This window comes from Mytilus edulis, chromosome 6 (genome assembly GCF_963676685.1).
Source record: "Mytilus edulis chromosome 6, xbMytEdul2.2, whole genome shotgun sequence".
Classification (NCBI taxonomy): domain Eukaryota; kingdom Metazoa; phylum Mollusca; class Bivalvia; order Mytilida; family Mytilidae; genus Mytilus; species Mytilus edulis.
In genome coordinates, this window is record NC_092349.1 from 49,863,849 (window position 1) to 49,935,937 (window position 72,089).

The window sequence follows — 72,089 nt, forward strand, 5'->3', positions numbered from 1 at the left end:
CCCGCGCATTAAAAGCGAATAAGTAACGAATAGGTAACAGGTTATTTACCGAGCGCTGGAACGGGTACATGCGCTCTAATGTGGTCATTTCATCTCTAAGAACACATTGTTACCACCAGACATGAACACAATTAAAACACGATTTATTTCAAGTTGCAGCGTATACCCCGCGCATTAAAAGCGAATAGGTAACGAATAGGTAAGAGGTTATTTACCGAGCGCTGGAACGGGTACATGTGCTCTAATGGGGTCATTTCATCTCTAAGAACACATTGTTACCGTCTGAGACCTGGACATAATTGAAAATCCTTTTCTAACAGGTGAAACGTATAAAAAAATGTATTATAAGCGAATAGGTAACGAATAGGTAACGAATAGGTAACAGGGTATTAACCGAGCGCTGGAACGGGTACATGCGCACTGATAGGGTAAGTTCATCTCTAAGAACACATTCTTACCACCAGAGACCTGAACACAATTAAAAAACGATTTATTTCAAGGTGCACCGTATACCCCGCGCATTAAAAGCGAAAAAGTAACGAATAGGTAACAGGTTATTTACCGAGCGCTGGAACGGGTACATGCGCTCTAATGGGGTCATTTCATCTCTAAGAACACATTGTTACCACCAGACATGAACACAATTAAAACACGATTTATTTCAAGTTGCAGCGTATACCCCGCGCATTAAAAGCGAGTAGGTAACGAATAGGTAACAGGTTATTTACCGAGCGCTGGAACGGGTACATGCGCTCTAATGGGGTCATTTCATCTCTAAGAACACATTGTTACCGTCTGAGACCTGGACATAATTGAAAATCCTTTTCTAACAGGTGAAACGTATAAAAAAATGTATTATAAGCGAATAGGTAACGAATAGGTAACGAATGGATAACAGGGTATTAACTGAGCGCTGGAACGGGTACATGCGCGCTAATAGGGTCATTTCATCTCTAAGAACACATTCTTACCACCAGAGACCTGAACACAATTAAAAAACGATTTATTTCAAGTTGCAGCGTATACCCCGCGCATTAAAAGCGAATAGGTAACGAATAGGTAACAGGTTATTTACCGAGCGCTGGAACGGGTACATGCGCTCTAATGGGGTCATTTCATCTCTAAGAAGACATTGTTACCACCTGAGACATGGACATAATTGAAAATCCTTTTCTAACAGGTGAAACGTATAAAAAAATGTATTATAAGCGAATAGGTAACGAATAGGTAACGAATAGGTAACAGGGTATTAACCGAGCGCTGGAACGGGTACATGCGCGCTAATAGGGTCATTTCATCTCTAAGAACACATTCTTACCACCAGAGACCTGATCACATTTAAAAAACGATTTATTTCAAGGTGCACCGTATACCCCGCGCATTAAAAGCGAATAAGTAACGAATAGGTAACAGGTTATTTTTCTAGCGCTGGAACGGGTACATGCGCTCTAATGGGGTCATTTCATCTCTAAGAACACATTGTTACCACAAGACATGAACACAATTAAAACACGATTTATTTCAAGGTGCACCGTATACCCCGCGCATTAAAAGCGAATAGGTAACGAATAGGTAACAGGTTATTTACCGAGCGCTGGAACGGGTACATGCGCTCTAATGGGGTCATTTCATCTCTAAGAACACATTGTTACCGTCTGAGACCTGGACATAATTGAAAATCCTTTTCTAACAGGTGAAACGTATAAAAAAATGTATTATAAGCGAATAGGTAACGAATAGGTAACGAATAGGTAACAGGGTATTAACCGAGCGCTGGAACGGGTACATGCGCGCTAATAGGGTCATTTCATCTCTAAGAACACATTCTTACCACCAGAGACCTGAACACAATTAAAAAACGATTTATTTCAAGGTGCACCGTATACCCCGCGCATTAAAAGCGAATAGGTAACGAATAGGTAACAGGTTATTTACCGAGCGTTGGAACGGGTACATGCGCTCTAATGGGGTCATTTCATCTCTAAGAACACATTGTTACCACCTGAGACATGGACATAATTGAAAATCCTTTTCTAACAGGTGAAACGTACAACAAACGTACTATAAGTGAATAGGTAACGAATAGGTAACGAATAGGTAACAGGGTATTAACCGATCGCTGGAACGAGTACATATGCGCTTATAGGGGTATTTCATCTATAAGAACACATTATTACCACCAGAGATATGAACACAATTGGAAATCCTTTTCTAAAAGGTGCAACGTACAACAAACTTTTTAAAAGCGAAATAGTAACGAATATTTAACAGGGTATTATCCGACCGCTGGAACGGATACAAATGCACTTATAGAGTTATATCACCTCTAAGAGCCCAAATCTTCCACCAGAGACAACAAAACAATTGAAAATCATGTTTTAAAAGGTGCAACGTAAGATACACGTATTATAAGCGAATTATAAGCGAGTGATGGAACGAATTAAACAAGGTAATAGCATGCTCCGAAACGATGTACACCCTGCTTACATGTTTAACTCTACCACATTATGTAAGTATGTGCCTGTCCCTAGACAAGAGCCTGAAATTAAGTAGTTATCGTTTGTTTTTGTGTTACATATTTCCGTTTATTTTTTTGTATATGAAATACGGCCGTCAGTTTTGTTGTTTGAATTGTATGAGGTTGTCATTTCTGGGCCTTTTATAGGTGACTACACGGTTTGGGCTATGCTCATTGTTGAAGGCCGTACAGTGAACTATAGTTGATAATTTCTGTGTCATTTTGGTCTAATGTGGAGTGTTGTCTCATTGGCAATCATACCACATCTTCGTTTTTACGCAAGCGCTAACACGGTGATTTCATCCCGTCGAACCAAGATCCATCTTCAAACATACGGACATAAAGCAGTTAAAAGGTAGAACGTATAAAAAACAAGTAAGGAACAAATGCGTATCGAACATGAAGTAAAAGGATCGGTTGAGCACAAACACAAAAAGTCATATAAATAGGTCATAAAAAGATCATTTTACCTCAACCAATTCAGAACTATTACCATATGTAAGACTATTAACAACTAGATTTGTAATTGCTAGCAATAACGAAAGGCACCCCTTCCCCCTATTACCAGGTGAGCGACAGCCATTTTGACAATTCCAAAGTCAAAGAGAGCATCTACAGATTTCTAGTAACATTTTTGCAAAGTTTCATTAAGTTTGAACATTTTGAATTTTTGATATTTTTGCTGTTTCCATGGTTACGGCGGCCATTTTGAAAATTCTAACTTCAAAATCCAACTCTGCCTATGCCAGTTACCATTCCTGTAAAGTTTCATCCAGTTTGCGGAAAATTCTTATTTTTGAAATTTTTGACCTTTTTGCATTGTTTCCATGGTAACAAGACCTATTTTGGAAATTCCAACTCCAATGTTGCTCATCATTACTGTGAAGTTTCATGAAGTTTTGAGCATTTTTAGAATTTTGAAAATTTTGGTGTAGTTTCCATGGCAACATAGTAGTTCCAATGATCGCCAAAATCATCCAACACCTGTATATAGTGGGCACCTACATTGTTTTAAAATATGATGATTCTGAGTTGAAGCATATCCAAACAGTTCACCAAAAACCAAAAGCTCATTTTTTTCACAATTGTGCCGTTTCCATGGTAACGGCAGCCATATTAAACTATTCCATGCCATAATTAAAAAGGGGGAAGGATATTCAAAATCAAATAAGTAACGAATAGGTAACGAATAGGGAATAGGGAATAGGTAACGAATAGGTAACGAATAGGGAATAGGGAATAGGTAACGAATAGGCAACGAATAGGGAATAGGGAATAGGTAACGAATAGGTAACGAATAGGGAATAGGGAATAGGTAACGAATAGGTAACGAATAGGGAATAGGGAATAGGTAACGAATAGGCAACGAATAGGGAATAGGGAATAGGTAACGAATAGGGAATAGGGAATAGGTAACCAACTTGACGCCCATAATTTCTAAGAAGTCTCTAGGTTTTCCCACCTAATAATGTCAATAAAGCTGGAACCTTCTTCTCATTGTCAAGTGCGTTCACTGCAAAATATTGATCCAGTCTTTCAACGTACGAACGTTTCTGTACTATTATCAAACGGCTCTATTTTCCCTTTATATCCTGCCATTCTCCAATTAACCAAGGTAATTTCACAGAAAATTAATTTCGGAAAAGTCCTTTAAATTAAAGACAATTAATGGCTATCCTCGTCGCCAAACTGTTGTGTATTTATAACTGCATTTGGGTTCTTATATATAACACAACTATACTAAATAAACGTGACTGATTCTATAACTACATGTCATTAAACTAAATTATTTCATAGGTACGTACCACAGGCGCTTGGGTCTATGATACAGATTTTTTTTTTTTTTTTTTTTTTTTTATTAAAATATTCAATTTTTTATATTTATAATACATATCTATCACTTCTGTGCATGTCTCACCTAGTTTCGAGTGATTTAAACGACCCAGAGAAAATACCAAATTTTACTATCCATACTTAGTAGTATGGATAGTAAAATTTGGTATTTTCTCTGGGTCGTTTTGATTTAAACGACCCAGAGAAAATACCAAATTTTACTATCCATACTCTGGGTCGTTTAAATCACTTTAAACGACCCAGAGAAAATACCAAATTTTACTATCCATACTTAGTAGTATGGATAGTAAAATTTGGTATTTTCTCTGGGTCGTTTAAATCACTCGAAACTAGGTGAGTAGTATGGATAGTAAAATTTGGTATTTTCTCTGGGTCGTTTAAATCACTCGAAACTAGGTGAGACATGCACAGAAGTGATAGATATGTATTATAAATATAAAAAATTGAATATTTCAATAAAAAAAAAAAAAAAAAAAAAAAATCTGTATCATAGACCCAAGCGCCTGTGATTTGTACGTATGAAAAATTATATTTATTATCTGGTCATGTCCCGCGTTTTTTTTGTAATGTTGTTATAATAACAGTGTATGTTAAGACCAAAAAGTAGACCAGGAAAATACTTTAATATCTTTACTAGTTAATTTCTGGAGATCATGTGTCTGTCATTTATTCTGTTATTCACATCCTTTAAACAATTATATTATATACGCATCATATCAATCTATCAATTAGGATACATTATTTAATTTAGCTTAATAACATATTATTGGTATTTAGTGCGACCGTGAACCTTTCGGTTGTCTCGAGTGTTTTCTATTATAAAAATGTTTAAGTCGTCATGTTGCGGGATTTTCAAATCCGAAAAGAAGAACACACTTCAAATTCAACATGATTTTCGATTTGGTAACCGCATTACTTTAATGTAGATCATTATATATTACATAACCTTACACAATCAATTTACTTTTTATGATTAATCTGATATGCATGCCCAATATATTTTATTCCCAAAACCTTATAAAAAGGAGGGGACATGGTCAAGGTGTCGTGTTATTGTCACGGAATAATTACAAACTGTGCTATAGGTTTTAAGATTATTGGATAATTGACTTGTTCTATAGGTACATGTACCTTACTTACCCAGGTGACACTACGAGTTGTACCCTTGATATTGGTATAAATTCAAATCACAGGCACTTGTTTCTATCCATTTGAAGACCCACTATTAAGGTTCATGTGGACCCTATGGCTAAAATGGCCGTATTTTCACCTCAAAATTTTCTCTGAGTACAGGCAAACCTGTGCATCTGGAAAAGTTTTAAGGCATGGCATGCCCTAGATAAATAGAATTCAAATGCATTGTATGATTTAGAAAATTCATAACTTAACTGGATTTTGCCGTACACTTTTTTTCGTCTCTGCAGAAGATGATAAAATTAACAAACAATTGAGTTTACCTTGATATGGTCCACTCAGGTACACAGTTTAAATAACCAATTATTGTCAGGTATCTATTGTCCATCTTATGTCCATGTCAACTAAAAATGCTCACTTTAAGTTTTACCTGTGGCGAAGTTCTCAAACCTGTTTCCCAACTTAGTTTATTTTGGCACCTTCTGGAGGAATGAAAAAAAGTGCACCGCAAAATCCTGGTAAGTTTTTATTTTTCTAAAACATAAAACATATTTAAAATTCATTTATCTAGGGCATGCCATGCCTTAAAACTTTTCCAGATGCACAGGTTTGCCTGTACTCAGAGAAAATTTTGAGGTGAAAATACGGCCATTTTAGCCATAGGGTCCACATGAACCTTAACGTATATATTTACTAGAAATAATGGTTTTAAGCGGAGAGGTGAAAAAATTAGTTGGGTACCTTCTCGAAAATATACGTTGATAGTGGGTCTTCCAATGGATAGAAACAAGTGCCTGTGATTCAAATGCTTATTGATATATTAAAAGAAGATGTGGTACATGTATGATTGCCAATGAGACAGCTGTCCACAAGAGACCAAAATGACACAGACATTAACAACTATAGGTCACTGTACAGCCTTCAACAATGAGCATAGCTCATACCGCAAAGGCCCCGATATGACAATGTAAAACAATTCAAACGAGAAAACTAAGATACATGTATATGTACATTGTACATGTTGTAACTGAAGATTAATTAGATTAAAGTTAACAATGTGGTATGTTTCCAAAATAAATGCTATCCGCTAAAGACCAACTGATGTTGATCCAATTACTAGCCAAACAAATGATACATACATGTAGGTTACCATACTTCCTTCATTTATATTATGATTATTGAGTATTTTTTTTGAAACATTTCAAACCTTTACATGCTGTTGATATACATGTTACTACAGTTCAGCAACTCGAGTTTAAAAGGCTTATATAAAAGAATTTAAACTTAATATCATTTTGTATGAACATCATGCTATATTTACATTCTCTCAGAAAGTTTTTATTTTACTTAGCTAATAAAGAAGATGATGGATTCCCAAACAGAAATCTTGATGACAGTGAAAAAATTGAAGAATTGCACCAATTGTTACAGAGAATCGATTTCAAGCAGAAACAGATGCTCAAAGATAAGGGAATACAACAGCCATCCATGTTTCTTCACATATAAAGGTATATATTGTATATATATATATATCATGTATATTGTCAGTCTACATTTTCTGAATTTATGATTTTAAAAATCTTTCAAAAGATATAAATGTACATTGTAAGTCATGTAATTCAAATAGAGACGTGCCATTGTCTTTGATAAAAGATAGAGTTACATGTATGCCTTTTTAGTATTATCAGCTTATATACTTACTTAGCCTTGTTAAAATCTATAAATATACCTTATGTATATTACATGTATGTTGAAATGTCTGTCAGAATGTATACATATATACATGTGATCATAATGTTTCAAATAGCCAAACATTGTAATATATATATATATATATATATATATACAACTCGTCTAAACATCAACCCAACAATGTTAGATCTGTAAATTTGCTTTCACAAATTTTTGGTTCTTCCCTCGCCGGGATTCGAACACCAAATTGCCTGCGCTGCAGCCGTCCCGCCAGACATATATATATATATATATATATATTGAGTATTGGGAATCCTGTACACCCTTTCCTTAGACCAAGTTTAACAAATATAATATGAATGTTTAAATTCAACTAATTATCTCCTGGCAATACACAATTATTTTAGGAACTTTTTATGTTTTATTTTGCAGTAAGCAGCTGTTTGTGATGCTTATAGGCATAAACAATCTAGTCTGGACATGTAAAACAGCAGCTGGTTCTATTTTGAAGTAAGCTATTTGGTGATTACATAAATTTGACATGACCAGACCAAGTCTTGGGATAAATTAATAGTACTCATTGTCATGATTGTACTAGCTTTTTATTGTTTTATATATTTTATGGAAAATACTGTTAGTTGAGGCGTGCAAAAATTAATTTATAAGGAGATGAAGTACGGTTGCCAATGAGAGTAGAGACATCTAACAAATAGCATGAATAGAGTCATGGAGGATTGAATTCATACTCATTTTTATTAGAGTGTTACAAAATAATTGCAGAAAAAAAAAACAACAACAAAAATCAAAATAATTGTGTATTTAGTAGAATTAGCCAAATCAAACAATAACTGACTTAACTTGTTTGAAATTTTCACATTTCTATTGTAAATATTATTTTATAGATCAAATAATAAATAGATAAAAGGGCAGTAATCCAGTCTCAGATTTTTGTTTTGGTTATATTGTATACAGCTGATTGTATTTTAATACTATTTACAAATACTTCTTATATGTCAAAAGAAAAAAAATTTGCTGTACCTGATATTGTGATTTATATTGAAATTGATAAAGACAACAAACTCAATAATGTGCTATTCTAATATCAATCTCCCTAGGGAAAAAAGGGGGTGCTACTTAATTTTAGACCTCCATAGTGCCCATAGACACATCAAACACTTGCCAAAATATAAGCCTGAACCCCTGAGGGGATCACACATCAAATTATAAAAGTTGTATATATTCTACACCGTGAATAAGACCAAACAATGATAGAAGGAGTTAGTTTTAAAATATAATTGAAAAACTAAACTGATACAAATCAATATTTTTTTTGATGTTGATAAATAAATCACAATGTGCAATAGTTGTAATAAATTGTTATGCCAGCCTACAATAGTAGAAGGGGTTTATGTTTACTGATCCATGCTTTGTTTGTTTATTCTTTCATCTGTTCTGCTTTAGGTTCAAGTTTTGGTAAAAGTTTTTGGTCAGGATAGTTGTTAATGATGTTAACGACCAATCAACTTAAAAATAAATACATGTGTGCCTTATTTTATGATCTTCCTAAGGATAAATTAATGGTTTTGACCCCAATTTCATGGTCCACTGAAAATAGAAAATTTATCACAACTTCTAGCTATTCTTTTTATAGAGTTATTCCACAAGTTTTTTTTTGGATCACTCATTAGAATATCTTTTAAATATATGATTTTGTTTACAACTGCATTAAGATAGAATAATTGCATGCAGAAAATTATTGCTTTTGTCACATATATATCACTTTTCAATTTAATAAAATTAAACATTTTTTTTATTACTTTATTACAGAAGCTACAAAATAGAGCTAAGGCCTTTTAAGCCAAGAAACTGCCAGTGTCAGAAAAGGACAAACTTAGAAAGGCCATGCAAATTGATTTAATGTCAAGTTGGGACAGTGATTCTGTAGATAAACTCGCCTGATCACAACTGGGATTTGACTGTCACAAGATTTTAAATCTAACATGGATAAACTAAAGTCATTTACTAGACTGTAAATACCAGAGACAGCTGAATGCACAAGGCAAAGAGCTGAGGTCCAAGTAAATCAGAGAGGCCTTGTCACAAGAAATGTACAGAACTTGCATGGGTTTTTACTTAAGGGCATATGACAAAAAATTGAGATATCAATAAAAATTTCTTTAAATTTTAATAAGGACCAATTCAAAGGTACACTTTTGGAATTTGCAAGAACAAAAATACCTTCATGTTTACTTTTGAATTATAGTTGACAGTTTTCAGTTTAAGGGGGGAACGCTTAAAATTAAGTGGTTTGGTTTATTGAATTTGATTATTTTTTAAAGTAAAAAAATGAATTACTGCTCTTTTATTTCAACATTTGCATTTTCTATTAAAATTATTTACAAGTGCAGCATATCGGTGACATCAGATTATGTTATTGTGTTTGGTTAAGCTACATATTTCTTTTTACTTAAACTTTCTGTTGCCTTTTCTAAATAATTAAATGCTGAATAATAATTTGAGTGTGGCTCATTTCAGTGTCTTGTATTTGCTGTCAAGATTTTTCCTGTAAGATTTCACATTATTTATAATCGCTTGGTCAAAGGGAGATAACTTTTTGAATCTTCACATTAGATAATCTGCAAAGAGGATTATGTAAAATGTAAAAAGTTGAAAATTAATTTTATGGTTCAATAAAATCAAAATAAGTTATTGCCATTCATTATAAATAAATTTCTATAAAAAAAAAAGGCTCAAAGATTTTTTTTTTATTTTATTTATATAAATAAAAACAAAGTACACACATCATGCACATGTTGACTTCATAAAATTTGTAAACAAAAAAAATTGAAAATAAAACTAAAACTTTTAACAAATCAGGAGACAGTCAATACACCAAATATATTTATAAACACATAAACTTATTATTTTCTTCAATTGTCCAAGTACATTCAATATTGATAATTTTTTGCTTGACATTACATAATTTTGTTGATAAAAGTTTAATTGTGTGCTATTTTATTCAATTGTACATATTTGAAGTATTACATTACACCTTATTATTTTTATTCTTGCATACAGCATTTGGAATGAAATTTTAATCAATGTTCGAGCAGCAGGATGGTTTTTTTGTCGAGCCTGCAACTTTTGTTGCAGAAAGCTTGACATAGGGATGGTGATCCGGCGGCGGCGTTAGCTAACTTTTTAAAAGCTTAATATTTTAGAAGGTGGAAGACCTTGATGCTTCATACTTTGTATATAGATGCCTCATGTTACGAAGTTTCCGTCAGTCACATGTCAAATGTCCTTGACCTCATTTTCATGGTTCAGTGACCACTTGAAAAAAAAGTTCAGATTTTTTGTAATGTTGAATTCTCTCTTATTATAAGTAATAGAATAATTATATTTGGTACGTGCGTACCTTGCAAGGTCCTCATGCCCGTCAGACGGTTTTCACTTGACCATGACCTCATTTCATGGATCAGTGAACAAGGTTAAGTTTTGGTGGTCAAGTCCATATCTCAGATACTATAAGCAATAGGGCTAGTATATTTGGTGTATGGAAGGACTGTAAGGTGTACATGTCCAACTGGCAGGTGTCATCTGACTTTGACCTCATTTTCATGGTTCAGTGGTTATAGTTGAGTTTTTGTGTTTTGGTCTGTTTTTCTCATACTTTATGCAATAGATCTACTATAGTTGTTGTATGGAATGATTGTAAGGTGTACATGTCTAGCGGGCAGATGTCATCTGACCTTGACCTCATTTTCATGGTTGAGTGGTCAAAGTTAAGTTTTTGAGTTTTGGTCTTTTTATCTAATACTATATGCCATAGGTCAACTATATTTGCTGTATGGAAATATTTTATGATCTACATGTCAGTCGCGCAGGTTTTATTTGACCTCAACCTCATTTTCACGGTTCATTGCTCAGTGTTAAGTTCTTGTGTTTTGGTCTATTTTTTTAAAACTATAAGTAATAGGTCAACTATATTTGTTGTATGGAAGCATTGTTAGCTGTACATGTCTGCCTGGCATGGTTCATCTGACCTTGACCTCATTTTCATGGTTCATTGCTCTTTGTTTAGTTATCTTGGTTAATGTTAAGTTTATGTGACAGTTTTTAATAAAGCTTTATACTTAGGACTATCAACATAATATCAATGATAAGTAAAGAAGGCGAGACATTTCAGTGTGTGCACTCTTGTGAATTTACGAATAATGTTAATCATGTAAATAATATTATGTTTTTTGTTTTTTGCTTTTTGAAGTTTTTAAAATTGACAAATAATGCTAGCAGGGGAGATTATTCATTAATACTTTTATGATGCCAAACTTGAAATTTAAAGGTGCCTATGTTTGCTATTTGTTATTACCCAATTGTTATGATTCTTAAATAATCTATACAAGTAAGCATGTTGATTTGTCAATAACCATTATTTTATTAATTAGTTTGAATTTGATGAGGTTCTATGATGTAGAACTTGACTTTTTTTTTAAACAAAAGTGTTTTTTTATTTGTTTTAAATGTTTTTAAAATTGTATAACAAACTTTTTGACATTTTATTTTAATTTATCACCAAAACAACTCTAATTTGTCAGTATCTGAATAAAATTAATTTGTTAGATACTTTGTTTCTTTTATTGAAGTATATACAAAGGGAGATAACTCAAAATTGTTTTTTTTATTATTCTGACCCGATTAGAAGTGATGAAATTAACTATGCCCAAGACAGGATGACAATAAGAAAATGCTAGAAATTGTTGTGTATGGTTATGCTTTGTCCAAAAGATTTTTGTTATCTCCTGATTGTATATTGCTGCCATTGTCAAAATCCAAATCACACATAGAGATAACCTTGTCATATAGTTTATATCTGGTGTTTGTGTTATTTGTATGTCTTAGATTCTAACTCTTCAAGTTCTTATATAAATTCAGATGCATTGCCATTCTTTACATATAGGTAAAGGCATATTTACAAAATGGTATTGAGCTTTGCAAATAAGTGACCTGTATTCGTTGGATTATTGTTTAAGTTTCATCTTAAAAATACAGTCTTCAATGTTACTGACAAATTATACATTTGCACATTGCCATTTGAAACCACAAATATTATTCTACTGTAAATACACAGAGCAGCAATCCATGCCTTTCAAGTCTAATTCTTGTAAACATGGATCAGAAAAGTTGGAGGATCAATTTTATATGTACAGTAGCTACAAAGTTATCACCATTGAAAATTCCTGTTTTTCCTAATTTTTGTTTTTTTTATTTAATTAGATATTTCCAAACCAGATATTTGGGTTAAAGTAAAAACAAATCCCCAGCATCCCTTTTCCAAAAAAAAAAAATTTTAAAAGCAGAGGGAAAAATTCTGTCTTTTCTTTATTATTCATTTGCACTATTGTTTTGTAAGTAGTTATACAGGATTATATTGACTTTAAATTGCATTAAATTTGATGGAAGTTCTAATTTAAATAAGTCATAAACAAGAAATTTATTTGAATTTACATGTAATTAAATTACATAATTAATCAAATTTAATTTATATTTAAAATTCTTTAAATTTGAAATTTATTGAAATTTAATTTATATTAAAAGATCTTTAAATCTCAAATTTATTCAAATTTAAATTATATCAAAACTTCTTTAAATTTGAAATTTATTGAAATTTAATTTATATTAAAAATTCTTTAAATCTCAAATTTATTCAAATTTAATTTACATAAACATTTCTTTAAATTAGAAATTTATTCAAATTTAGTCTATACTTAAATTCTTTAAATTTGAAATTTATTTAGATTTAAAAATACCTTTAAACTAGGTTGAAATTTGGGAATTTATTTGCAATATTAAATTTAGTTTAAATCTATATTAAATTAGAAATTTTCCAGCAAAGTAAATGCATAATATTTTTTGTAATTTGAAATTTAATATGCATAACATATGCATTTAATTTTTTATTAAATGCATCATTTCATGCAGTGTATGAATATGTATCAACAATTTCAAGGTTACAATCTTGCAAAGTAAAAATAAAATTCTGTCTCGTTTTTCTTTTACAAAAAATCATAACTTTAGTTTTATTAACATTAACCTGTAGTTTCCATATATCACAATATGATTGAAAAATGTCTAGAGCTCTTTGCATACCTTCCATACTTTCAGACAGAATGACAGTGTCATCTGCATATAAAAAAAAATTAATAATTTATAAAAAATGTGCAATTCACTTTCGAGCTTCTCTTTAATAATATTAAGAGGTTCACCGTATAACTGGCTGAAATAACTTTCTAGATCATTAAGAAATATAGAAAAAAGAAACGGTGATAAATTTTTCCCCTGCCTTACACCAGTAAGACAAGGGAAAAATTCAGACTGGTCACCATTATACTGAACGCAAGATTTAATATCATGGTACATGTTAAAGATAACCTTAAAACATTTACCTTTAATCTCACAATTTTGTAATTTTGTCCATAGCCCCGATCGCCAGACAGTGTCGAACGCCTTCCGAAAGTCGACGAAAGTACAATAAAGCTTCTTGCCAAACGAAAAATATAACTCAATTAGAGTATGCAATACAAAAATGTTGTCAACTGTTGAATATCCTTTCCTGAAACCAGCTTGGTTTTCGGAGATGAGACTCAACTCGTTAGCAAAAATATTTAATCTAGAATTTATAACAGACGTAAATAATTTCCCTAGGCAACTGATAAGTGTGATTGCCCTGAAATCATCAGGGTCAGACGGGCTACCCTTGTTTTTAAAAACAGGTTTTATAATTCCACTGGTCCAGCTTTCTGGAATAATACCAGTATCTAACACTAAATTAAAAAGCTCACAATATATAGAAATTAACAATGGAGTTGAATATTTCAAATGTTCATTTAAAATTTTATCTGTACCTGGAGCTTTGTTATTTTTCAGCTCCTTTATTGCATCAGATATTTCTAATTCTGTTATTTTTCCATTTAATAACTCATCATATACAGGATTTTCACAAATACTATCAATATTTAAACTAAAATCTCCCTCATCATCTTTACTTGCATTTATATTTTTAAAATATTCAAAAAAAGTGTCAATCTCTACCTGTGGGTTATCTTTTCTTTTACTTGAAAATTTGTGAAGTGTATTCCAAAATGCTTTTGTGTTTGTTTTTGATAATGATCGAAGCTCGTTTGCGCAATTTTCTTGGTATTTTTTATAACTCTTATTAAGAAGTTGTCGGTATTCTTTAGCCTTCATATTCATCAGTGTTTTGTTCTCAGCAGTCTTAATTTTTTTGTATTTCTTTCTTGCTCTGTGAAACTCATCACGCATAATCTTGCAATCTTTTTTAAACCATGGTTTGTTTTGAGTTGATCTTTGACGCTGTTTACCCGCTGGTCCAAATGCTGTTGAAGCCGTATCTAAGAGTACATTTCCGAGTTCACTAATTAGGTCATTGACCTGTAGTGGTGTAACGGATTCCGTTTGAAAATTTTGGAGGGTGTGTTGGATTAAATTCAATGCATCCGTGTCATCGCTGAGTACCTGTGTAAACTCGTGTGCCTTGTTTGTGTTCCATCGAACGTAAGTGTTGTTTTTCTTATTTTGTTGATCAGTGTAATTTTTGTGTGTAATGGCAATGCATAAAGAAAGATGCATCTGATTATGAACATCAGATAGTGTAAGATCAAAGTCAAATATTTCAAATTCCATAACTAGGTCAAACACATCAGGTGACAAAATAAGGTAATCAACAAGACTTGCGTCTTTACAAGTGTTTTTTCCAATAAATTTATCCTGATGCAATCTACCATTTGCAAAACATAATGAACATCGTTTGCATAACTCTATTAATTTTCTGCCATAATTGTTAACAATAATTTTGTCCTCACTATACCTTTCAAGGGGAATACCCTTTTTAATAAAGTTATTTACACACAATGTATTTTCATTCATAATTTCAGATGCATTAACAATATCTAACATATCAAACAGATTCTCGTCTATTTCAACAATATCACTCATATGTCCTGTTCTTGGGTTAAAATCACCAACAAGAGCAATATTATTTATATCATGAGAAAAAAATAGAAGTTCTTCTTCTATCTCAGTGAATGCTTCTTCTGAAGAATATTTCGAATTTTCAGGAGGGATGTAAATACATCCAAATAGAAATTTATTGCTCATCAAAGTTTTAGTATAATTTAATGAAAATTCCACCCACTGAACAAATTCTGAGTCTGACTTCAAAAATTTCAGGCAGTCAGAAAGTGATTTTTTAAATACAACGACTATACCTCCTGACTTTTTCACAAATTTTCATCTATTTTTTGCAAAGTAACTGTAACCATCTGGTAATTTTAACTCGTCAAACTCATCAATTTTAGTTTCAACAAATATCAGAATATCATAATTTTTAATCAATACATCAAAATCTGGATTTAAAAGTTTTGATTTGATACCACATACATTTGAAAAGGTTATTTTCAAGGTATTATGAATGTCAGTTAAATGACCGTAATCAATGTCTGATGCGTTGTCCTAATAATCTCCACCATTATTGGGTAACGGTTCACCTGGAATTGTAGGCGGGGCTTCACGATGGGTGTCAGGGTTGTATACTTCACCATCTACCAGGAGTTTATCGTACACTAGCTTTGCGTGTCGTCTTTGCCCTTTGAATTCCTTCATTCTCGGAATGAGTTTTTTACGCCTTTCATTTATTTCACGCGGGTATTGCTGGTATATAGAAAATTGTGGTTTGTTCTTACTGAAGAGCTGTCTAAAAAAGGCATTAAAGTTTTATTTTTATTGAGAAAATATATGTCCAATTTTAATTTTGTTCCCACTAATTTGTCATGTAAATTATTTGATACTCTTATAAGACCTATTTTGACATACAACTCTGAGATTTGGTTTATGGATAATTTTCAGTCAGCTTTTAGGGCATCTAATAGAGCTGCAGTAAATAATACTTTTTGTGATACTCTTGCATTAGCAGAAAAACATCCCTTTGAGAAGGTTCATTCTAAATTTTGTAAAGCAGTATTAGGACTGAAAAAGACAGCCACTAACATAGGTGCTAGATCAGAATTAGGTAGATTTACTTTGGACTCCTATATAAAAACTCAAACACTCATGTATTTTTATAGAATAAATTGTAATGATATTAATCCCCTGGTTAAAGAATCTCTACAAACAAACAAAAATTTACATTCAGAAGGAATTTATTCCTGGTACTCATTTGCAGATAAAATTTTTAAAGAAATGAAAATAAACCCAGAAAATTACTCTAATAATAATGTACCTTTTAAACAATCAAAAAATATGTTAAAATGTAATATAAAAAAGTGTGTTTCAGAGGAATATGAAAAAAATACTTTAATTAAACTTTCAAAAATGGATTCCTCATCCAAACTTTGTCTTTATGGGAAATTAAAAAATAATTGTCAGTCTGAGGAATATTTAAATTGCAATAATTTTATACATAGGCAGTTACTCTCAAAATTTAGACTAAGTGATCATTCCCTAGGCATTGAATTAGGAAGGTACAGAAACATTCCAAGAGCACAAAGATTATGTAAAAAATGTGAAGTCCTAGATGATGAATATCATTTCTTTTTGTATTGTGACATTAACATATCTTTGCGTTCTAATCTTTTTGCTTATCTAAAAGACTATGTACCATTATTTCAGCATCTTGATGCATTCAATAAACTTAAACGCATTCTAAATCCCATCCCTGAACTTGTTTGTCATATTGGAGTCTTCATTAAACAGTCTTTAGAACTGAGGGAGTCAGACCCGTGTCAGGCAAGGTTATGATGGTGTTTTTTACATACATTTATAATTGAACTCTAATGTTCTATTATTCTATATATTGTATTGTATTATTTTGTATTTCATTGTATTACATTGTATTTCATTGTATTGCATTGTATAGTATAAAATTATTGTTTCATTGTATTGCTTGACCCTCATGGGTGTAATTTTGCAATAAAGATATTATTTAATTTACTCGCAGCTGCTCTGTTAACACGTTCATGGTCACTGAATCTAGTAAAACGGGCAATAATGATTCGTTCCTTGCCGTCAGACCGCTCACAAAGTCGGTGTACATTTTGGAATTGTATATCTCCAACATTAGGAATTTCCATTTCTTCCGAAAGAAAAGACCTCAATACTTCTTCTGTATTTTCCTCATAACCATCTTGATTTCGAATACCACCAAAAATTAAATTATACTTCATGGAATGAGATTGTAATTCTAGAAATTTTTCTTTTAACTCGAAATTTTCACTTTCCAATTCTGTTTGATCTTTCAAGATTCCTCACTCTATCTTCGATCTGATGATGATGATTTTCTTGTTTATTAATTGTTTGTGAGTGTTTCTGCTGAACATTTCTGATATCATTTATTTCATTGCTCAATTTGGATAAAAATTATGTGGTTTTCAAATTTTTCAAATTTCTCAGCAAACATATCAAGTAGGTCTAACTTAGACAGTTTGTCATTCATTATGTGTTCTAGACGTTGTAATCTGTGGTTTGTGTCGTTGATATTGCTGTATATCATTTGTGGTGTGATGTTCGGGATAGGCATTAGGCTTTAAGTTTGAACGGATGATGGAACAGAGGGTGGTAAAAATTGCATCGGAACAGGTGCTGATTGTTGATAAGTAACAGAAGATTGAACTGGTAGGGGTGCTCTGCAGAACTGGTCGAGTACAATTTTGTTAAAGTTGTTTTATCTGGTTTAGACTGCATGTAAATGTCTGATTATTGTTCACATTGTTGTTTATAGGGACTTCAGAATAGGATCCATGTAAAGATTCATGGGCTTGTGTCAAAACTTGAGATAAGTTCATATTGTTTTGATTGTTTTGGTTGGTCGCCATCTTGGAACCTGTTTTATAAGGTGGAGTCAAACCTGATTTCGTATTCTTACTATTTTTTCGCTTCTTTCCTTCCATCAAAAATCATATCATTCGTTCAATTGTTCATTTAAGTTCACCATCAGTACCAATTTGGTTAAGTTAAAGACTTTTAGACACCTTTACTTGCATTTTTTTCGGGAGCTATCCCACAGTCAACTTGTTCATTCCGCCATATTTGTTCGAATTTATAACATTAAACATTTTAGCATCGACGGTAAAGGAAGCTATAAGGTATTTATCTTCTCATTTCAATTATTTTGATAAGGAAACTAGATAAAAATAAAGCATCGTATAGATTTTTAAAACAAACCGAAGTATACAGTACATCGAATATCCTTTTATTTAATTCAGTCGTTTTGTTTTCATTTTTTACTCATCCCTTATTTACGTAAATATGTCTAGACAGTGGCGGATCCAGAACTTTTCCTAAGGGGGGCCTCTCCATTCATGCTTCAATGATTCCCTATATAATCAACCAAATTTTTTTCCCACGAAATCGGGGGGGGGGGGGGGGGGATCCGCCTATGCTAGAAGTTTTAAAACCACCCAATTATGACATGTTCTTTATATGGCTAACGATATGTGCATCTAGCCACTTGACCAGTTGACGACTTGCATATATATTTGATTGCACATTTATTTTCAAGTTCGACTGAATTTTATTTAATGGCTTTTTAATAATGTCAGATTCGAAAGAAATACATGTGAAGTATATGTAACAAATCTTTTTGTTCAAAACAGAATGTTAAAAGACATATAAAAGAAAGACTCAGTGATGATCAATAAGTTGGTAAGCTTTAATTAGTTGGAAAAAAAGTTATAAAATATAATAAAATGTATAATTATGTACAATAAATTTGTCAAATTTTATACTCATTCAGTCATTGTGATGGGTATGCATATAATCATACGGCCAAAAATAAAGAAATCAAAATTAAGATTGAATATTTTTATAATAAAATTATGTGTACATGTGTTAATGACAGTGCTAGTGGGATGTGCACAATAGTCAGAACTTCTGTGTTGGCGCCAGGATTTAGGGGCATAATGTGTTACCCTAGTCCGTCCGTCCCGAACGTTCTATAAAAACGTGTTCCGTTCTCCTAACTTTAGTTTGCCTCAACCAAATACTACAAAACTTATACACAATATATAAAAGAAGCAGGTGCACGAGTGCCAATGAGAACTATCCACAAGAGACTAAATGACACAGAAATTAACAACTATACAATGTAGCCTTGGTCACCACACGGTCTTCAACAATGAGCAAGGTTCATACCGCAAAGTCAGCTATTAAAGGCACTGACATGACAATGTAAAACAATTCAAACGAGAAAACAAACGGTCTAATTTATGTACGAAAAATTAACGAAAAACAAGATAGGCACGTACATATAAAATAAGGCGGGGTTAAACATGTTAGTGACCTTATGTGGTATGAGTGCCAATGAGAACTCTCCACAAAAGACCAGATGACATAAACACTAACAACTATAGGTCATATAGAGCCTTCAACAATAAGCAAAGTCAATACCGCATATAGTCAGCAATAAAAGGCACTGAAATGACATTGTAAAACAATATTCAAACGAGAAAATAAACGAACAAATTTATGTACAAAAAATGAACGAAAAACAAGTATGTAACACATAAAAAACGACAACCATTGAATTACAGGCTCCTGACTTACCAAAGGCACATACATTCCGAATAAGGCGGGGTTGAACATGTAAGCGGGATCCCCACCTCAACACAAAATCAAATTTGAAATTTTTAAGTGTCACTTTTACCGTTCAAGAGTTATCATGTCCCTTTAAAAACATAAGAAGTGCTGACTCTTTCGTTTCCTATCTCTTAAATAAGTCTGACTCAATCAAATGTTAGGAACCTTATACGCGATTCACATTACCCCATGACACAGATCTATTAAGTTCGATATTTGGTCCCGATGGCGTCACTGTTCATGAGATTTTAGATGTAAAAAGTTGTGGTACGAGTACCAATGATACAAATGTCAACCCGGAGCCTTGAGATAGGAAAACTGCTAAATCTGTTGTTTCCGTTCTTGAACTTTAATTTGCCTCAACCAAATGTTTTCTAACTTATTCATAATGCTTATGGTCACAAAACGGTCAAAATTACGCGAATCCTGCATCTATATGTGGAAGTTTAATTATTTTTGTCACAAGCAGGGGCATCTGTGGTTAATAGACATATTCTACATTTATTTCAGTAATCAGCTTATTTACTTCCATTGAATTCTTCTTTTAATAGACTTAACTTGCACATTTTTTTTCAGGATCTCGGTGCAGTTTGGTAACAGACAGTGATATTTCAAGTTAAATGTGACCAACTTAACAAAGTGTTTCACTAGTTTGAGCTCTCTGTCTAAGTGTACTTTAAAGGTTCTTAGCATTGAGTTCAGTTTATTGATATGCGTATACCTTCTGTGTGAATTTTTAAGATGTAAAAGCAGACTATCCATACCAACATGTCAATGAAATAAAATCTAAGGTAAAATGATTGAAACATTTTGCATTATCTATCACACTGCAGCACATGATGCTACTGGTCCGAGTACACAGTTATTTCGTAGTGCATTTCTTTTAGACAATAAATGAAAATTAAAAAAAACCCACCTGCGCTTTCTCAATAATATTTTTACAGTGTGTTGTACTACTTTTGGGACAAATTATATCAAAATTATAGAAAACTTCATCAGCTCTAACTCAAAATATGGACAATCTTATGTTAAGGGGGTCTTGAAATCTTTTGACAGCTTCCGAAGTGCTAATTTTTGACCTTTTTCAGCTGGACCTAATCACTACTTTACATTAATATTTATGACCCAACTTTTTTTACAGTGTCATTTCACCCCCCAACTTGCTATATGAGGCATAAAACATGGAGAAATAAATTTGGAAGGGGTATAACAAAAATTGGCAAGTAACACACTGTCCACACTAAGGACTATATTCGTGGACAACGAAAATCAAAGGACGATAACTGTGTACTCGGACCTACTGAAGCAGTAAATTTTCTTACTTGATATGATATTCACGGAAATTAAAGGATTTAGTTTCATCTGAACCAAACATTCTTAAAAATTGAGAATGGAAATGTGGAATGTGTAAAAGAGACAGTAATCATGTCAAAAGAGCAGAAAGCAGTCGAAGGCCACTAATGGGTCTTCAACAAGGCGAGAAAATCCCTCGCCCAGAGGCGGGCTTCAGATGGCCCTTAACAAAATGTGTACCAGTTTAAACTCCAAATCATAAAATAAACTTACAATTAAAAACATACAAGAAGAACAAAAACCAGACTCCTGACTTGACGTCTAGGTAATCATACCAAGAGACACACCCAATATGCAAAGGTCAAGAGTCAAAAAGTCATAGTCTGGTCAAGAGATCCTTGTAAAAAAAAATACAAAGCGGATTTTGAGAAAAGGGTCATCGTGGTACACAAAACTAACAATATATCTATATATATAATATATAGAAGATGTGGTACGAGTGCCAATCATACAGTTAATTCTCCATTCAATTCAAACAAAATATACAAGGTTTACATTGAGGGCAAAGGTCAAGCTCACATGAAGTTTCTTGTGCCAATATACTCATCATCTTATGACAATACATCTACATGCCACATATTCAGAAGCAAAGTCAATTGAAAATTATATTTTGAGGTCAAGGTAATATACCGAGGAACACACTGCAACATGATGACACACCCAACGTGCATACATGTAGGTCAGGAGTCAAAAAGTCAAAGTCTGATCAAATGTTCCATGTAAAAATTACACAGCAGTCTTGCACGAAAGCTCATCACGGTACACGTAACAATGTCTTATGTCATGATGCACTACACATGCAAAATATAGAAAACCTAGGGCAGAGACAGAAACACAAGACATATAACTAAACTCAATTGAATGGTACTTGTATTGCAGGTCACTACAATTGCCTTCAACAAACAATATAAACTCTCGCAACAATGCAGAGTTAAACCCGTCTTTCACTAAAGTTTGAGCAGGATTCTTTGCAACGATTATCTTACCACTGTTAATTGAGAATCGAGTCGTGCAGTTATGTCAATAAATTAAAACGGTAAGATTAGACATTAAAACACTAAAAACTAGGGTTTACCATTAATTTTTAACCCAACCATATGATAGTACTATGGTAAACTTATGGAAACACATGATACAGTCATGAAATTGAATATTTGAAATAGTACGACCAGAACAATACAAGACAGAGTTGTAAACAAAAAGTAATGATAAATATCAAGTTTTTAATCCCAATGCACAAATTAGGAACCGTAGTTTTCATTCAATTTATTTATCTAAAAAGTACGCTTGGGTTAAACAATGGAAATTAACACTGTATATTTATATAAACGATCAATCTTGTAAATATACTAAATAAATAAATGATTTGGAAAATACGTTGAAGGTATAAAAAGTCATGAGAATTCCGAATGCAATAAGGTTCTATCCGGGCACTCTGGTTCTAAACCTTGGTTCCATGGGTTGTTTGGTTCTGAACCTTGGTTTTATCCGGGTTCTTTGGTTCGAAACCATGGTAAATGGTTCAACATCCGGGTTGTTTGGTTATAGCAATCCGACTTCTTGGTTCCATCTGGGTTCTATTCTGGATTATTCTAATGTTCCCGTTGAAAATGGAGAAGATAACCACAAGTATCCGAATAAAAAGATAAAGTAGGTCAAAGACGCTAAAATTATTTTATAACATTTAACATTTCAGGATCGTCGGTAAAAGAAGCTGTAAGGTATTTATTTTCTCATTCTTATAATTTTGATTAGGAAACTAGAAAAAAAAACAAGCATCGTTTAGATTTCGAAAATAAAACGAAATATACGTTATATCGAACATCCTTTTATTTAATTCAGTCGTTCTGTTTTTATTTATTTCCCTTTACTCGCTCATTCCTTATTTCCGTTAATATTTCTAGAAGTTTTAAAACAACAAAATTAGGACCTGTCGTTCAATTGGCCAACGACATATGCATCTAGCCACTTGACCAATGACGACTTGCATATACATTTGATTGCACATTTAAAGTTCGAATGAATTTTATTCAATAGCTGCTTTGTAATAATGTCAGATTTGATAGAAATACGTGTAACAAATCGTTTTGTTCAAAACGGATGTTAAAAGACACATAAAAAGAAAGTGATGATCAATTCAAGTTTGTTAGCTTTATTTAATTGAAAAATAAGTTATAAAATATTACAAAAATGTATATGTACAATAAATTTGTCAATTTTGATACTACTTGTGAAAAGCATGCATATAATCATTATAGGCCCAAAATAATCAAATCAAAATTAAGATTGAATATTTTTATAATAACATTGTGTGTGTATTAATGACAGTGCTAGTGGGATGAGTAGCACCAACACAATAGTCAGAACTTCTGTGTTGGTACCATAGTAAAGGGGCATAAAGAGTTACTCTAGTCCGTTCGTCCCGAACGTAAAAAAAAGGGTTCCGTTCTCTTAACTTTAGTTTCCTAAACCAAATACTACAAAACTTCTACACAAAATAAAAAAGAAGATGTGGCATGAGTGCTAATAAGAACTCTCCACAAAAGACTAGATGACATTGAAATTAACAGCTATAAGTCATCCTACGGCCTTCAACAATAAGCAAAGTCCATACCGCATAGTCAGCTATAAAAGGCACCGAAATGACAATGTAAAAACAATTCAAACGAGAAAAGAAACGAACAAACGTTTGTACAAAAAATTAACAAAAACAATTATGTAACACATAAACAAACGACAATTCATGAATTACAGTCTCCTGACTTGGGACGGGCACAAACAAACAGAATGAGGCGGATTAAACATGCTAGCGGGATCTCCACCCTCCACCTAATGTGGCGTGAGTGCCAAAGAAGAACTCTTTACAAGAGACCAGATGACACAGAAATTAACAACTATATGTCACTATACGGCCTTCTACAATGAGCAAATAGATTTAGGAAGATGTGGTATGAGTGGCAATGAGACAACTCTCCATCCAAATAACAATTTTTAAAAGTAAACCATTAAAGGTCAATGTATGGCCTTCAACAGGGAGCTTTGGCTCACACCGAACAACAGGCTATAAAGGGCCCCAAAATTACTAGTGTAAAACTATTCAAACGGGAAAACCAACGATCTAATCTATATAAAAAACGAGAAACGAGAAACACGTATAAATTACATAAACAAACGACAACTAATGTACATCAGATTCCTCATGACTTAGGACAGGTGCAAACATTTGCAGCGGGATTAAACGTTTTAATGGTACCAAACCTTCTTCCTTTTTCTGAAACAATAGTATAACATCACAACATAGAAAAATACACGATAAAACGAAATTCAAACGAGAAAAGAAACGGACAAATGTATAGGCTCCTGACTTGCGACAGGCACATGCATACTGAATAAGGCGGGGTTGAACATGTTAGCGGGGTCTCCACCATCTCCCTAATCTGGGACAATGCTTATTTCCACATAAAAAAAAAATTAAATTTGAAATTTGGTAGCATCACTTTTACCGTTCATGAGTTATCATGTTCCTTTAAAAACATAAAAAATGCTGAATTTTTCGATTGTTTTCGTCCTATTTAATAAGTTTGACTCAATCAAATGTTATAGACCTTATACGTAATGCTTATTACCCCATAACACAGATCTATCAAGTTCGATATTGGGTCGTGTTACTGTTCATGAGTTATTAGATATAAGAAGTTGGTACGAGTACTAATGATACAAATATCAACACGTAGCCTTAAGATAGGAAAAATGCTAAATCTGTTGTTTCTGTTCTTTAACTTTAGTTTGCCTCTACCAAATGTTTTGAAACTTATACACAATGCTTATGGTCACAAAACAGTCCAAATTACGTTAATCCTGCATCTATATGTGGTAGTTTACTTGTGTGGGAATTTTTTTTCACAAGCAGGGGCATCTGTGACCCATAGACATATTGTACATTTATTTCAGTTAACAGTTTATTTACTTCCTTTGGATTCTACTTCTATTAGAACTAACATGCATGAAAATCGTTTTAGAAACCAGCCGTTTCGATTAAGAAGTGAACAGTTACATGAATACTCACTTATCTTGTTAACAAGCAACACTAACCCAAATTGAAAAAAAAAATACCTCATCCATTATACTTATATTTTTTTACATGAGCGTTAGTGAGGGATAACATTTCATATTTATAAAACCTTAAAACGTTTTGTGCTTAGTAACAGACACACAAAACTAACCAATAGACGTAAATCCCCTCTTTGTGGAATATTTTACATCATTGACTTCCTAAATAATATTAAGTTTACATTCTTGATATAGCATATCCACATCATACGCTCTCATGTGTATAATATTATACAAACAGATGTGGTACGAATGTCAATAAAACATATATTTTATTGACATTCGAATTCTTACCACATCTGTTTATGTTTAAATTGGCCTCAGACTTATACACACATTACTAGCAATTACTTTACATTTATTTGGTAACAATTCATATATGTGGTGAATTCTTGTTAGAGAACATACTAATGGCTGTCAGAACTGATCAAAACGAACGATCGACCGGAGGGAGGTCTTTCTCTAGGCAAAATATGACTATCATAAGGCTAGCTTAATTCATATTATCAATTATTTATTTCTTATTTCAGATTGTCAGTGTTCTAACAGGGAGACAACACCAGCATTTACATCTGTTCTCACAAATGCTCAAAGTGTTTCACGAAATGTTGCTATCACGTTTGACAGAGTTGTTGTCAATATTAAAGACGGCTACGACACCACGACAGGTATTTTCACTTCACCTAATAAAGGAGTGTATAATTTTTCATCAACTGTGATGAACGCACAAGGACAAACACTGTGGGTTAGTCTTTACCTGAATGACGCGAATATGTCAAGTATTTGGTTGAGTCCTTCTAGTCAAACTCATGAAATGGGCACAGCTAATATGATATTGGATCTATAAGGCCACAACGTAGTTACACAGTTTACAGTAATCAGCATATATACAGCTCATTCTCTGGCTATCTAATTATGAATTAATGAAAATGTACATGTTTATGGATTAAGTTTTGTCATTTGAATGCAAAAAAGTATAAAAGAAATGGAGAATGTTTTTCTTCCACTTAGAATAATATACGAAATATTACAAAAAAACCTCAAGTCTTTGATTAGCATGCAGCATGGAAAAGACGTTTTTTGAACGAATCTTGATATTTACTGAACAAAATATATACTGAACTTGTTCATAGTGTCAAAACTCATATAAATTAAGACACTATTAAAATAATTATGTTGTTTCGATTGAATCAGAATTTATCATTTGTTTCTGCGATTCGCACACAATTTACCAGCCGTCCCATTTTAGCCTGTCATTTTTCAAGTAGCTATCAATTGTAAATCAACGGACGCATCTGTTGTCAAAAGGATGGTGTTTCTTCCTGTACACAAGAACAAAAACACAATTCTTCCTTCATAACAACTTTTTCCGGTGAACGTGACTTGTATCTAACTGTCATCACAAACACTTGGTCAAATCAATCTTTCAAGGTTTTTTTTTCATCAAGTACAGTCGTCTGTTGATCAGTCCAAATCTGTGACATTTTTCTAAATTGAATACTGTCAAAACTTCTAACTTACTTATTGAATAGCAATCAAAGATTTGATTGTCATATGGTCATGAGAAAAATAAAAATGTTCACATAAAACAGAGGCATACAATAGAAAACAAACAAATTGGTTTCAGAAACACGTAAAAATGCCCTGTAAATGTAAAAAAAATCTCTTCAAACTAATGTTAATTTGAGGGGGAGAAAATAGTCTTATTTAACATTCTACTTTGATATATCTATTGTAACCGAATCACTTCAATATTTGATTATCAGATTCCATGCCATTCTTATGAAAATCTATGGCTTTTGTCGTCCACTTATGATTTTTTTATTTGTCCACTTTGTGTATCCTTGCTTTTTTCAAATTGTTGCTAACCAATATTGGAAATATGTATCACAATAGCGTAATGGAAGGAAATTTTGCAACCCCAACGACATTCTTAAAGGATGTGATTTATACTTGATATTGATTCATGTAAGTAGATATGAATATTCATTTACATGTAAGAGACGTAAACAGGAAGCATCTGCAGTTTGTTATAATCTTCAAGCCTATAAAAAGAATAAACGTGCACATTCGTATCAATCGTTTCGAGTGGAAGTTAAAACAATGCAGTCCCAATGTCTATTATTATGTTTTCTTGCACTAGTAATATGCCAGGGAACAGAAACTGTTTTAGATTTGTTTCCAGAGTACAAAATAGTTCAAAGGAGAATAGATGCATTGGAAAATGACAATAAAGCACTGAAGGTAGAAATAGCTCAAATTAAAGGTAAGACATGTAATGCAATAACAGCAGGATATTTGACATAATACTAGTAACATATCTTTACTACATACTAGAAATTCCGTTGTACTATTTCCAAAATAATCCGCCTATCATAATATAAAGCATTATCAGTAATATTTAAAAAAAAAGCTCACCAAATCATTCTGAATGATTGAAACTGTCCCAAACAACGGAATTTCAATCAATAAAGATACGTTATATTCATCTTGTATTACCAACAATGATATCCCCAAAATTCCTTTATATTCTGCAACAACGAAATTAAACGTTTTTTTGTCCATTTACTGGAACATTAAAGCGATACTAACATTGTTTGTACGTTCAACGATTTTACAAAATTTATCACCTGGTCGTTATAATAAAAATCGGTTAAAATGGATACATAATTAGAGAAATTGTTACTCTATTTCTTTTTCCAGATTTATCTTTTTCTCCGACCGGTTGATTTTGTTTTTTTAATAACCGTGTGGTTCGTTTGTTCTCCATACTTCACTGATCAAAATTTAATTATGAGATCACATTTGTTTTGCTGTATACCGAATGCATTACACAATACAATGTAATATATTGCCAGATCTTTTAATCTACAAATTACAACACATATGAGCAACATGATTGAATGAACCAACAAAACACCACTTTTAATTACAAAAGTAAACATACCTAGAACAAATATCTTTGTATTCGACTGTTTGTAAATGGTGATAGCGAATTAAACATTGTATTGGTTGAGACAATTCTATGTGACGTTGAACAAAGCTTGATATCACCCTCTGCATGCTCTGATGATCGGGACTACCTCGTGTGATGTGAATCGCTTTGGGCGATAGTGTAGTCATTATTGTGTCAAAAAAAACCAGACGTGAAATCAATCAAGAGAAAAACGTATCATGCTAAAATAAATAATAACATTTTGATTGGTACTGTTAATCAATATTTATGTCGTTTTTATTTAATTTTTTGCTTGTTATGAGCCACACCCCCATATTATATTATATATTACATTTGTTGAACCTTATCAAAAGGACAGACAAGACTGTGAGTGATGCAATGCATGCAGTCATATTCCAATTTGAAAATAAACATCCTCTATTTATGTATTTTTTACATAAATAGCTATTTATGCAGTTTTAGAGTGGATGTTGCTATGACATTAGACATTAGACATTATTTTATTAAACCAATCATGGGCCCTTGTCGGGCAAGATACAAAGACATCATAATACAATGATTATATAAACATTAGTGAAATACACAATAAGTAATACACAATAATAAATTGATAATATGAGCAATGTAGGATATAATTATGGTAAGAGACATTGAGTATAATGAGGCCGATTTAATATTAAAGGATATGATATTAAGTTTATTAATACGGAAACAAACAAAAAGTAACAAAAAAAAAATAGAACCGGGAATATAGTATCTCATTCTGCAGTAGTTCTCCTTATGACCAGTGCACAGCAGTGAGGGACTTTTACATCACAACAATGCAATGGTCATCAAGGGGAGATCCTTTAGAACTAGCTACAGATACATGAGATTACTCCAATAGTGATTCTCCTCATGACTAATGCACAGCAGCAAGGGTTAGTAAAGTGAGTAAAAACGCAGTATGATGAATTATTATTCTTGTGCCTCGAATATGCTATGTAGCAACACAAAATCAAAAAATCCATTTTTTAACAACCATGCACTGAATAATTTTTACGTTGCTGATGAACAAGATCAAGTATAAACACCTGTAATTGCATTGATTTCACCCCGAAAGCTGGTTAAAGAGCGACATGAAAGTTAACCTGACCTTTCCACACGGATGACACGAACTGATAATTATATTGAAACCGAATATAAATATGCAAAGAGTGACATGTTCTCAATTCACATATAATCTGACTGGCCACGTTATTACCGGTGACCTCAACATTGTAAATAACACTTCCCTGCGAAATGTGTTATCGAAAGGTCCGAAATATCGTGAGCCTTAATCCATCAATTGGAAATAAAACTTCAAAATTTTGATGAATCAGTCGAAGATTATGCCAGGCAATTGGCTAAGCGCGAGAAGGAACACGTAGACACTCTTTCCGAATGAATTAAGGCGGCGAGGTCGTTGATAGAAATCAGAATCAAGAAACTGAATGGGTCTATCAATGCCCATGCTACGTCAATCTTTAAAGACCCAAAGATTGCAAAACATTTATCCTACCTACAAATATGTTGTTGTCCCCGCAGATAAAGCCCAAAACAACATCGTTTTTGTGTGTAAAACTCATTCCATTAACTGCTTGATCAACGAATTAGGTATTGACACTTTGCATGGAAACTCAACATATACCCTCACGACACTTACCAAAGAGGAAATCCTGGATAATCACAGGTCTGTGCTATGTTCCTTTGGAATTTCAACCAAAGGTGAAGAACTGGATCTTCCATCACTGTATTGGATACCTAAACTACATAAGTGTCCTTACAAACAACGGTATATTACTGGGTCTTCCAAGTGCTCCACGATCTTTCTAAGTTATTAAGATCTATTTTATCAGCAATCAAAGACGGGCTTCAAAGTTATTGTGAAACTGCCTATTCTAGAGGTGGCGTGAATCAGATGTGGATACTTAAAAATTCCAAAGATCTTTTAGAGTACATACAATCTAACTCTCTTTCATCTTGCAATATAGTATTAAAACTTTTGACTTTTCTACACTTTACACAAGTATTCCACATTCCAAACTAAAATACAAATTGAAAGAGTTGGTATTGCTTTGTTTCATAAAAAAAGAATGACCAACGTAGATACAAGTATCTTGTCGTAGGGATTCAGGGATAAATCCTATTTTGTAAAGCATTATTCTGATTCAAACAAAAAAATTCTCTGAAACTGACATTATCAAGATGCTTGATTTTTTGATTGACAACATATTTGTTATGTCAGAGGACGTGGTTTTCAACTGACTGTCTGCATTCCAATGGGAACTAATTGTGACCCTCTTTTTGCCGACTTGTTTCTTTATTATTATGAGGCTGACTTCATACAAGAACTTCTTAGGAAGATAGATAAGAAGTTAGCAATATCCTTTAACTCTACAATCCGCTATATAGTTGACGTTCTTTCACTAGATAATTAAAAATTTGGTGACTGTGTTGAATGCATCTATCCCATTGAACTAGAGATAAAGGATGCAACAGATACAGTTAAGTCGGCCTCATATCTTGACTTACATCTAGAAATTGACAATGAGTGTCGGTTGAAAACAAAACTTTACGACAAAAGAGATGATTTCAGCTTTCCAATTGTGAACTTTTCATTTCTAAGTAGCAACATTCCAGCAGCACCTGCATACGGGGTATATATCTCCCAATTGATGCGATATTCCAGTGCTTGCATTTCCTATTATGATTTTCTTGATAGAGGGTTGTTGCTCACAAGGAAGCTATTAAACCAAGAACCCCAAATGGTGAAGTTGAAATCATCCCTTCGTAAATTTTGCGAACGCTATCACGAGTTGGTTGACCGTTATGGAATAACCGTTTCACAAATGATATCGGATAGGTTCCTTACGTCGTAACTACAATCCCCTTCCCCTTCCTGAATGTGACCTACCGAATAAGATTAATTACCGGATTTGTTATAACAAAAGCAACACGACGGGTGCCACATGTGGAACAGGATCTGATTACCCTTCTGGAGCACCTGATATCACCCCTAGTTTTTGGTGGGGTTCGTGTTGCTTATTCTTTAGTTTTCTATGGTGTGTCATGTGTTCTATTGTTTGTCTGTTTGTCTTATTTCATTTTTAGCCAGACGTTGTCAGTTTATTTTCGATTTATAAGTTTGACTGTCCCTCTGGTATCTTTCGTCCCTCTTCTAACTCATTTTGACAACAAAATCTAATTGTTAAAAAATGACATTTTCATTGCAGATAAACAGATTAGACCTGCATTCTTCTCAACATTGTCGAAAAGTGCTGTTTTATCCAACTCTAACAAAGTGTTGATATTTGATGGAGTAAAGGTCAATAGAGGTGGAGGCTACAACCCATCTACAGGGATCTTCACTGCTAAAAGAGATGGATTGTATCATTTCAGTTGTGTGATTTATGGGGACAATGGAAAAGACGTCGGTTATCAACTCAACAAGAACGACTTATTGTATGTAAGGGGATATTCAAACAACGGACCACACGAAGCAAGTAGTATTAGTGTATTGGTTGAATTAAAGAAAGGCGATCGTGTTTATATTAAGCATAGACACCTCGGCCAGACAGAGGCAGTTATTGGAAATGATCATTCATCATTTGCCGGCTATTTTTTGCAAGATTGAGATAATAAAAATAAAAATAGAATTTTAGTTGTGTCATTCTAGTGAACACCAGCCTGTGTTTATTTGAACCCTTTGAATGTCGAATGTTCAATTTAGAGTTTTAAATTCAGTTTCCCGAAAGACATATCATGACATTCGGTTTCACCAGGAACATATATATTAACGATATACTGTTCCGAGGTTAAAAAAAAAAGTGCTGACTACTGGGCTTGTGATACCCTCGGGGAAATAAATCTCCACCAGCAGTGGCATCGACCCAGTGGTTGTAAATAAACTCATCATAGATACTCATGACTAAATTTTATATATACGCCAGACGCGTGTTTCGTCTACAAAAGACTCATCAGTGACGCTCGAATCCAAAAAAGTTGAAAAAAGCCAAATAAAGTACGAAGTTGAAGAGCATTGAGATCCAAAATTACTAAAAGTGTTGCCAAATACAGCTAAGGTAATCTATGCCTGAGGTAAAAAAAACCTTAGTATTTCAAAAAATTAAAAATATTGTAAACAGTTAATTTATAGATATAACAATATCAATGATAATTCATGTCAGCACAAAAATTGCTGACTACTGGGCTTGTGATACCCTCGGGGAAATAAATCTCCACCAGCAGTGGCCTCGACCCAGTGGTTGTAAATAAACTCATCATAGATACCAGGACTAAATTTTATATATACGCCAGACGCGCGTTTCGTCTACAAAAGACTTATCAGTGACGCTCGAATCCAAAAAAGTTGAAAAAAGCCAAATAAAGTACGAAGTTGAAGAGCATTGAGATCCAAAATTCCTAAAAGTGTTGCCAAATACAGCTAAGCAATTGTTATCATGAACATAGTTGTATTACTGAACCTAGTATATTCAAGTTGGGAGATTAGTAATCATATTTCGTTGTGTTTCAAATAGGACTTGGGGCCTTTTATAGCTGACTATGCGGTATGGGGTTTGCTCATTGTTGAAGGCCGTACGGTGATCTATAGTTGTTAATGTCTGTGTCATTTGGGTCTCTTGTGGACAGTTGTCTCATTGGCAATCATACCACATCTTCTTTTTTATATTGAAAATGTTTTTTTTAATTATGAATATTCTGTTTTAAAATTAAACTGACTGCTACTGTATATAGCGCAAAATTTGGCCAAATATTTATTGACTTCCGGTACAATAAATCCTACAGGTTATACAAGTTTTAATTTATACCAATACAAATTACACACTAACTTAATATATTTTTTTTCTACTTGAAAGAGCAGAGATCAGTTTATTGACCATTGAGGAGCACATCACTTGTATACAATAACATTCTTAATTTTAGGAGTTGTTGATTTATAGAACAAGCAGTGTTCTTTTGAACGTAAATTGGTTAATATATAGCCATTGACTGCATGTTGTATTTTTTAAACGACACTACCACACTAAAGAGAGCAGTTCAACACATCTATACTGTAATAAACGTTAACTGTTACAGTTGCTGTTAAACAGTGTGGTAAATTGGTCTTTGTATAGATAATTCAGTGTAGCTGTTGCTTATATATGTACATCTGAGTTTAGGGAAAAGAATCAAACCATTTTCCTCTTCAACGTGAATTTATCCCATGCCACTAGTGTCGTCGGTATTGGTCTTTTGTCAGTGTTTTGCGGATTTGTTTCTGAATTTAGAAGGCTTACCATTGGTATAGCATGTTACCTCTATGCGCCACTTTTTCATCAGGATATAAACAGTTGTCTTTTGCTGAAGACTATGGGTGTCTTCGGCGTATCGTCTCTTGTCATTCATCATTAACAACATGTTGTAATTGTAAAACACCCATGTATCCATGCAACCATGCATCACATAATGCCTGATAGGAAAAGACACTATTATAATGTTTCGATGGTTAAAGTTTGGATGTTCATCTAAAAAGGAGCTACCCCTCCCCAATATTAATTTATAAAGTAAGTAAAAACTTTTTCTTTTAGGAACATGATTTGCCATAAGCAGGATTGTCAGTTTGAAAGTGTATCTTTGAAAATTAAGTCACGCCAAACTCAAATAAAAAGCCATTATAAACTAGGTACAATCAAAACCATGATAATAAATTGTTCAAATAAGCCTTCGAAAATAATGGAATTAATTACTTTTGGAGTGTCAAGAACTCGTTGGAAGTACTTGATAAATTGCATGCTTATATTGGTGATTTTGAATCTGTTCAAAGTTTTGATTTTCCCACCCTGTATACCACATTGCCTCACATTCTCAGTAAGAAAAAATTTACACACCTATAATTAAATGGGCATTTAAAAAGTCAGAATGTGAATATATATGTTCAAACTCATTTAGGTCATTTTCTAGTAGCAATAAACAAAAAAACTATGTCAATTGGACATGCTTTGATACTATATATGCCCTTGAATTTTTACTAGATAACATTTTTGTTCGCTTTGGAGATTTCGTATATCGTCAGGTTATCGGAACTCCAATTGGGACTAACTGTGCACCACTTGTTGCGGACCTGTTTTTGTATTGCTATGAGTTACAATTTATGACAAAAATCAGCAAAGACCCATCGAAACAACATCTGATAAACAAATTTAATAATACTTTTAGATATTTGGATGATATTTTGGCTCTCAATAATGACGACTTCAGTATGTATACTAAAGAAATTTATCCTGTTGAACTTACTTTAAATAAAGCTAATACTAACAATGACCACTTCCCTTTCCTCGATCTGGATATCTATATCACTAACGGAAAGCTTAATACTAAAATTTATGATAAAAGAGATGATTTTTCATTTTCTATCGTTAATTATCCATTTTTAGATGGTGACGTTCCGTTGTCACCATGTTACGGTGTTTATATATCTCAACTTGTACGATTCGCTCGTGTATGTAACAATGTTTTAGATTTTAACGAGAGAAATTTATGTATTACTGGAAAATTATTACACCAGGGTTTTCGATATTACAAACTAGTCAAAACATTTACTAAATTTTTATCATCGATATAAGGACATCATTCGTAAATATAGCTCAACATGCAGATTTCTTATACGTTCAGGTATTTCACATCCAATTTTTTATGGAAATATTCTTCTTAAAGCACAAAAGTGTCAGTATTCACCTCAAAAACTAACGAAACATTTAAATAGACTTATTAAGAAGGGAAATAGTTACGATACTGTTGTCAGGTCATTAAAGATTGCATATTTTGGCGTTAATATTGATTCACTTAAAGGTTCTTTGCATCGGAACTAAACACATTTATTCAAAAACCAGTTGTTGGCATGACACGGGTTATGTTCTTCTCATATATGTTATGATGGTATGATACTAAACCCCTAACGGGAAGGATTGTACCTGATATTCATATGATGAAATCATAATCTTTCAATCAGTTTAATTGAAGTCTGGAGCTGGCATGTCAGTTAACTGCTAGTAGTCTATTGTTATTTATGTATTAATAATTACATTAGATGTATGTTTCATTATAATACGTTATTCTGATTGGCTATATATAACTGCACATCACGTGCTATTCCTGAAACAATTGCATTAGACAATAAAATGTATCATTCATGATGACACGAGGTCCCACAATAAAGTGCACAGGTGAAATAAATGAAAACTTGATAAGAATCGGGTTTTCATGATTCTAGCTAAAAAAAAAATAATTATAAGTATTGAATGCTTCTTTTTGTAACTTTATAGGGTTGTAAAAGCGTTGACCGTGCGCACATTTTTAGTATGAAGCGCTTCCGCTTCATACAAAATGTACTTCGGTCAACGCTTTTACACCCCAATAAATTTACAAAAAGCAGCATTCAATTCTTAATTGTCATTTTGTTTATTTTCTTTGGTTACATCTTCTGACATCAGACTCGGACTTGTCTTGAACTGATTTTTAAATGTGAGTATTGTTATGCGTTTACTTTTCTACATTGGCTAGAGGTATAGGGGAGGGTTGGGATCTCATAAACATGTTTAACCCCGCCGCATTTTTGCGCCTGTCCCAAGTCAGGAGCCTCTGGCCTTTGTTAGTCTTGTATTATTAAATTTTAGTTTCTTGTGTACAATTTGGAAATTAGTATGGCGTTCATTTTCACTGAACTAGTATATATTTGTTTAGGGGCCAGCTGAAGGACGCCTCCGAGTGCGGGAATTTCTCGCTACATTGAAGACCTGTTGGTGACCTTCTGCTGTTGTTTTTTCTATGGTCGGGTTGTTGTCTCTTTGACACATTCCCCATTTCCATTTTCAATTTAAGTTATGATTCAACAAGCTAAGCTTTTAGTACACTTCTGCATGCACACAGTTTTTGGTATCAGGAACCACACTACATACACTTTACATGCCGTGCAATTGAGGAACAAAAACCAATAAAAGTAGACACGCGAAGGTGTAATTAAAGTATCAGGTCCTCATCATAATGATTTTTATTAAAATGTATAAACAACTGTTGAAAACAATTTATCACTCCAAACGAAAAAAGTCTTACTGAAATGTCATGGTTACGCTTCATTTGTGTTTTGTTTGCTTTTGTTGGCGTTTCCGTAAGAGTTACCGCTACTTGTGATGCACGAAGAGGTAACGAAAATAATTCTTGAATTACCGTTAAAGCTAATTTCCTAATGCTAGTGGAGTAAAACTTTGATTGGCTTGCTTGTTTTGTTTATGTAAACGTTTACTCAAGCATTGTAATTAAGATTGACATATTTAAACATTACATTTAGGCATAGTTAAACCTGAATATATTTGAATTTGATTGGACGTTAACCAAAGTACACAATTGTACAATATACAAACATAGCAAGCAAGTTAACCAAAGTCTTGCTTTACATGCATTTGAAAATTAGCTCTTATTTAAAACAGTACACCGTCAAGATATTACAATATTTTCCTGTAAATTCATCCAAATAAAATTTTTAAAAATCGAAAAAATACACTATTGATATATAAAGAGGCAAATTTATCAGGCCCTAATTTATTATTGGTACTAAATTGTCTTATGTTTTAGGAAAAACAACATGCGTTACGGAGGATCTTCTGGAAATGCTCATGAGAATTAATAGCAATAGAGGTAGAGATTGGGGTGAGTTAAACTTTTTTGCTGCAATTTTGATGGATCTATCTAAAGCATTTGATTGTTTACCTCACGATTTACTTTTACTTAAATTGGAAGCATACGGTCTGTCTAAAAAGTTATTTAGAAAACAGAAAACAACGAATTAAAATTGGAAGTTCTTACAGCGAATGGGATCGTATGTTAAAAGGCGTACCACAAGGGTCAATCCTTGGTCCAGTTCTTTTCAATGTCTTCATAAATGACATATTTCATTTTGTACAAAAAAGCACCATTTATAATTATGCTGATGACAACACTGTATCATACAGTAATCATAATTTAGATAAAGTTGTTGAAAGTTTAGAAACTGATAGTTTAAATCTAATAAACTGGTTTTCTATAAATTTAATGAAGGCTAATCCTGACAAATTCCATGCTATAGCCATTGAGAAAAAACAAATAAACATAATTTGATATTTAATTTAAATGGAAATAAAATTTCTTGTGAAGAAAATGTTAAACTTCTTGGAATAACTATAGATTCGGACTTAAATTTTAACAATCATATTTCTGAAATATGTAAAAAGGCATCAAGACAATTAAATATTCTAAAACGTATGGATAAATATTTAAACAGGCTAGGTAGGTTAACAGCATACTACTCATTCATACTTTCGAACTTTAACTATTGTCCAGTAATTTGGCACTACTGTAGTGAAAAAAATTCTTTTAAAATGGAAAAAATTCAAGAAAGAGCTCTAAGATTCATTTATGAAGATTATGATATTCCTTACGAAAAATTGCTAGAAAAATCTAAATTACCATCTTTAAAAATAAGAAGAATAAAAACAATTGCAATAGAAACATTTAAAATAATTCACCAAAAAAGTCCGAGCTACCTTCATGATTTGATTGATATAAAAATTAACAAGTATGATTTAAGATCACAGGAAACAGCAGTACTCCCAAGAGTTCGAACTACTAAATATGGCTTAAGATCGTTTCGCTATAATGCTGCACAAATCTGGAATGAGCTACCGAACCATTGTCGAGTGGAAACATCTTTCGACCAATTCAAAAAATTGGTACAAACATGGGATCCAAGTAACAGCTCATGCCAGTGCATGCATATAGTGTGTATGTCTGTTTTATTTTACTTTTATTTTTTGTGTGACTACATGATTTGTGCAATCTTATTATTAACTTGTGCTATGTTTTAAGTGTACTATAATATGACGGCGTGCACAAAGCTGAGTCCACAAACGTAACGTCTTCAAAGTACTAAAATCATTCGCGACGTCGGCATTTCCCCCCAGAAAACAAGCGCGTAACAAAAACACTGGACACTTAGTTTATCACATAACTTTAAATATTTACGTTCAACATATTTCTTTTTTCTTTCGAACAAAAAAGTGCAGCTAATGCACATTCTGGAAATATAGATAAATATGTGCTCAGAGCAGAGAAATGGAAATGATTAGCGACTATGTCGTGGACCCCTTTCAGAAAATAGCGTTAAAACGTCATTTCTTTAGATTGTAACATAATAGCTGTACATTAAAAAAAATCAGGTGTTCAGTCTGGACTATCGAATCATTCATATTTTGCAGATAATTTTAAACCTCTGGTTATGCACATTTGGAATACCAAGTTATTTTGAAAATAAAAAGATTGCAATTACATATTTTTCTTACCGATTCTTCCATTTCGATTATTAGTCCTTCCAAATTACTTCTTCTTACACATAACAAAGATCATTCCAGACTTATCTACCATGATCTTTTTTGATTTTTTTTGCCTATGAATTTAGTGTGATGTCCGAGTCCGAATCCGAACAGTTCTATTATACGAAAATGCAGGAAAATATGTTGAATTTGTATAGGTTTTAGGTCAAAAACTCTTATTTATGCTTATTTAATGTTACAAGTTACACCGTATTTTTTGCCGTTTTCTATATGTCCGTTTCATGCTTTATAGATTAAATTTTAATTTACCTTACTAGTAATGTAGATTTTAAGGGCATGCATTCATCATTTTCTCATAAAAAAAATCTTATTCTTATTCTTATTCAGAAATATTTTAAACACGGTTGTATAAAACTTTTTAAAACGCGCATTTTACAGTTGCCGTCAACTTTGTGCACGCCGTATATATGCTTTTAACTTATATATGTCATTATGGTATCTTACTATGCATTATATGTTTAAAATTGTGTTGTTTTCATGACTTTTGTATGTGTGTATTGTATTTTGTTATAAGTCGATTTGAAAAGCTCACTAGAGCTTGTGTTATGTAGTTTATCGAATATCGACTCTAAATAAAACTTTGAATCTTGAATCATGAATCTTAAACTTATATTTAATATCACGTGATACTGTCTGGTACTATTCCTCTATGACAACACAATATTGAAACACTACAGCATATTATAAGCTTCAGACTTTTTTTAATCCCGCTAAATCTTATATCTACATATGTCCCACGTCAGGATCTTGTAGGATGTCGTTTGTTGGTGTGTTACATATTTGTATTTCGTTCATTATTTTGTACATAAATTAGGGCGTTAGTTTTCTCATTTTACATTTGTCCTTTCGGGACCTGTTATAGCTGGCTTTGCTCATTGTTGAAAGCCGAACAGTGACATATAGATTTTTACAACTAAATCTTATTGTTAAAAAGTGACGTTTTCATTGCAGATAAACAGATTAGACCTGCATTCTTCTCAACATTGTCAAAAAATGTTGTTTTATCCAACTCTAACAAAGTGTTGATATTTGAAGGAGTAAAGGTCAATAGAGGTGGAGGCTACGACCCATCTACAGGGATCTTCACTGCTAAAAGAGATGGATTGTATTATTTCAGTTGTGTGATTTATGGGGACAAAGGAAAAGACGTCGCTTATCAACTCAACAAGAACGACTCATTGTATGTAAAGGGATATTCAAACAACGGACCATACGAAGCAAGTAGTATTAGTGTATTGGTTGAATTAAAGAAAGGAGATCGTGTTTATATTAAGCATAGACACAGAGGCCAGACAGAGGCAGTTATGGGAACTGATCATTCATCATTTGCTGGCTATTTTTTGCAAGATTGAGATAATAAAAAAAAAATAGAATTTTAGTTGCGTCATTCCTGCGACTACTATAACACATTTAGTAGTCTCTGGTCATTCTAATGAACACCAGCCTGTGTTTATTTGAACCCTTTGAATGTCGAATGTTCAATTTAGAGTTTAAATTCAGTTTTCCGAAAGACATATCATGACATTCAAAAATATCCTAGTCCAGGAGTCGGTTTCACCAGGAACATATATATTAACGACATAACTGTTCCCAGGTTACAGGACTGAGTCTGCTGAGTTTAAAACATTAATTTCATGGGTTTATTTTTTAAAGCAAAATTATTAACGTGATGAATTTTCTTTCAAATCATAACAATTGTTATCATGAACATAGTTATATTACTGAACCTAGTATATTCAAGTTGGGAGATTAGTAATCATATTTCGTTGTGTTTCAAATAGGACTTGGGGCCTTTTATAGCTGACTATGCGGTATGGGGTTTGCTCATTGTTGAAGGCCGTACAGTGACCTAAAGTTTTTGATGTCTGTGTCATTTTGGTCTCTTGTGGACAGTTGTCTCATTGGCAATCATACCACATCTTCTTTTTTATATTGAAAGTTTTTTTTTTTATTATAAATATTCTGTTTTATAATTCTCTTAAAGTACACTTTGGACATACCTCAAAAATTCTGTTATTAATTCAAGGATTTATATACTATACAAGTCCTTGATCAATCTATTCAGAAGTACAGCTTATTAAAGGGTAGGTATTATGTATGGCTTTTATATCTGCAGGTTTTGGGCTTGCTGTCAGCTTTTCAGCAACTGAGAGCAATGTATAGCTCAACAGGAATAAGATGTGATATGAGTGCCAAGGAGATAAGACTCCATCCAAATCACAATGTGTAAAAAGTAAACCATAACAGGTCAAAGTACAACCTTCAGCACACAGCTTTGGTTTACACCAAACAGCAAGCTATATAGGGCTCCAAACGACTATTTCAATGTTGTTTTACCAAAACCAGCGATTTCCTGTCTACTGTACCTTCTTAAGTGACTCTGTTTTTTTCAATACTGTAAACCGGGATATTTTCGCGCAGTCTTTTTTTCGCGGTTTACCAACATAATCTAGATTCACGCTGTCCCATACCGTGTCGCATATAATTGTTTTCAGAAATGATTTAGAAATGAATGATTTTAAACCAAGTGATAAAACCAATCAAATTCTTGCTTGTTTGTTCACAGTTTTTGCTTTTATTCATGTTTGTCTGTAAAAACACAATCACATAAACAAAGAGGAATGATCCAATTAAAAGTGAATAAAATAATGACAAAATAACTGGTCATTAATTAATATTTTAATCTGATTGATCAGTGCAGCAGATACAATTGGTAATCATTTTAAAACTGATTGGCAGGTGTCATTTTTATAACTGTAATAACATTTGTTTATTTGGCAATATCCATAATGTCATCTTGGATTAATAAGGATAATCATAATATAAAGTTTTGATATAGACATACTTTCATGTATGGACTTCATATTCGTTTCAAATTTCTTTGAAATATTCGCGTTCGTTTTATTTTCGCGTTTCAACTGTTACCGAAAATAAAACTGCCGCGAAAATTTCCCTGTTTACAATATAAAATTTGAAACATGACGTTTTGATTGCACAAATGTCTTGTTCATGCCTGCTGCATGTTTCTGTGCCTACCAAAATTAAGAAAATTTGCCATTGTCTTAAAACTTGATATTCATGTTTATGATCTTTAATTATTTGGTAGCCTTTATCTTTTATCAAGATAGTGTCTTGCTACATACTAGAAAACAAGAATGTGTCCCATGTACACAAATGCCCCATCCGCACTATCATTTTCTATGTTCAGTGAACCGTGAAAATGGGGTAAAATCTCTAATTTGGTAATAAAATTAGAAAGATCATGTCATACGGAACATGTGTACTATGTTTCAAGTTGATTGGACTTCAACTTCATCAAAAACTACCTTGACCAAAACATTTAACCTGACCTCAACCAAAAACTTTAACCTGAAGCGGGACAGATGGACGAATGGACGGACAGACCAGAAAACTAATGCCAATAAATGGGGCATAAAAACAGTTTTCTATCATTGAATACAGTCATATGCTGATTCCTGAATGCCTTTTGTTTCTTTTGCTTGTTATGAAAAAATCTGTATGTTTCCATGGGGTATGTCTTTTGCTCATTATTGAAGGCCATATGGTGACCTACAGTAAACTTCTGTTATTTGGTCTCTGGTGAAGTGTTGTCTCATTGACAATCATATCGCATCTTCTTATTTTAAACACTTTTTTTACATATTGTGGTATACTGTTGTCTAAGTTCAAAACAAGTACCAATAGGTGATAGCACATTTTTATTCACTAACAATATATATGGTGTATAAAATACTGATTCTAAACAAAAAATAATAAAAAAAATTCTCCACAATAAAATGAACCCTAGATAACATTCTAATAGCACAGGTCATGTGTTTTACAAGGGACATAAACCCTATATAGCATTTTTAAAACACAGTTCCTGTGTTTTGCAAGAGATATGAACCCTAGATAACATTCCTATAACCCGGGTCCTGTGTTTTACAAAGGAAATGAACCCTAGATAACATTCCTATAACACAGGTCCTGTGTTTTACAAGAGAACAGAACCCTAGATAATATTGCTATAACCAAGGTCATATGTTTTGCAAGGGATATGAACCATTGATAACATTCTAATAGCACAGGTCATGTGATTTACAAGGGGTATGAACCCTATATAGCATTTCTAAACACATGTCCTGTGTTTTACAAGAAATATGAACCCTAGATAACATTCCTATAACACAGGTCCCGTGTTTAACAAACGATATGAACCCTAGATAGCATTTCTAAACACAGGTCCTGCATGTGTTTTACAAGGGATATGAACCCTAGATAACATTCCTATAACACAGGTCCTGTATTTTACAAGGGATATGAACCCTAGATACATTGTAACATTCCTATTACACAGGTCATGTGTTTGACAAGCGATATGAATCCTAGACAACATTCCTATTATACAGATCGTGTGTTTCACAGACGATATGAACCCTAGATAACATTCGTTTAACACAGGTCATGTGTTTCACAGGAGATATGAAACCTAGATAACATTGATATAACAAAAGTTCTATGTTTTACAAGAGACATGAACCCTAGATAACATTCCTATAACACAGGTTCTATGTTTTACAAGAGATATAAACCTTAGATAACATTCCTATAACACGGTTCCTGTATTTCACAAGGGATATGAACCCTAGATACCATTCCTATAACACAGGTCATGTGTTTCACAAGAGATATGAACCCTAGATAACATTCCTATAACACAGGTTCTATGTTTTACAAGAGATATGAACCCTAGACAACATTCCTATAACACGGGTCCTGTGTTTTACAAGGGATATGAACCCTAGATAACATTCCTATAACATAGGTTCTATGTTTTACAAGAGATATGAACCCTAGATAACATTCCTATAACACAGGTCATGTGTTTGAAAAGGCATATAAACCCAAGATAACATTCCTATAACACAGGTTTTGTGTTTTACAAGAGATATGAACCCTAGATAACATTCCTATAACACAGGTCCTATGTTTGACAAGGGATATAAACCCAAGATAACAATCCTATAACACAGGTTCTGTGTTTAAAAAGGGATATGAACCCTAGATAACATTCCTATAACACAGGTCCCGTGTTTTACAAGCGATATGAACCCTAGATGCCATTCCTATACCACAGATAATGTGTTTGACAAGGGATATCAACCCTAGATAACGTTAATTTTACACAAGTTATGTGTTTAACAAGGGATATGAACCCTAGAAAACATCACTATAACAGAGTTCTTTTTTTCATAAGCCACATCAACCCTTGATAACATTCCTATAACACAGCTCCTGTGTTTTACAAGCGAAATGAACCCTAGATAACATTCTTATAACACAGGTCCTGTGTTTAACAAGGGATATAAACCCTAGAAAACGTTCCTATAACACATGTCATGTGTTTCACAAGAGATATGAACCATAGATAACATTCGCATAACATAGGTCCAGTGTTTTACAAGGGATATGAACCCTAGAAAACATTCCTATAACACAGGTTTTTTTGTTTCATAAGGGATATGAACCTTAGATAACATTCCTATAACACATGTCATGTGTTTTACAAGGGATATGAACCTTAGATAATATTCCTAGAACATAGGTTCTGTGTTTCACAAGCGATATGAACCCTAGATAAAGTTCTTATAACACAAGTCCTGTGTCTTACAAGGGATATGAATCCTAGGAAACATTCATATAACACAGGTTCTTTGTTTCATAAGGGATGTGAACCCTATATAACATTCCTATAACACTGGTTCTTTGTTTTAAAAAGGATATGAACCCTAGATAATTTTCCTATTACACAGGTTCTTTGTTTCATAAGAGATATGAACTCTAAAAAATATTCCTATGAAACATGTTCTTTGTTTCACAAGGCATATGAACCCTAGATAAAATTCCTACAACACAGGTAATGTTTTTTACAAGAAATATGAACCCTAAATAACATTAATAAAACACAGGTCCTTTGTTTTACAAGATATCTGAACCCTAGATAACATTCCTATAACACAGGTCCTTTGTTTTACAAGAGATAGAAACCCTAGATAACATTCCTATAACATAGGTCATGTGTTTTACAAGAAATATGAACCCTAAATAACATTCCTAAAACACAGGTCCTTTGTTTTACAAGAGATATGAACCCTAGATAACATTCCTATAGCACAGGTCCTTTGTTTTACAAGGAATATGAACCCTAGATATCATTCCTAAAACACAGGTAATGTGTTTTACAAGAGATATGAACCCTAGATAACATTCCTATAACACAGGTCCTTTGGTTTACAAGAGATATGAACCCTAGATAACATTCCTATAACATAGGTAATGTGTTTTACAAGAGATAAGAACCCTAGATAACATACCTGTCCTTTGTTTTACAAGAGATATGAACACTAGATTACATTCCTATAACATAGGTAGTGTGTTTTACAAAAAATATGAACCCTAGATAACATTCCTATAACACAGGTCCTTGGTTTTACAAGAGATATGATCCCTGGATAACATTCCTATAACATAGGTAATGTGTTTTACAAGAGATATGAACCATAGATAACATTAGTATAACTCAGGTCCTTTGGTTTACAAGAGATATGAACCCTCGACAACATTCCTATAACACATGTCCTGTGTTTTACAAGAGATATGAACCCTAGATAACACGTCTAAAACACAAGTCCTATGTTTTACAAGAGATATGAACCCTAGATAACATTCCTATAACACAGGTCCTTTGGTTTACAAGAGATATGAACCCTCGATAACATTCATATAACACATGTCCTGTGTTTAACAAGAGATATGAACCCTAGATAACATTCCTATAACATAGGTCCTTTGGTTTACAAGAGATATGAACCCTCGATAACATTCCTATAACACATGTCCTGTGTTTTACAAGAGATATGAACTCTAGATAACATGTCTATAAAACAGGTCCTATGTTTTACAAGAGATATGAACCCTAGATAACATTCCTATAACACATGTCCTGTGTTTTACAAGAGATATGAACCCTAGATAACATGTCTATAAAACAGGTCCTATGTTTTACAAGAGATATGAACCCTAGATAACATTCCTATAACACAGGTAATGTGTTTTAAATGGAATATGAACTTTATATAACATTCTTATACCATTGGTCCCGTGTTTTACAAGCGATATGAACCCTAGATAACATTCATATAACACAGGTCCTTTGGTTTACAAGAGATATGAACCCTCGATAACATTCCTATAACACATGTCCTGTGTTTTACAAGAGATATGAACCCTAGATAACATTCTTATAACACAGGTCCTGTGTTTAACAAGGGATATAAACCCTAGAAAACGTTCCTATAACACATGTCATGTGTTTCACAAGAGATATGAACCATAGATAACATTCGCATAACACAGGTCCAGTGTTTTACAAGGGATATGAACCCTAGAAAACATTCCTATAACACAGGTTTTTTTGTTTCATAAGGGATATGAACCTTAGATAACATTCCTATAACACATGTCATGTGTTTAACAAGGGATATGAACCTTAGATAATATTCCTAGAACATAGGTTCTGTGTTTAACAAGCGATATGAACCCTAGATAAAGTTCTTATAACACAAGTCCTGTGTCTTACAAGGGATATGAATCCTAGGAAACATTCATATAACACAGGTTCTTTGTTTCATAAGGGATGTGAACCCTATATAACATTCCTATAACACTGGTTCTTTGTTTTAAAAAGGATATGAACCCTGGATAATTTTCCTATTACACAGGTTCTTTGTTTCATAAGAGATATGAACTCTAAAAAATATTCCTATGAAACATGTTCTTTGTTTCACAAGGCATATGAACCCTAGATAAAATTCCTACAACACAGGTAATGCTTTTTACAAGAAATATGAACCCTAAATAACATTTCTAAAACACAGGTCCTTTGTGTTACAAGAGATCTGAACCCTAGATAACATTCCTATAACACAGGTCCTTTGTTTTACAAGAGATAGAAACCCTAGATAACATTCCTATAACATAGGTCATGTGTTTTACAAGAAATATGAACCCTAAATAACATTCCTAAAACACAGGTCCTTTGTTTTACAAGAGATATGAACCCTAGATAACATTCCTATAGTACAGGTCCTTTGTTTTACAAGGAATATGAACCCTAGATATCATTCCTAAAACACAGGTAATGTGTTTTACAAGAGATATGAACCCTAGATAACATTCCTATAACACAGGTCCTTTGGTTTACAAGAGATATGAACCCTAGATAACATTCCTATAACATAGGTAATGTGTTTTACAAGAGATAAGAACCCTAGATAACATACCTGTCCTTTGTTTTACAAGAGATATGAACACTAGATTACATTCCTATAACATAGGTAGTGTGTTTTACAAAAAATATGAACCCTAGATAACATTCCTATAACACAGGTCCTTGGTTTTAAAAGAGATATGATCCCTAGATAACATTCCTATAACATAGGTAATGTGTTTTACAAGAGATATGAACCATAGATAACATTCCTATAACACAGGTCCTTTGGTTTACAGGAGATATGAACCCTCGATAACATTCCTATAACACATGTCCTGTGTTTTACAAGAGATATGAACCCTAGATAACATGTCTATAAAACAGGTTCTATGTTTTACAAGAGATATGAACCCTAGATGACATTCCTATAACATAGGTCCTTTGGTTTACAAGAGATATGAACCCTCGATAACATTCCTATAACACATTTTCTGTGTTTTACAAGAGATATGAACCCTAGATAACATATCTATAAAACAGGTCCTATGTTTTACAAGAGATATGAACCCTAGATAACATTCCTATAACAGATGTCCTGTGTTTTACAAGAGATATGAACCCTAGATAACATTCCTATAACACATGTCCTGTGTTTTACAAGAGATATGAACCCTAGATAACATGTCTATAAAACAGGTCCTATGTTTTACAAGAGATATGAACCCTAGATAACATTCCTATAACACAGGTAATGTGTTTTAAATGAAATATGAACTATAGATAACATTCCTAAACCATTGGTCCCGTGTTTTACAAGCGATATGAACCCTAGATAGCATTCATATAACACAGGTCCTTTGGTTTACAAGAGATATGAACCCTCGATAACATTCCTATAACACATGTCCTGTGTTTTACAAGAGATATGAACCCTAGATAACATGTCTATAAAACAGGTCCTATGTTTTACAAGAGATATGAACCCTAGATAACATTCCTATAACACATGTCCTGTGTTTTACAAGAGATATGAACCCTAGATAACATTCCTATAACACATGTCCTGTCCTATGAGATATGAACCCTAGATAACATGTCTATAAAACAGGTCCTATGTTTTACAAGAGATATGAACCCTAGATAAAATTCCTATAACACAGGTAATGTGTTTTAAAAGGAATATGAACTATAGATAACATTCCTATACCATTGGTCCCGTGTTTTACAAGCGATATGAACCCTAGATAACATTCCTATAACACAGGTCCTTTGGTTTACAAGAGATATGAACCGTCGATAACATTCCTATAACACAGGTAATGTGTTTTAAAAGGAATATGAAGTATAGATAACATTCCTATACCATTGGTCCCGTGTTTTACAAGCGATATGCACCCTAGATAACATTCCTATAACACAGGTCCTATATTTTACAAGCGATATAAACCATAAATAACATTTCTATAACACAGATCCTTTTTTTTACAAGAGATATGAAGCCTAGATAACTTTCATATAACATTGGTCATGAGTTTTAAACGAAATATGAACCCTATATAACTTTCATGTATCATTGGTCATGAGTTTTTCAAGAGATATGCACCCTAGATAACATTCCTATAACACAGATCCTGTGTTTTACAAGAGATATGAACCTTAGATAACATTCCTATTACACAGGTCATGTGCTTAACACGAGATATGAACCCTAGATAACTTTCATTTAACATTGGTCATGAGTATTTCAAGAGATATGAAGCCTAGATAACATTCCTATAACACAGGTCCCGTGTTTTACAAGCGATATGCACCCTAGATAACATTCCTATAACACAGGTCCTATATTTTACAAGCGATATAAACGATAAATAACATTTCTATAACATTTCTATAACACAGATCCTTTGTTTTACAAGAGATATGAAGCCTAGATAACTTTCATATAACATTGGTCATGAGTTTTACACGAAATATGAACCCTAGATAACTTTCATATATCATTGGTCATGAGTTTTTCAAGAGATATGCACCCTAGATAACATTTCCATAACACAGATCCTGTGTTTTACAAGAGATATGAACCCTAGATAACATGTCTATAAAACAGGTCCTATGTTTTACAAGAGATATGAACCCTAGATAACATTCCTATAACACATGTCCTGTGTTTTACAAGAGATATGAACCCTAGATAACATGTCTATAAAACAGGTCCTATGTTTTACAAGAGATATGAACCCTAGATAACATTCCTATAACACAGGTAATGTGTTTTAAATGGAATATGAACTATAGATAACATTCCTATACCATTGGTCCCGTGTTTTACAAGCGATATGAACCCTAGATAACATTCCTATAACACAGGTCCTTTGGTTTACAAGAGATATGAATCCTCGATAACATTCCTATAACACATGTCCTGTGTTTTACAAGAGATATGAACCCTAGACAACATGTCTATAAAACAGGTCCTATGTTTTACAAGAGATATGAACCCTAGATAACATTCCTATAACACAGGTAATGTGTTTTAAATGGAATATGAACTATAGATAACATTCCTATACCATTGGTCCCGTGTTTTACAAGCGATATGAACCCTAGATAACATTCATATAACACAGGTCCTTTGGTTTACAAGAGATATGAACCCTCGATAACATTCCTATAACACATGTCCTGTGTTTTACAAGAGATATGAACCCTAGATAACATGTCTATAAAACAGGTCCTATGTTTTACAAGAGATATGAACCCTAGATAACATTCCTATAACACATGTCCTGTGTTTTACAAGAGATATGAACCCTAGATAACATGTCTATAACACAGGTCCTATGTTTTGCAAGAGATATGAACCCTAGATAACATTCCTATAACACAGGTAATGTGTTTTAAAAGGAATATGAACTATAGATAATATTCCTATACCATTGGTCCCGTGTTTTACAAGCGATATGAACCCTAGATAACATTCCTATAACAAAGGTCCTTTGGTTTACAAGAGATATGAACCCTCGATAACATTCCTATAACACATGTCCTGTGTTTTACAAGAGATATGAACCCTAGATAACATGTCTATAAAACAGGTCCTATGTTTTACAAGAGATATGAACCCTAGATAACATTCCTATAACACAGGTAATGTGTTTTAAAAGGAATATGAACTATAGATAACATTCCTATACCATTGGTCCCGTGTTTTACAAGCGATATGAACCCTAGATAACATTCCTATAACACAGGTCCTTTGGTTTACAAGAGATATGAACCGTCGATAACATTCCTATTACACAGGTCATGTGCTTAACACGAGATATGAACCCTAGATAACTTTCATTTAACATTGGTCATGAGTATTTCAAGAGATATGAAGCCTAGATAACATTCCTATAACACAGGTATTGTGTTTTAAAAGGAATATGAACTATAGATAACATTCCTATACCATTGGTCCCGTGTTTTACAAGCGATATGAACCCTAGATAACATTCCTATAACACAGGTCCTTTGGTTTACAAGAGATATGAACCGTCGATAACATTCCTATTACACAGGTCATGTGCTTAACACGAGATATGAACCCTAGATAACTTTCATTTAACATTGGTCATGAGTATTTCAAGAGATATGAAGCCTAGATAACATTCCTATAACACAGATCCTTTGGTTTACAAGAGATATGAACCTTAGATAACATTCCTATTACACAGGTCATGTGCTTAACACGAGATATGAACCCTAGATAACTTTAATATAACATTGGTCATGAATATTTCAAGAGATATGAAGCCTAGATAACATTCCTATAACACAGGTCCCGTGTTTTACAAGCGATATGCACCCTAGATAACATTCCTATAACACAGGTCCTATATTTTACAAGCGATATAAACCATAAATAACATTTCTATAACACAGATCCTTTGTTTTACAAGAGATATGAAGCCTAGATAACATTCCTATAACACAGGTCCCGTGTTTTACAAGCGATATGCACCCTAGATAACATTCCTATAACACAGGTCCTATATTTTACAAGCGATATAAACGATAAATAACATTTCTATAACATTTCTATAACACAGATCCTTTGTTTTACAAGAGATATGAAGCCTAGATAACTTTCATATAACATTGGTCATGAGTTTTACACGAAATATGAACCCTAGATAACTTTCGTATATCATTGGTCATGAGTTTTTCAAGAGATATGCAACCTAGATAACATTTCATAACACAGATCCTGTGTTTTACAAGAGATATGAACCCTAGATAACATGTCTATAAAACAGGTCCTATGTTTTACAAGAGATATGAACCCTAGTTAACATTCCTATAACACATGTCCTGTGTTTTACAAGAGATATGAACCCTAGATAACATGTCTATAAAACAGGTCCTATGTTTTACAAGAGATATGAACCCTAGATAACATTCCTATAACACAGGTAATGTGTTTTAAATGGAATATGAACTATAGATAACATTCCTATACCATTGGTCCCGTGTTTTACAAGCGATATGAACCCTAGATAACATTCCTATAACACAGGTCCTTTGGTTTACAAGAGATATGAACCCTAGATAACATGTCTATAACACAGGTCCTATGTTTTGCAAGAGATATGAACCCTAGATAACATTCCTATAACACAGGTAATGTGTTTTAAAAGGAATATGAACTATAGATAACATTCCTATACCATTGGTCCCGTGTTTTACAAGCGATATGAACCCTAGATAACATTCCTATAACAAAGGTCCTTTGGTTTACAAGAGATATGAACCCTCGATAACATTCCTATAACACATGTCCTGTGTTTTACAAGAGATATGAACCCTAGATAACATGTCTATAAAACAGGTCCTATGTTTTACAAGAGATATGAACCCTAGATAACATTCCTATAACACAGGTAATGTGTTTTAAAAGGAATATGAACTATAGATAACATTCCTATACCATTGGTCCCGTGTTTTACAAGCGATATGAACCCTAGATAACATTCCTATAACACAGGTCCTTTGGTTTACAAGAGATATGAACCGTCGATAACATTCCTATTACACAGGTCATGTGCTTAACACGAGATATGAACCCTAGATAACGTTCATATAACATTGGTCATGAGTATTTCAAGAGATATGAAGCCTAGATAACATTCCTATAGCACAGATCCTGTGTTTTACAAGAGATATGAACCTTAGATAACATGTCTATAAAACAGGTCCTATGTTTTACAAGAGATATGAACCCTCGATAACATTCCTATTACACAGGTCATGTGCTTAACACGAGATATGAACCCTAGATAACTTTCATATAACATTGGTCATGAGTATTTCAAGAGATATGAAGCCTAGATAACATTCCTATAACACAGGTCCCGTGTTTTACAAGCGTTATGCACCCTAGATAACATTCCTATAACACAGGTCCTATGTTTTATAAGCGATATAAACGATAAATAACATTTCTATAACACAGATCCTTTGTTTTACAAGAGATATGAAGCCTAGATAACTTTCATATAACATTGGTCATGAGTTTTACACGAAATATGAACCCTAGATAACTTTCATATATCATTGGTCATGAGTTTTTCAAGAGATATGCACCCTAGATAACATTTCCATAACACAGATCCTGTGTTTTACAAGAGATATGAACCCTAGATAACATGTCTATAAAACAGGTCCTATGTTTTACAAGAGATATGAACCCTAGATAACATTCCTATAACACATGTCCTGTGTTTTACAAGAGATATGAACCCTAGATAACATGTCTATAAAACAGGTCCTATGTTTTACAAGAGATATGAACCCTAGATAACATTGCTATAACACAGGTAATGTGTTTTAAATGGAATATGAACTATAGATAACATTCCTATACCATTGGTCCCGTGTTTTACAAGAGATATGAACCCTAGATAACATTCCTATAACACAGGTAATGTGTTTTAAATGGAATATGAACTATAGATAACATTCCTATACCATTGGTCCCGTGTTTTACAAGCGATATGAACCCTAGATAACATTCCTATAACAAAGGTCCTTTGGTTTACAAGAGATATGAACCCTCGATAACATTCCTATAACACATGTCCTGTGTTTTACACGAGATATCAACCCTAGATAACATGTCTATAAAACAGGTCCTATGTTTTACAAGAGATATGAACCCTAGATAACATTCCTATAACACAGGTAATGTGTTTTAAAAGGAATATGAACTATAGATAACATTCCTTTACCATTGGTCCCGTGTTTTACAAGCGATATGAACCCTAGATAACATTCCTATAACACAGGTCCTTTGGTTTACAAGAGATATGAACCCTCGATAACATTCCTATTACACAGGTCATGTGCTTAACACGAGATATGAACCCTAGATAACTTTCATATAACATTGGTCATGAGTATTTCAAGAGATATGAAGCCTAGATAACATTCCTATAACACAGATCCTGTGTTTTACAAGAGATATGAACCTTAGATAACATTCCTATTACACAGGTCATGTGCTTAACACGAGATATGAACCCTAGATAACTTTTATATAACATTGGTCATGAATATTTCAAGAGATATGAAGCCTAGATAACATTCCTATAACACAGGTCCCGTGTTTTACAAGCGATATGCACCCTAGATAACATTCCTATAACACAGGTCCTATATTTTACAAGCGATATAAACCATAAATAACATTTCTATAACACAGATCCTTTGTTTTACAAGAGATATGAAGCCTAGATAACTTTCATATAACATTGGTCATGAGTTTTACACGAAATATGAACCCTAGATAACTTTCATATATCATTGGTCATGAGTTTTTCAAGAGATATGCACCCTAGATAACATTTCCATAACACAGACCCTTTGTTTTACAAGAGATATGAACCCTAGATAACATTCATATAACATTGGTCCTGTGTTTTACACGAGATATGAACCCTAGATAACTTTCATATAACATTGGTCATGTGTTTTTTAAGGGATATGCACCCTAGATAACTTTCGTATAACATTGGTTATGAGTTTTTCAAGGGATATGCACCCTAGATAACATTCATATAACATTGGTCATAAGTTTTTCAAGAGATATGAAGCCTAGATAACATTCATATAACTTTGGTCATGAATTTTTCAAGGGATATGCACCCTAGATAACTTTCATATAACATTGGTCATGAGTTTTTCAAGGGATATGCATCCTAGATAACTTTCATATAACATTTGTCATGAGTTTTTCAAGGGATATGCACCCGAGATAACTTTCATATAACATTGGTCATGAGTTTTTCAAGGGAAATGAAGCCTAGCTAACATTCATATAACATTGGTCATGAGTTTTTCAAGGGATATGCACCCTAGATAACTTTCATATAACATTGGTCATGAGATTTTCAATGAATATGAAGCCTAGATAACATTCATATAATATTGGTCATGGATTTTGCAAGGGATATGCACTCTACATAGCTTTCATATAACATTGGTCATGAGTTTTTCAAGAGATATGAAGCCTAGATAACATTCATATAACTTTGGTCATGAATTTTTCAAGGGATATGCACCCTAGATAACTTTCATATAACATTGGTCATGAGTCTTTCAAGGGATATGCATCCTAGATAACTTTAATATAACATTTGTCATGAGTTTTTCAAGGGATATGCACCCTAGATAACTTTCATATAACATTGGTCATGAGTTTTTCAAGGGAAATGAAGCCTAGCTAACATTCATATAACATTGGTCATGAGTTTTTCAAGGGATATGCACCCTAGATAACTTTCATATAACATTGGTCATGAGATTTTCAATGAATATGAAGCCTAGATAACATTCATATAACATTGGTCATGAGTTGTTCAAGGGATATGAAGCCTAGATAACATTCATATAACATTGGTCATGGATTTTGCAAGGGATATGCACCCTACATAACTTTCATATAACATTGGTCATGATTTTTTCAAGGGATATGAAGCCTAGATAACATTCATATAACAATGGTCATGAGTTTTTCAAGGGATATGAAGACTTTATAATTTTCATATAACATTGGTCATGAGTTTTTCAAGAGATATGAAGCCTAGATAACATTCATATAACATTGGTCCTGTGTTTTACACGAGATATTAAGCCTAGATAACTTTCATATAACATTGGTCATGAGTTTTTCAAGGGATATGAAGCCTAGATAACTTTCATATAACATTTGTGATGAGGTTTTCAAGGGATATGCAAGGGATATGCACCCTAGATAACTTTCATATAACATTGGTCATGAGTTTTTCAAGGGATATGAAGCCTAAATAACATTCATATAACATTGGTCATGAGTTTTGCAAGGGATATGCACCCTAGATAACATTCATATAACATTGATCATAAGTTTTTCAAGAGATATGAAGCCTAGATAACATTCATATAACTTTGGTCATGAATTTTTCAAGGGATATGCACCCTAGATAACTTTCATATAACATTGGTCATGAGTTTTTCAAGGGATATGCATCCTAGATAACTTTCATATAACATTTGTCATGAGTTTTTCAAGGGATATGCACCCGAGATAACTTTCATATAACATTGGTCATGAGTTTTTCAAGGGAAATGAAGCCTAGCTAACATTCATATAACATTGGTCATGAGTTTTTCAAGGGATATGCACCCTAGATAACTTTCATATAACATTGGTCATGAGATTTTCAATGAATATGAAGTCTAGATAACATTCATATAATATTGGTCATGGATTTTGCAAGGGATATGCACTCTACATAACTTTCATATAACATTGGTCATGAGTTTTTCAAGAGATATGAAGCCTAGATAACATTCATATAACTTTGGTCATGAATTTTTCAAGGGATATGCACCCTAGATAACTTTCATATAACATTGGTCATGAGTCTTTCAAGGGATATGCATCCTAGATAACTTTAATATAACATTTGTCATGAGTTTTTCAAGGGATATGCACCCTAGATAACTTTCATATAACATTGGTCATGAGATTTTCAATGAATATGAAGCCTAGATAACATTCATATAACATTGGTCATGAGTTGTTCAAGGGATATGAAGCCTAGATAACATTCATATAACATTGATCATGGATTTTGCAAGGGATATGCACCCTACATAACTTTCATATAACATTGGTCATGATTTTTTCAAGGGATATGAAGCCTAGATAACATTCATATAACAATGGTCATGAGTTTTTCAAGGGATATGAAGACTTTATAATTTTCATATAACATTGGTCATGAGTTTTTCAAGAGATATGAAGCCTAGATAACATTCATATAACATTGGTCCTGTGTTTTACACGAGATATTAAGCCTAGATAACTTTCATATAACATTGGTCATGAGTTTTTCAAGGGATATGAAGCCTAGATAACTTTCATATAACATTTGTGATGAGGTTTTCAAGGGATATGCAAGGGATATGCACCCTAGATAACTTTCATATAACATTGGTCATGAGTTTTTCAAGGGATATGAAGCCTAAATAACATTCATATAACATTGGTCATGAGTTTTGCAAGGGATATGAAGCCTAGATAACTTTCATATATCATTGGTCATGAGTTTTTCAAGAGATATGTAGCCTAAATAACATTCATATAACGTTGGTTGTGAGTTTTCCAAGGGATATGCCCCCTAGATAACTTTCATATAACATTGGTCATGAGTTTTGCAAGGGATATGAAGCCTAGATAACATTCATATAACATTGGTCATGAGTTTTTTTCCAGGGATATGAAGCCTAGATAACATTCATATAACATTGGTCATGAGTTTTTTAAGGGATATGAAGGCTAGATAACATTCATATAACATTGGTCATGAGTTTTTCAAGGGATATGAAGCCTAGATAACATTCATATAACATTGGTTATGAATTTTTTTTAAGGATATGAAGCCTAGATAACTTTCATATAACATTGCTGATGAGTTTTTCAAGGGATATGAAGCCTAGATAACATTCATATAACATTGGTCATGAGTTTTTCAAGGGATATGAAGCCTAGATAACGTGCATTAAGCACTGTTACTAGTACATATTTTTAAGAAGTATGTTGTTTGGATTATGTTTGTATAAGACTTGAATTGACTTTTATTTCAGGGCTATACATATAAATGAATTAAAATTAAGACTACGATTTCTCAAAATTTCAACAAAAAATGTCCCCATTTAGTAAGAATCTATCATGTGTGTCCCCCATTAATTTTACTTTGACAAGCATACGTGTCCCTACTTGATGTTATTTGGGCATTCATATTTGTGTCCCCTAGCTTACGTTTATACAACACTAGTACAGAGTTAGTCGAGGTGTATAAACACTGTTGCTGAGTTTTTCCAGGGATGCGTTAACGTTTTTAAACACTGGCACTGAGTAAATCAAGTGGTATGACCCCTAGATAGCGTTCCTATATTACTGGTTCTGTGCTTTTCAAGTGATATGGACCCTAGACAACGGTATATAACACTGATACTAAGTCTTCAAAGGGATATGGACCCTATAAAACTTTCATATAACACTGATACTAAGATATTCTAGGTGAATGACCACTGACAGCAAATATTTCCACATCACTGACAATGAGTTGTTCCAGGTTTTTATCTGTAGGGAATGTTCTGAAACACTCTTACTGAGATGTTTGAAGTTTATAACCCTAGATAACTTTCATATAACACTGATTCTGAGATGTTCTAGGTAAATGACACCTAGAACACAGGTCCGTATACATAATTTCATCTTCATCAGTTTGTTCATTTGAATAGAGACCGCTGCCAATAGTTTAATTACATAAAATGATCCCATTTTGATGCATTCCATTGAGACACTAATGTCCCCACTTAGATATCTTTGATAAGACGAAAAGTCCTCATTTAGAAATCTCATATCATACTGTGTGTCCCCAATTAATTCACGAAATAAATGCCATTAATAGTCCCCATTTAGAAAGCTGATACCATAGATGTGTGTATAATTTGTGTGTCCCCATTTAGTTCACTTAATTTATGTCATTCAAATGACGTTTCTAAGCTACCAACTGTTACATGCGATTATAATAAGTTCTTTTGTAAGCAAATCTGATATTAAATTAAACACAAGACCTACACGAAAGAAGTCCCCATTTGAGCGTGTTGTAGCAGGTGTCCCCACTTGACACCTTAGACATGTATGTGTGTGTGTGTGTGTGTGTGTGTGTGTGTGTGTGTGTGTGTGTGTGTGTGTGTGTGTGTGTGTGTGTGTGTGTGTGTGTGTGTGTGTGTGTGTTAAATATTTCTCTTGTTAGAGACTGGTAAAGCCAAATGTATAGTACGTGTTGAATTATTAAACGCCCGGTTACGGGACGTATTATGGTATACATCTGTCCGTCCGTCCGTCCGTCGTCAACATGTCGGACATTAACTCAAAAACGCTTTAACCAATTGGCATAAAACTTTAAAGAAATTGTTGATATCTATTGACGTGAGCTCCCTTTCTTTTTTTTATAAATTTTGATTTTACGTTTCCGAGTTATCCATTAAAAAAGGGGGATTTTCCAGTTTTCGGACAATTATAACTCAATATCGCTTTCATCAATTTTCATACAACTTTGATAAATTGTTTATATCTGTTGATGTAAATACCCTTTTGATTTTCATAAATTTCTAATATGACATTGAGAATTAATGAATCTTTCTGAAATTGTACCACAAGGTTCCATATCACAAATGAAAGGCTGAAATTGATTTAAGGGGTACATGTAATTGCTCAAAACGTTCAGGAATTAGGGGCCACAAACAATCATTTTACTAAAATTACTATTTTCCAATAACTTGTGTTATGGATCTATCTAAAATTGTACTACAAGGTTTCATACCACACAGGGAAGGCTGGGATTGAGTTTGCTGGTAATTACTCCAAGAGAGGAGGGGGTGGCGTTTCATTTTTTTTTTTTGCAAATTTTTCGAAATATCTCAAAAAGAAATCTCCAATTGCACAGTATTGCACAATAGATTTTTAATTCCTTTGACCACATTTATTTTGTGTCAGAAACCTATATTATGTCAAAAATTGTATCACAATCCAAATTTAGACCGTATCAAGCTTTAATATTGTATCCATACTTGCCCCAACTGTTCGGGGTTCAGAGGGGTTAGATATCAAAGGAACATTTGGGAAAGATGGACGACACTTGGATCATTTCTGTCGTCACATGTAAAATAAATAACGATTAAAAATAGGACTTCACACATTTACGTCCAGTGGCAAGTTTAATGCATATTCAGAACTAGAACATATGGAATTGACTCTGCTTTGTAAAAACCCGACAGGCTGAGCCGGATAAATACTTATATGAAATGAGATGTTTGATGAATTATTTATACATGTAGTATAGAAGACTATAATAGTTATGACGTTGTATGCATGTGATATGAGAAAACTGCAAGTTGAAACTCATTGTTCTTATTTACAACCCTCTTTTGAACAGAAAACTACAGATTCCGATAGCTATACGCTAACATGCTGGTACTCTTGGTCTATATGTACCCCCCTCCCCCCCAAAAAAATATACGCTGAACCCTACATACCGCATCGCGGTGATACGCTGCCAAAGTTGTGCCATTTCATGACCACTTTCGGCTATTTTTTTGCCATACATTTTGTCCATTTCGAGTAGCATTTTCATTTTGCAATTAAGGTCAAGATGAGTCCATAATATTTTTGGAAATTTAGAATTCAATTAGATATTGAACATATACATCAGAAAATTAAAAAAAAATTATATGTCACCGACTTCGTTATCGAGAAAATGGTCGGAGAGGATGAAATTCCAACGTTCTTAGTGTTGATTATGCATGATGATTATGTGTTTTGTATTGGTAGATCCTTTTTATCATAATGGTCTGGATAGTGGGTCATTCATTTGTTAATGTGTATTTTGTGTTTCCAATATTTTTTATTCTTTATATTTTAGCACCTCATCATTCAATCTTTTTTTTGCCTTTTAAAATTTATTCTGCAGTATTTGCCCATTATTTTGTATTCCGCAGGTAAACCCCAATACAATCTAGACACTTGCTAGTACAACATATCAGTTGTAAAAAATATGATATGTCCATTATCATTTCTCCTGCTTTAGTGAAACATCCCTTCGAGCGTTCGCTTTTTCATAAATTAACAACCTTTACGGCGGAATCGAAAACGGCGACGTCATAATACAGTTACGACACTATGGCGGCGCCGAGAGCGATGCGTATAAACAATAGTGTGATTTCCCTTTAAGTGATTTAACCTTATATAAAGGATCATAGTGTGCTATTTAGCTTTTTAACATTGACCTTTAACCTTACAAATTTTTATTCGATATTTCAAAAACGATTATACCTAGAGAGATAGTAAATAGAGAAACATGTTAAGGTGGCAAGGCACATTTTTTTGTACATAATGACCGAAGAAATTTGACGCATCCTTAAGGGCATAACAGTTTCTGAAAAGACAAAATTAGTTCCAAATCTTGAACCAAATGACCTAGACTTGGAGGGTCTTTTATAATGTTATTGTGGACCAGTGACATTCACAAAGGACACAAGGTCATTCCGTAAATAGCTAATTTGTTGATTATTATGATTATTATTATTATTATAATTAGTATTATTATTAATATGATTATCATAATTATTATTATTGTCATTATTATTATTATTATTATTGTTATTCTTATTATTATTATTATTATTATTATTATTATTATTATTATTATTATTATTATTATAATTATTATTATTATTATTATTCTTATTATTATTATTATTATTATTATTATTATTATTATTATTATTATTATTATTATTATCATTACATAAGTATTATTTTATTATCATCATTATTATTGTATCTTTCCACCTTTCCGTGGAAAGATCTATTGATTTTCTTGTGCTGTATTTTTGTCGCTTATTTTTTTGTATATAATATCATATAGTCTATACGCTTTTGAAACTGACCCTGTTTCACCAAACACTTTTCTTTGTAAGAGTTATCTCCCCAAACACTGTTTTTCTTGTTATGAGATCTCCTCTGCAACCGTAAAAAAATACGACAAAATTGTTTTTCCAACTTTCTAATTATATCCTCAAAATGTTAGGTTTTATTTTGACCGAAGCTTTATGAAGACTCATATCAGAGTTATTTCTCCTTTTGTATATGTAATAATTGAAATATATTTGTAACTGGAAAACCATAGTGATGGAGGCCTAGGGTCTTTTGATCTGTGGTCCTTGGTCAATAAAAGCAAAAATGGGTCAAGTTCAAAGGTCAAGGTCATGTTAAAAATGTGGATTTTGGCTTGTTATCACTTTATTTTCAGAAATCTTATAAGATATCGACAAAATATGTTTACAGAATTGTTAGTTGCGACATGTCCTAACACGTAAATTTTAGTTAAAAGGGTACGGAGACATAAAATGGTAGCTTTCTCCCCTATTATAAAAAAAATTACACGTATGGTGATATGACTCATTCATCATATATAATTGAGACCTAGGGTCTTTTTATTTAAGACCCTTGCTTAGTAACCTTGAAATAGGGGTCAACGTCAAAGGTTGATTCAACGTTCTATATTTTTACCTTTGCGTTTACCACATATATTTTGGAGTTCCTTTCTCCAAAAAGTTGTCACCCGAAACACTGCTCCAGGAGTATACCTTACAGTCAAGCCATCAGACTAAAGCGAATTTGCTCCTCGGAATCCAAACTTAACTATCGTTTGGGACAACTAAAAACACAGCTGAAATCAAGAGGATATAAAACCAAAAACATCACAGACGCTTTTGATAAAGCCCAAGAAAAAGATCGAGCTAGCCTCATGGAATACAAAGATAAGACGACCCGTGCAGATAGAATTCCGTTTGTTGTAACCTTCCATCCCGATTTGACAAATATTTCATCTACTATCCGAAAGCACTGGCGTCTTATCGAAAATGACTCTTCCTTAAAAGAAATTTTTCCATCACCTCCTGTTATTGCCTATCGCAGACCCAAAAATCTCAAAGACATACTTGTGACATCAAAAGTAAAGAAACAAGAAACTTCTAAATTTGGGTGTTACAAACAATGCGGTAGAAGCAATTGTAAGTGCTGTAAAGCCGCCAACACTGACCACTCTTTTAGCAGCACAGTAACAAAGCAGCGATACAACATCTATGTTACATCTAATTGCAAAACGGAAAATAGTATTTATATTCTTACTTGTGGAACTTGCAAGCTGCAGTATGTTGGTGAAACAGAAACTACATTCAACATCAGACTTAACAATCACCGGTCGTTCTATACAAAAGGAAGAAACTGTCCAATTACGAGACACCTCTTAAGAACAGGACATACTTTTGATAATATCACCTTTCAAATAATTGAGGTAAATCAAAATTGGGACTCCGAAAGGAGAAAACAGAGAGAAAGGTTCTGGATGCATCAGCTACGTACTCTTGAACCTGATGGACTTAATGAGAGGGATGAAAAACAGTTCTACCCAAAACCAAAGGAATAAATCATGAATTTCATTCTATTTAACTAAAACAACTATTTGTTTAGATTTTAAAATTATTATGTACAATAAACGGCAAAAATATCTTGTATATACCCCATCAATCAATATTTTAAACTTTTACACAAAAACGTCAAGCTACAAAGATATTTTTTTGTCATGCATCCGATTTCACCTAGATAGATGCACACGCCCGATGAAGCTAATTTGTTTAGCGAAATATTGCGTGAATAATATATAAAATATAACAACTAATTTTATAACACTCATTAGTGTGTTAAAGTTACATTCTTAGACACTTATATATATTTATATAGATATATATATATGTATGATAAAGCCATGGGACATTTGCATTAGGTTGCAAGCCTTTTGACTACGAAACGCCATCTGGAAGTGACGTTTTGTAAACCAGAAGTCTCTATTTTTTGCATTACATTTATGTAAAAGTATATAGAACTATGTACTTTTGGAATCGGTGTCAATTAAACTATCAAACAATACCGGAAGTGACATTTTTCAAATCGGAAGTAAAAGATTATCTCCCTTATTTATATTTTTTTTACATAAAACCATATATACACAAGGAAAAAAGTATTGCAACACCTTGATTTTTTAAAACTTGAAAAATCAGTCTTTTATTTTTGATGGAACATGATAAAATAATATTGAAACATAGTTAATGATAACATTGGCTTTAAAACGAACAAAAAATGTATGAAAATTTTTTTTATCTAACCAAAATTTTTATAACAAAATGAAGTGTTTTTTGTACAAAAAAAATGCATTTTACAACTTTTACTGTAGTCGAACTTTACAATGTCAGACATTTCAAAATTAATCTTTAGATGATTGTTCACATCATGGTTGATCGTTATACGCCAAAGAATTAGTACTTTGTGCGCAGCCTCCATTCAAACGGATAACCGCATCTTAACGTCTTCTGATTCCTATCATAAGTCGACTAGTTTGTCGTTTTGCTAGAAGCAACCATTTTTGACGAAGGGTATTGTTCATTTCATGACTTGCGTGAACTGGGGTGTCCATTCATGCACTTTACGCCCACTAGTGTCCCATATATGCTCGTTATGGTTCAAATTCGGGCTACGATTGACTAAGGAAGATAAACCGAATTCCATTGGAACAATGGATCTTCCTCTAATTTCCAACTTTGGCGAGCTCTGCACTATATTGGATACGGGCATCTGTGTGTCTGTTCGTAGGCAAAGGTCCCCGAAATGGTATTATCGCACGATAACCAGTAGCGATGAGCCGATCTCGAACACTTCTTGTTTAAAGGCTCCTGTATGGTCATCATTCTCTTTTTAGGATTGTATTGTTTGCAATTGGTTTCCTTCCGACCAACCTTCATTATGCTTTATTTTCCCTAGCAGATGTTATAGGGGGTCTTCTTGACCTCGGAAGGTCTTTAGCATCGTTTTTTGCCTGATTTTTATTCTCAAAACGACTTATAGTGGAATGGTAATGACCAACAATACGTGCTATTATCACAGCGACATACCTGCTTTCCTCATGCTGGATATCTGCCATCATAATGCAATTAAGATCAAGTTGTGGATGACCAATTACAAGGTGTCAATAACATATATTTATAAACTTGGTTATTTTAAGTTTTGAAAACAATGAGGATAAAAACATCTGTTTGAGTGTTTACGAGTACAGTAGTTGCATGTGCAGATACGAACTGATAGAGTCGATATTTATTTATATAACTCAGGTGATATTTAAATAATATTTAACCAGTTCTATATCAAAAAATTATTTAACAAAAAAATAAAAAGTGTTTTTTTAATTTGAATTTCAATTTGGTGTTGCAATACTTTTTTCCATGTACATATGTTAAGCCTCGGTCATACCTTACCGAATAGCACGAACGGACGCCTAACGGATGACAATAAAAGTTGTCCGTTGATAAAATTGTATCCGTTGGGATTCCGTTGATGTATGTACTGACCGAACAAAATGGTCGTGTAACGGATGCATTAAGGACACACACCGGATATGCAACGTACGAGAAACGGACACGTACCGGACAGAACGGATGTCGAACGTACATCCAACGGACGAGTACCGCATAAAACGGACACCTAACGGAAGCGTACCGGATAAAACGGATGAACAAGATATATACGGAAACATCAAAGGCGACAATAATAATACATGGAAATCGCATAAATATTCAAAATATCTCTGTGTAACTGGTTTTGGTTTGTTCTTCAAAATTCCGCCCAAGGGCAGTTTCTGGCCTGAATAAGAACTGCTTGATTGTGAAGACGTGCCTATACTCTAAGATCGATTATGAATAATAAGAATTCATGAACCTTAAGAAATCTGACATACCAATAATTGGCATTTCTGACTCGAAATTTTCAATTGGCATTTATCAGTTTCAGATCCTTTCATTAAACGTTTTATCTGTTATACGTCCGGTAGAAGTCCGTTTCTCATCCGTTCAACATCCGTTTTATCCGTTAAACGTCCGGTAGAAGTCCGTTGGTGAATTTATTTTCCAGACCTCCTACGGATGTATAACGGACACGTAACGGACACGTAACGGACACGTAACGGATACAAAATGGAAACGAAACAGACGAGTACCGTACAAAACGGACGCCTAACGGACGTTCAACGGACATTTTATCCGTTGGACGTCCGTATAAAGTTTTGAACATGCTCAAAATTTTCCACCGGACAGAACGGACGTTGTCGGATAAAACGTACGCTCAACGGACATGCAACGGATATGGACGGACGTATAACGGATAAGAACGGACGTCTAACGGACATGAACGGATTGAAAAAGTTATCCGTTAGGCGTCCGTTCGAGCTATCCGGTAAGGTGTGACCGAGACTTTAGGAATCAACCTACATAAAGCTGTCATTTTATCTTGGAATTGACATTTAAAAACAATTTTAACATTTTTCATATCAAAATAGATCCTTACTGGTGAAAAGACCTTCGATTGTTCCCTGACATTTGGTTTTTAATTATTATTATTATTATAATTATTATAATTAGGTCTTTCCACTTTTCTTTGGAAAGACCTATTGTATTTGTTCTGATTATTAGGTCTTTCCACTTTTCAGTAGAAAGACCTATTGTATTTGTTCTGATTATTTAGTCTTTCCACCTTTCCGTGAAAAGACCTATTGTTTCTGTTCTGATTATAATTTTTTTGGTTCTTTCGCCTAGATTTTGTTCTTGAGGGGTAATATTATTTCACAAGATGTCGCTTAGACATTACGCATATGATATCGAACAAACTATACGCTTTAAAAACTTACACCCTTGGACAGAAGACTTTACGTTGAAAGAATTATCTCCCCAAACACTGTTTTTCTTGTGTCAACTACTCCTTCGCAACCATCAAAGATAACAACAAATTTCTTTTACCAAATTGCTCGCTACGTTTTCAGGATTAGGGTGACTATTTGGACTGAAGCTATACGGAGACTCCATATGAGAGTTACTTCCCCTTAAAAATTTGATATAAGTGATATGCATTTCTAACTGATTAACAAAAAGAGATATAGGCCTAGGGTCTTTTAATTTGAGGTCCTTGGTCCAAAAAATGAAAATTAGGTCAAGGTCAAAGGTAAACGTCATATGAAAAAAAAATGGTTTTGGCTTGTTATCACTTATTTTCAGAAATCTTATAAGATATCGAAAAAATATTTTTACAGAATTGTTGGTTGCAACATGTCGTAACAAGTAAAGTTTGAATTGAATGGGGTACATAGACATTAAATGCCAGTTTTCTCCCCTATTTTATTTAAAATTACACGTATGGTGATATAACTCATTTGTAATATACAATTAAGACCTAGGGTCTTTTGATTTGAGGTCCTAGGTCTATGACCTTGAAATTGAGCTCAAGACCATAGGTTAATTTAACATTCTAGATTTTGACCTTTTCTTCTTCCTCATATGTATACATGATAAATTCATGGGACTCTTTGCATAAGGTTGCAAGCCATTTGATCTAGAAAAAGCCCACCGGAAGTGACCTTTTGTAAACCGGAAGTAGCCTTTTTTGTACTAAATTAATGTTCAAGTATATAGAACCATATCTTTTTAGAATCAGTGTGAAGTAAACTATCAAACATTACCGAAAGTGACATTTTTCAAACCGGAGTTTAATCACCCTTATTAATATCTTTTTGTAAACAAACCATATATTTTTGGAATCAGCGTACATTAAGCTGTCATTTGACGCTAAAATTGACATTTAAAACTAAATATTAATATTTTCATGTCAAAATAGATCCTTATGGTGGAAAGACCTTCAATTGTTCTCTGAACACTTGGTTTTGAATTATTATCATTATTATTTTCTTTTGCCAAATTTTGTTCTCGCGTAACATTTTTGTTTCGAAATATGCGCTAAGATATTTCTGTTATAGTATCATACAGTTTATGCGCTTTTCACCAATTCTAAGGGGAATAATTTTCTCTGTAAGAGTTATCTCCCCGAACACTGTTTTCCTTGTGACTACATTTCCTCAATAACTGCAAAAGAAAGCGACAAATTTATTTCATAAAATTGGCCGTTACATCATTCGCCTGATTTGCCCAATTTTTCCCAAAGCGATATGAATACTCCATATGAGAGTTATTTCCCCTTATGCATGTGATATAAGTAATTTGCATTTCTTACAGGAAACAATAAGTGATAGAGTCGACGTAGGAGTTTTTGATTTGACACCCCTGGTCCAAAAAAATAAAAATAAGGTCAATGTCATAGGTCAAGGTCATATTCTTAATTTTGATTTTGGCTTTTCAAAAACTGTATCACATATCGACAAATTATTTTACTAAATTGTGAGTTGCGACATGTCGTAACATGTACATTTTGTTTCAGAGAATGAGCAGACAATAAATGGGAGTTTTCGCCCATCTTATATTTAGAATTATGCGTAAAGTGATATGACTCATTAAACATACATACTAAAGACCTGTGGTCTTTGGATTTGAGGTCCTTGGATTATGACCTTGAAATTGATGTCAAGGTCATTGGTTCATTGGATGTTCTTGATTTTGACCTTTGATTTAAATTCATGTTTATACAACTTTTAAAAAAAGCAGTAGGAACTGACATTTTAAACTGAATTTTAAGGTTTTCCTATCAAAATATATTGTTAGAAGTGGAAAGACCTGCAATTGTTCTCTGAACAATTGGTTTTTAATTATCATTTTTTTTTCTATTCCTGTTTTTTAGTTCTCGCGTAAAATTTTTGTTTCGAAAGATGTCTTTTAGATATGTCTAATGTAGTATCTTACAGTTTATGCGCTTTTTATTTTTACCCATTCTAAGCCGAACAATTTTCTTTGTAGGAGTTATCTACCCGAACACTGTTTTCCTTGTGACTGCATCTCCTCTTTAACCATAAAAGATAGCGACAAAGGAGTAGGTTAGGTAAGGGCCGATTTTGGCCTCAAATGTAAGGTTCATCTGACGAAAGATTTTGAACACTTTTTAAACACTTAAGTGTCTATTTTATTTGAATTTATTACTTAATGTGAAAGATTTTAACTGATTTAGTCATAAAAAACGCACCGATTCAAGCTGAAATATGAAAAATCTACCAAATATGCCGATAAATGTCACTTTTCAGCTCGTATTTGTCTGAAATGAAAGTGGCCGCATCCGTGTTCATCCTCAACCTTTATATATGTAAAGTATTATCGTAAAATACAACTTACATTTCAATATTAAGGATGAACACGAATGCGGCCACTTTCGTTTTACACGAAAACCGTCTAAAATTTAACTAAAATGCTAGAATTGTGAAGTTTTCAGTAATTTAGCATGACTTAATGGTGCTAGTATCCGATATATATGCATTGTATTGTCAAAAACAGCCCATATTTATGTAGCAGAAGCATTTTACTGTCCAATAAATAACTAAAAGTTTACATTTTAACAATTTTGTAAAACTGCTATATTTTGGGGCCAAAAAGGGGTCTTACTGGACCTACTCCTTTATTTTATAAAATTGCTCGTTATATCCTTCGCATGATTTGCCCTAGTCTGACCGAAGCGACAGGAACACTCCATATGAGAGCTATTTCCCCTAATGCATGTCGTATAAGTGATATGCATTTCTATCTTGTAAACTATAAGAGATAGAGATCAGGGTCTCTCATTAAAGTGCCTTGGTCCAAAAAATGGAAATAAGGTCAAGGTAAAAGGTCAAGGTCATAATCTAAATTGAGATTTTTTTTTTTTCACTTATTTTCAAAAACTGTATAACATATCGACAAATTATTTTACTAAATTGTTAGTTGCAACATGTCGTAACATGTAAATTTTGTTTGAGGGTGTGTAGATAATAAATGGAAGTTTTCGCCCATCTTATATTTAGAATTATGCGTAAAGGGATATAACTCATTAACCATATTTACTTAAGACCTGTGGTCTTTGGATTTGAGATCCTTGGTTTATGACCTTGAAATTGATGTCAAGGTCATTGGTCCATTGGATGTTTTAGTTTTTGACCTTTGATTTAAATTCATGTTTATACAACTTTTAAAAAAAGCAGTAGGAACTGACATTTTAAACTGAATTTTAAGGTTGTCCTATCAAAATATACACATGGAAAAGAGTATTGCAACACCTTGATTTTTTATAAATTGAAAAATCAGCCTCTTATTTTGGATGGAATATGATAAAATATTTGTAACATAATATTGAAACATAGTTTATGATAACATTGGCATTTAAACGATCAAAAAATGTATGCAAAAAAAATGTCTTATCTAACCACAATTTTAATAACAAAATGAAGTGTTTTTTGTACAAAAAAATGAATTTTGCAACTTTTACTCAGGTGATATTTAAATAATGTTTAACTGGTTCTATTTCAGCAAATTATATCACAAAAAATAAAGAATGTTTTTTTAATTTCAATTTCAATTTGGTGTTGCAATACTATTTTCAATGTGTATAGATTGTTAGAAGTGGAGAGACCTTTTTTTTTATTCCGGCTTATGTTGTTCTCGCGTAAAATTTTTGTTTCGCAAGATCTCGCTTAGATATTTCTTATGTAGTATCATACAGTTTATGCGCTTTTTATTTTTACCCATTCTGAGCCGAATAATTTTCTTTGTAAGAGTTATCTCACCGAACACTGTTTTCCTTGTGACTGCATCTCCTCTGTAACCATAAAAGAAAGCGACAAATTTATTTTATAAAATTGCTCGTTATATCCTTCGCATGATTAGTCCTAGTTTGACCGAAGCGATAGGAACAGTCCATATCAGAGTTATTTCCACTTATGCATTTGATATAAGTGATATGCATTTCTATCTTGTAAACCATAAGAGATAGAGACCTATGGTCTTTTGATGAAAGGTCATTGGTTCAAAAAATGGAAATTAGGTCAAGGTCAAAGGTCAAGGTCATATTCTAAATTTTGAATTTTGCTATTTTCACTTATTTTTAAAACCTCATAAGATATCTACAAATTATTTTTACTAAATTGTTGGTTGCGACATGTCGTCATATTTCATTTTGGTTGAGAGGGTGCGTAAACAAAAAAATCTAATATTTAGAATTATGGGTAAAGTGATATAACACATTAACCATACACATTAAAGACCAAAGGTCTTTTGATTAGAGGTCCTGAGTTTATGACCTTGAAATTGAAGACAAGGTCATATATTGATTGGACTTTCTAGATTTTGACCTTTGCTTTAAAATGAATATTTATACATCATAAAGCAATAGAAACTGACGTTTTAAACTGAAGTTTGATGTTTTCATATCAACTTTTATTTTTAGAAGTGGAAAGACCTGCAATTGTTCTCTGAACAATTGGTTTTTAATTATTATTAACATTTTGTGATCTTTTCACTTTTCGTAAAAAGATCTGTTGTTTTTGTTCTGATTATAGTTTTTTTCTGCTGTCTGATTGGTTTTTTTTTATTTGTTTTACAACATATTGATAGCATCTTTTGGCCAATGATGTTGTTCAGTGATGGGGGTTTCAAACTCACCCTGTCTAAGATAAGACTTACTCTTATGAAGTCATCTACCCACGTACCCTTTTTCTTATTTTTTTATTACTCTGCAACCGTAAAAGATTTTAACAAACTGTTTTCACCAAATTGTTCATCTTCTCTTTATAATGGTTTGATTAAGTTTAAGTGATGTGATCGGTTAACATTATATGGGAGTTATTTGCCTTTGAAAATTTGAAATAGTTGATATGGTGTATAAATTCACACATTATAAGTCATACCGACCTAAAGTCTTTTGATTTGGAGTCCTTGGTCCATTTTTTTTATATTGAGGTCAAGGTCAAAGGTTAAGATCATGTTCTAAATTTTTAATTTCGCTTGTTATCTTAATTCTAAAGAAATTGTAACAGTAAATGATAAGATGTGTTTGCCAAATCATTGTTTACGATAGAGCGCAACTTCAACCAATTTATGTCGAAGTGTTTTTGGTCAACCCTTATAGAAGTTTTCTCCACGTCGTCTTCTTCTTCTTCTTCTTCTTCTTCTTCTTCTTCTTCTTCTTCTTCTTCTTCTTCTTCTTCTTCTTCTTCTTCTTCTTCTTCTTCTTCTTCTTCTTATTATTATTATTATTATTACTATTATTATTATTATTATTATTATTATTAGGTCTTTCCACTTTTCTGTTGAAAAAACTATTGTATTTGTTCTGATTATTAGGTCTTTCTACTTTTCTGTGTGTTTCTTCTAATTATGTTTTTTTTTTCTTCTGCCTAATTTTTTTCTTGCGATAAATATTTGTTTCGCAATATGTCGCTTAGATATTTCTAATATTGCATCATATAGTTTATGTGCTTTCAAATTTCAACCTACTAAGACGAACAATTTTCTTTGTAAGAGTTATCTCCCCAAACACTGTTTTCTTGCATTGTGACTGCATCTCCTCCGTAACTGTCAAAGAAAGCGACAACTTTATTTTATAAAAGTGCTCGGTATATCCGTCGCATGATTTGTCCTATTTTGACCGAAGCGATAAGAACACTCCATATGAGAGTTTTCCCCTTCTGCATTTGATATAAGTGATATGCATTTCTATCTTGTAAACTATAAGTGATAGAGACCTAGGATCCTTTGATTTTAGGTCCTTGGTTAAAAAAAATGAAAGTCAGGTCAAGGTTAAAGGTCAAAGTTATTTTAGCTTTTTTTTGCATTTTTTTCAACACTTTAAAGATATGTATATAAAGCACAAGTGCAAAATGTTTGCTATATTGTAATATAAATACATTCCATTTGGTCTGAAACAATCCAGTTGCATCTTATAAGAGTTACTGTCCCTGAAATGTGTAATTATAAGGTTAATTAATTATTACTTCAACTTGGTTCATTATAAAGCCATATGACCTTTAACAAAAAGTCGGGTGACATATGACGTTGACAAATGACAACCGGAAGGGACCTTGAAAAAACCGGAGGTAGCCATTTTTGCAGTTTTTTTTCATAAAAATACTTGGAATTCATATAATTTGTAATATAAATACATAA

General features: G+C 33.0%; 3 protein-coding genes and 1 long non-coding RNA gene across 4 annotated transcripts; all 4 read left to right on the top strand.

Annotated features, from left to right (window-relative positions):
• Nucleotides 1-5,145: 5,145 nt before the first annotated feature.
• On the top strand, nucleotides 5,146-11,822 carry LOC139527839 (uncharacterized). Its single transcript, XR_011665462.1, has 4 exons — nucleotides 5,146-5,275; nucleotides 6,858-7,014; nucleotides 7,631-7,708; nucleotides 9,026-11,822. It is a non-coding gene; the product is annotated as an uncharacterized lncRNA (long non-coding RNA).
• Nucleotides 11,823-16,108: 4,286 nt separating this feature from the next.
• Nucleotides 16,109-26,159, top strand: LOC139526455 (collagen alpha-2(VIII) chain-like). Its single transcript, XM_071321603.1, has 2 exons — nucleotides 16,109-16,286; nucleotides 25,843-26,159. Exons 1-2 carry the CDS (start codon nucleotides 16,109-16,111, stop codon nucleotides 26,157-26,159), a joined length of 495 nt encoding a protein of 164 aa, XP_071177704.1.
• A 1,192-nt stretch (nucleotides 26,160-27,351) lies between these two features.
• Nucleotides 27,352-31,945, top strand: LOC139527840 (cerebellin-1-like). The gene is made up of 2 exons (XM_071323518.1): nucleotides 27,352-27,578; nucleotides 31,523-31,945. Exons 1-2 carry the CDS (start codon nucleotides 27,416-27,418, stop codon nucleotides 31,921-31,923), a joined length of 564 nt encoding a protein of 187 aa, XP_071179619.1. The 5' UTR covers nucleotides 27,352-27,415; the 3' UTR covers nucleotides 31,924-31,945.
• Nucleotides 31,946-36,363: 4,418 nt separating this feature from the next.
• Nucleotides 36,364-40,088, top strand: LOC139527841 (complement C1q-like protein 3). The gene is made up of 3 exons (XM_071323519.1): nucleotides 36,364-36,487; nucleotides 36,918-36,992; nucleotides 39,662-40,088. Exons 1-3 carry the CDS (start codon nucleotides 36,403-36,405, stop codon nucleotides 40,060-40,062), a joined length of 561 nt encoding a protein of 186 aa, XP_071179620.1. The 5' UTR covers nucleotides 36,364-36,402; the 3' UTR covers nucleotides 40,063-40,088.
• The last annotated feature ends 32,001 nt before the right edge of the window (nucleotides 40,089-72,089 follow it).

Bases quoted from the DNA above. Each gene is read 5' to 3' on its own strand.
- LOC139526455 (XM_071321603.1), top strand. From the start codon at position 16,109: ATGGATAATTTTCAGTCAGCTTTTAGGGCATCTAATAGAGCTGCAGTA. The intron at 16,287-25,842 runs GTAGATTTACTT...TTCTTATTTCAG, and splicing joins AGGTGCTAGATCAGAATTAG to ATTGTCAGTGTTCTAACAGG.
- LOC139527840 (XM_071323518.1), top strand. From the start codon at position 27,416: ATGCAGTCCCAATGTCTATTATTATGTTTTCTTGCACTAGTAATATGC. The intron at 27,579-31,522 runs GTAAGACATGTA...TTTTCATTGCAG, and splicing joins AGAAATAGCTCAAATTAAAG to ATAAACAGATTAGACCTGCA.
- LOC139527841 (XM_071323519.1), top strand. From the start codon at position 36,403: ATGTCATGGTTACGCTTCATTTGTGTTTTGTTTGCTTTTGTTGGCGTT. The intron at 36,488-36,917 runs GTAACGAAAATA...CTTATGTTTTAG, and splicing joins TACTTGTGATGCACGAAGAG to GAAAAACAACATGCGTTACG. The intron at 36,993-39,661 runs GTGAGTTAAACT...TTTTCATTGCAG, and splicing joins CAATAGAGGTAGAGATTGGG to ATAAACAGATTAGACCTGCA.